The 72,089-nt window shown below is 39.6% G+C and overlaps 2 protein-coding genes across 8 annotated transcripts in view; both read left to right on the top strand.

The window, feature by feature from the left end:
* Positions 1 to 16,096: 16,096 nt before the first annotated feature.
* On the top strand, positions 16,097 to 47,181 carry LOC131225646 (protein TPR1). Of its 4 annotated transcripts, none has more exons than XM_058221216.1 (25): positions 16,098 to 16,483; positions 16,583 to 16,762; positions 16,890 to 17,003; positions 23,469 to 23,627; positions 23,851 to 24,025; positions 24,149 to 24,275; positions 24,509 to 24,624; positions 24,780 to 24,915; positions 25,030 to 25,139; positions 25,927 to 25,996; positions 26,096 to 26,169; positions 26,249 to 26,344; positions 26,437 to 26,529; positions 35,847 to 35,974; positions 36,107 to 36,341; positions 36,726 to 36,893; positions 36,966 to 37,061; positions 38,685 to 38,819; positions 38,919 to 39,029; positions 39,133 to 39,312; positions 39,409 to 39,537; positions 39,620 to 39,715; positions 45,121 to 45,303; positions 45,378 to 45,553; positions 46,772 to 47,181. In XM_058221216.1, the coding sequence occupies exons 1-25, from the start codon at positions 16,404 to 16,406 to the stop codon at positions 46,983 to 46,985; spliced, it is 3,381 nt and encodes a 1,126-aa protein (XP_058077199.1). In that variant the 5' UTR covers positions 16,098 to 16,403; the 3' UTR covers positions 46,986 to 47,181. The 4 variants fall into 4 exon arrangements, with proteins under 4 accessions (XP_058077195.1, XP_058077199.1, XP_058077198.1 ...); XM_058221215.1 differs by having other exon boundaries at positions 46,769 to 47,181; XM_058221212.1 differs by having other exon boundaries at positions 16,097 to 16,483; positions 25,927 to 26,169; positions 46,769 to 47,181.
* Positions 47,182 to 66,215: 19,034 nt separating this feature from the next.
* LOC131225187 (probable polygalacturonase) overlaps positions 66,216 to 72,089 on the top strand; it is a 6,466-nt gene continuing 592 nt past the window's right edge. Inside the window, exons 1-6 of one of the 4 annotated variants that reach the window (XM_058220655.1) lie at positions 66,216 to 66,321; positions 68,301 to 68,624; positions 68,926 to 69,046; positions 69,184 to 69,358; positions 69,724 to 69,794; positions 71,576 to 72,089. The exon at positions 71,576 to 72,089 is cut by the window's right edge and continues 592 nt beyond it. In XM_058220655.1, the coding sequence (XP_058076638.1) occupies positions 66,304 to 66,321; positions 68,301 to 68,624; positions 68,926 to 69,046; positions 69,184 to 69,358; positions 69,724 to 69,794; positions 71,576 to 72,089 (1,223 nt within the window). In that variant the 5' untranslated portion in view covers positions 66,216 to 66,303. Of the gene's footprint in view, positions 66,322 to 66,419; positions 66,610 to 68,288; positions 68,625 to 68,925; positions 69,047 to 69,183; positions 69,359 to 69,723; positions 69,795 to 71,575 lie in introns of those variants that run through there. The other 3 variants (XM_058220654.1, XM_058220652.1, XM_058220653.1) reach the window with 3 other exon arrangements.

The raw sequence follows: 72,089 nt of genomic DNA, 5'->3' as shown, positions 1-72,089 counted from the left end.
GGAAAGGTAAAGTGAAGATGGATTGTGAAAATTCTAAATCTAAGAAAGAAGATTCTGAGACTTTGTACAGGGAGGCCAATGCTGTCACGTCAGATGGATCAAGTGAATGTGATGGTAATATTTTGTTTGTATTTACGATCAAGCGGCCATACGATGATCGTAAGGACGAGTGGATGCTAGACACATGGGCATCTTTTCACATGACTTCTTATCGGAGTTGGTTCACCAGCTACAGAGAGTGCGATAGTGGACATGTATTTATGGGCAATGGTATTGCTTGTAATATTGTGGATGTTGATTCGGTGCGCATCAGGATGTTTGATAGGGTGGAGCGTACCTTGACTGATGTCAGGCACGTTCCTGATTTGAAATATAATCTGATTTCTCTTGGTGTACTTGAGGCAAAAGGATGCAAGTAAATAGGTATTGATGGTGCTCTTAAAGTATTTAAGGGGGCACAGGTAATCATGAAAGCGCAACGACTCGGTAACTTGTACAGGTTGATCGGGAGCACTTTAAAAGGTGGAGCTGCAGTGGATGAAGCAAATTTCACCTTTGCACATGTGTGACATGTTGAGCATGGCCACATGAGCGGGCAGGGCAGGAAGGCTGAGACGTGTGGACAGGGATACAGAGCAGGTGGAGCAGCCACCTGTGAGAAGAATCACACAACATGATCGCAGGATATCGGCGAGGTACATGGATGACTCCAATATCGTAGGGGATTTATCTTCTATCCAGATGGCTCTAGGTGAGTCTGGTGCTGAGAAGTGAAAGTTGACTATGGGCGATGTGATGGATTCGTGGTACCAGACCGACATATGGAAGCGGGCGGAGCTTCCAGTGGGCCGAAGAGCGGTTGGATGTAGGTGGATCTTCAGGAAGATATAACATATATACAGAGCGAGGTTGGTAGCAAATGGTTATACTCGGAGAGAAAGGATCGGCTTCTCAGAGATATTCGCGCTAACGGTATAGTAGGTGTCTATAAGATCCGTGATTAGCGTTGGTTGGCCAATGTGATCTTGAGTTGGAAGGATGGATGTGGAATCTGCACTTCTGTAAGGGAAAGTGAAGAGCAAATCTACACGAAGCAACCAGCGGTCCGAAGTTAAAGGGGCTGAGAAAAGACTTTGCAGGAGGTCGTGGTTTAACTTGTCGCCTAGGCAGTGGTTTGATTCCTTCATGGTGAGTTAGGAATTGATGTGTAACGTCTTCGATTTTCACTGTTTTGGATTTTCAAAAATTCATAATTTTTTTTTGTAATTAACTTATAATATCACTTACTGACCATTAACATTTAATGTTAGTTTATACACGGGTGGAACTAGTAAAGAACCGCACAAGTCCGATTAATCAACCGTAGGAAGCCAACGAATCCACTCGATCACTTAAACATCAAGTTTAGCCTCATGATTTACTCACATAGGGCCCAAATCTAACCGACCCATTGCTAACTAATCAAGACAAGCATAACTAAATTAAAGATTTAACCGAAGCCGAGTCAAATAAGGTTCGGATCTTGACTAATAGACCAAATTAATCCCGTTACTCTTTTAGCTTAAAACCGACGGTTTAAAGTAATTATGACCAAATCTCCACTTTCACTAGCTATAAATAGGCTACACTATGAACATAGTTAATCTAAACCCTAATCATTGCCCACAAGAAATCTCAATACCCAATTCATTCCAAAAATGTCCGAGTTTCTGAACAAGCTTTAGACCGCTCATTGGTGGGCCACTAGTTCCAAAACTATAGAATAATGTCCGTCTTACTAGGCTTGACGTCCATCGCAGGAGTCACACCTGGGTACTGTCCAAAACCGCTCAACTTGAGCCAAATGACGAGTGCATGAGAAGTGAAAATACCCTAAAGGAAGAAGCTGAAACTTAAGTGAATTGGGTTGTCCACTCTTATGCAAAGTTGAGGATTTCGGACTGTCGGTTTACGACCAAACTTCACACGTGGAGTAAAGATATTTCCCTGCTCATATCCGTATAGCCGCGGCCCCGATCAACTATCGGTGACCGTTGAACAGACTTCTAATCATATCTGTCGATCGGTGCATATAAATGGCGGACCGATCATATCCATACGTAGATCATCGTTAGGGTTAACTATCCTACGATGTATATCAATATGTACGCCCTATAGTGGGCCCTAGAGGTTAGAAAGACCTTCCTATAGGGCCAGTATAATAAAAATCTAGCCCTTGGGCCCATTTACACCCCTCTCCCCATACGAATTTACCCTAGAAGAAAGAAAGGGAGAAATGAAGAAGAGAAAGAGGAGAAAAGAGGAGAAAGAGAGAGGGAGAGCTTCGAAGCATGAGGGTTTGTACACCTTCACCCTCTCATCTCCTCTATAGCAACATTGTCCTTTACTGGTATCGATCCGGCAACGATTGAAGGTAAGTATTGAGTTATGTTTGTAGGTTTAGGTCTTGTGTTTAATTCCTTCCAATTCTTACAAGCTTGTATGCTTATTTAGGCATTTCAACGATGATTTCCTAACACCATAACCCTATGGGCGTCGTGAATTGAGCGGTTCGTCACAAGGTGCGGACTATTATCCTTAGGTGGCCTAGCACCAATTTTACTATGAGTTTAATGATTATGAATGCTAGGATGATGTGCTTGAGTAATCTAGAGAGAACCTAGCCAAGACCCTACATTACAGGTCCCCCTAAATCCCATGAAATGGTTAAGTGTTGGTTATTTCTTCTTAACATGATTGGACTTAATTTGGAGTGGCATGTTAATCTCATATGTGATTCTAGTATAACCTTTCTTGTGGCATGTATGATTGTATAAAATCCTTGTTATATGTTTGTGCTTGTATAAATCCTTGTTGTATGTTTGTGCTAGCATTAATCCTTGTTGTATATTTGTACTATGAATGATGTATAGCTCTTGATCTCTTCGGTAACCCCACTCAACACGCACACACATTAATTTTATATTTTTCGTTAGTAGTTGCATTCTAGAAAATCTGAATTTTTATGTTTGATGTATGAGTGCATGACTTTACTAGTGTTAGAAGGCGAATTCAGAATTGTTGGAATATTATTGAATGTCATAAACCCCTGGGTTGGTCAAGGAACTGAAGTGGGAGAAGGTGGTCCCATTGGTAGGTCCATCCTGCGGATAAACCAGTGGGTTTGGGCGGATGCGAATGGGCGACAGTAGTTGGACTACATGGGTCGCTTGTACTCGATGTCGCCCGTCACGTACTCGCCTGAACTCGCACGGTTTAGTTCACTTACTGACCAACCATGTTTGTTAGCCATGTCTGCCCATGCCTGTATGGAACCTAGAACACACTTCAACCACTGAAGCCTATTGATAACCATTTAAAATCGATCCATTGATTCGAGAGCCAAGCATGGTGGAATGAGATACTGTGTCCGAGCTGTCGGCCTACGCTGAGGTGACGAGCCTCCTCGTAGTGACCGGGAGTGATCCCTCTTCTCAGCACTCCCCATGTATTTGAAATCGGGGATGAGGTACCCGATGGGATCAAGAATCACGTGGTTTTGGCCTCGCACGTTGAGGGGCCTTGGCCTCGTAACCAGTTGAGGGCAATGATACGTGGGGTCTATCAGTTTCCTCAATCTGCTGGATGAACAGAATTAATTAAAAACTCGGCTAACACGATCACGATCGCATCGCACTAGTTAGGTTGGCGACTCAGCAGTTGAGGTCGCAATGAGGGAGTGTTAGTTATGTGTGATCGTTAGACGAAGTCGCTCGAGAGAGTGTTGTTGCGAGGTCATGCATCATATCATAATACATGCATATGCATTAACAAGACTATTTAGGAATTTGTGAATATATGCCTTTCATTAAATTCATTATATAATTGATGCTTGTTGTAACCTAAGGCTAATAGTAACCACTGAGTTAGCTACTCACTCCCACTCTTGGACGATGTTTTAAAACAGCAACCAGACCCTTTACTAGATGCAGGTGAGGTGGAGCTCGACGAGCCGAGCGAGGTGAGCATTGATAGGAAATGGGAGCTTTCCTACGTCCAGTTTATGGGTGGATCACCGTGGACTGTGCGGGTTGTTTATGGGTTGTTGAGTAGGGATCTAGTGCACCATTTCCTTTGGGCATTTCTTATATAAATTTTGTCGGGCGACACCTTGTGCGACCCATTTGATATTTCTATAAACTTGTAATTCTTAGTCGCATTTATTTTAGTAAATTAGTTGTAGTTGTGGTTTATGTTCTAACTGAATCCTTTATTGCTCATTTAAATTGATTTATGTACAAATCACCATAATTAGGATATAAGAGATACCCTGAAATTTGGAGGCCGAGTTCCTACACGGCCCCTGAAAATTCGGAGTGTTACATAGTAACATGTAGATCGTTAATTATGACATGTTTGAAATCAATGTACTGAAGACTCGGTTAAGTGAGACATTCAAGATGAAGGATCGAGGGGTTGCAAAGATGGTTCTCAGCGTTGAGACTGAAAGAGGAGTATGCTTTGGTAATCACAAGAGGAATACCTTGTGTGTAGGTATTGATCAAGGATGTGATGGGCCAAGTAAAGCCGGAGAGCGTTCCCTGTGTGTCTCTCCTCAAGTTTTCCTCAGGACATGTTCCAAAACAGATGAGGAAAAACAGGATATCGCATGAGCCTTATTCGAATGCGGTTGAGAGTGTATGTCATGGTATGGATTAGATCGGTTATTTTACAGGCTATCAGTATTGTGAACAAGTACCTCGGCAAGCAATATTGGGTAGCGGTGAGATGGTAAGAAGACTACGTCTTTACTTTTAAGAAGACAAGAACAAAGTTGGTTGGGTATGCGGATTCAAATTCAGCAGACATGCTCACCAAGATCGTTCCTTAAAAGAAGTTTAAGTTCTGTACAACTTCTCTGGGCTTGGTGATGACATAAAAGGAAGACAGAGTATGCTTGAGAAACTATAATGTGATGCAGAGATAAGAGAAGAGGTCAAGGAGTTACACGGTTGAAGATTGAAGACTTGGTGGAGATTGTTGTCAGAAGCCTTCAATTTAAAAGGGTTTTGGGTCTCTCGACCGGTCGAGGGCCTGACTCGACCGGTCGAGTGGGCATCTCAACTAGTCGAGGATTGCTCGACTCATAGTCCAGCGTCTTATGATTTTTAGTATCCGAGCCACTCGACCAGTCGAGGGGATGGCTTGACCGATCGAGGGGGTCCCTCGACCAGTCGAGGACTCGGCTCGACCAGTCGAGGTTACTCAGATTCGAGTCCGGATCTTATGCGGACTGCGGAAATCTGTGGCGGTTTCATAAGGGTGCAAAAGTGAAGTTTCCTAAATTATAAATAGGGGTCTCTATGGCTATTCTAAAGCATTTTAAGGCTTCTTAAAGGTATTCTAAAGGGTTCTTGGGTTATCAAAGGGTGTAATAAGGGTGAGATTCGAGGTTGTTTGAATAGGGTAAGTCCTCTCTCTTTGTAATTGATGCTTTCATAGTGGAATTCTGTCACTTTGTGCCGTGGTTTTTTTCCGAAAGGATTTTTCATGTTAAATCTATGTGTTCTCTTGTGTTTGCTTGGTGTCATTGTATTGCTATCCTAGATCTAGATCTTTGTGATTCCGCAGCAAAAACCCTAACACAGGATACTCGTACACATGAAAATAATAATCTAGCTTTGGTTGGCCTTTTATAACGGTTAGATATTACTCACTTTATAAGATTGCGCATCTCAATTTTGCCTATTCATGTCGTAGTGAGATCAAGACTTTCTCTCTCTAGAAATAAGGATGATGTCTCTTTAGGTTTCTTCTACATATGAGTCATTTTCTTTACTCTATTTGAAATCTTGTTCTTCTTTTTTCTGGATGTGCAAAGAAGGTATAGTGATGGTATTGGTGTTGTGTAGTAGGTAACTTGTGCATGTACTTATGCCATTTGCATTATAGAGATAGTGCGATAGAAGGTTGTTGCATTGGTAGATTCTAACGAGGGGGCAAACTATCTCAAAGAGGGTGATTGAGCCCGTCCCTCATTCACCAAGAAAGAAATTAGGTTTGTCAATGCCATGGCATTGTGTTTGTCATCATTGAACATGTGTGATGTTTCATATTTTTTGGATTTATTGTTCTTCAAATGCCCCCAATTCCATTGTTTAAAATAACATATTTTGATTATATATGTCATATGTGCAACCAATCATGTTCAATCATTCTACATATGCATGTGCTATCATCAATTTTCAAGCATTAAAAAATGTGAAACTTGTATTAAATGTGCATATATGCATACATAAATGTGCCACTAACTAATCTTTAAGTTTCTCATATATATTGTAATTTGAACTATGCATATTTTAGGGTGTTTTACTAATAAGGGACAAAACAACTAGGAACCAATAATAAGTCCATGATAGACTAGCCTTGAGAGCATCTAGTCATGACACAACTTTGCCCAAATGAAAGCATGGCTTGAAAGTCACCGTTTTAGGGTTCACTACTCCTAAGGCTATTTGGATATAAGGGGAAGTTATGTTAAAAGCATTGATTGTATGGCACATATTAGTTGCTCATGATTTATTTAACCCATTTATACAAAGAAACTGATAAAAATAAAGATTTTGCTGGCAAAATAAAATGAGGATAACATGTATTAAAAAGATTAAATATACATGAGTGAAGCTCATTCATACCTATGTGCATGAGAACACAATTTTAAGTGATTTCATCACGTGTCAAATATGCTACATTTGTAATTATCAGTATTTAAGTGCCTCATACATGTTTTGCATGCTATCATCGATCTTTTTGTGCTCTACATGTGTCAACATGTGTCAATGCACACGTGTCAAAAAGATATTATATGTGCCATCGTACATCTTAAGAGGGGAGCATCAACCAATGTGGTGCAGCCCTGACTATAGGGACCACTTTGATGAATGTGTAATATATCTCCACCGTCCATCCAATTTGGCAGCTTACTTTAGGGCATGACCTCAAAAATGAATCTGAGAAAAATTTCAGGTGGACCACACTACAAGAAACACTGGTAATTGAACGCACATCATTAAAAACTTCCTAAGGCCTACTGTAATGTTTATTTTCCATCCAACTTTTCAATAAGATCACACATACATGGATGAAAACAAGAAGCAAATATCAACGTGATCCAAAACTTCTGCAGCCTACAATAAGTTTTTAATGGTCAATCACCACTATTCCAAGTAGTGTAGTCTACCCGAGATTTGGATATGCTTCATTTTTCCTATAATTCCTTAAAACGATCACCAAAAATGAATGGACGGCGTGGATATACTACAAATACATCAAGGTGGGCCCCACTCATTTTCCTCCGTTTTTCAGCAACAGTCGGGTCCAATCCATGACCTTATACACTTCGTTGAGAACACGACTCCTCTTTCCTCAACGCACTTTTCTCAACCACACCTATAAAGAAAATAGGGACCATTCTCCACGTGACACGTGGCAATCTATCAACCCCAGGAAGGCAACTACGGTCGTTGCATCCAATCCAACGACTCGGTGAGGAATCTCGCTTGCTTATGTGATATATGACTGTTGGGCGCAGGTTGGCCTGAGAACTTTTTCAAAGAATAACAGTGTGGGAGCTGTTTGGGTGTGGCCCTTACGGTGGGGCCCACCTTTATTTATGTATTCTACATCTACGCTGTCCATCCGTTTTTCAAGATCAGTTTAGGGTACGGCATGATTCCAGAACTGAAGAAGATCTGAATCTCAGGTGGACCATGCTATAGGAAACAGTGGTGAATGATTGGGCCACCATTAAAAAATTCCTAGGGCCGAGTGTAATGTTTTCCTAATGTTTATTTCCATCCAATCTGTTGATAATGTCACAAAAACCTGGATGAAGGGTCAAAAACAAATATCAGCTTGATCCAAAACTTTCTTGTTCCACAAGAAATTTCTAACGGTCATTAACCACTATTTCCTATGATATGGTCCACCTGAGATTTTGATCTGTTTCTCTTTTATGTTCGTCCAGTAAAATTATCTGAAAAAACGGATGGACGGAGTGGATATAGAATATATACATCAAGGTGGGCCCACCGTAAGGACCGCACCGTCTTGGATGAGGCCGGGGCCGCACACGCTTCTCGTGCTCCGGGCTGTACGAACAGTTAAAAGGTGATCAAAGTTATATGGGCCCCACAATGATATGTTTATTACATCCACACCGTTCATTCATTTGGATAGATCATTTTAGAGCATGAGCACAAAAAAATATTCATATCCAAATCTCAAGTGGACCACACCATAAATATCAGTGAGGACAATGATCTTTGGATCTGTCTTTGGATCAAGCCTTACAACCAGATCTCGAAATGGACGGACGATTTGGATATAAAACATACCTCATGGTGGGACCCACAGAACTTGGTGACGTCAACACACCAGGTCGGTGGTGTGTGGTACTCCAGCCAATCCGCTTCCATTTCCTAGGGGTATTATTGTAAAATAGCTATTTATTTTGTTAGTTAATGTCTGTCCCTTTCGGCTAAAAAATAGCTTGACGATAATACCCCTCATCTAATTGCTCTCGTGCGTTGTAGTAGTCTTAACTGGAAAACTACGGAGGGGTTTCTGGTTATTTGGAGCTGTTTCATTCCTTTCTTCTAGAGACCTGCATGATTTGACAACGATTTCATTCACGAGAACCTTCTCACCACTTTCACAAAGAAAGACGGGGCGATTCGCGCGAAGGTAATTGAAAGTGCTGATTCGCAGCACAAGTGCCAGAACTGCATATACTGGTAATATCCAGTCCTTTTAATCAGGTGGGCCCCAGGTTTCTCACCGTTGATCCCCACTTGTACGTTGAATAGTTAAAAAATCGCTTTACATATTCATATTTTCTCATCCACATATGGCCAATGCAACGAGTGGTCCCAAAATCAATGCTTCTGGATAAGGCATTTTAACGGTGGGCCCCAATTGATGAACGGTCCAGGTGCTGATTCCTGCGCTGGGATGGGCTCCAACGTGATGTTTGTTATAAATCCATCCCGTACATCCGTTTTCCGAGATCATTTTAGGAGATTCGACCGAAAATGAGGTGGATTCAAAACTCAAGTCGGCCATGCGAGAGGGAAAACTGGGGAAATAGTTCTCGACCGTTGAAACCTTTCTGGGCTCCGCCTTGATTTTTATATGCCATCCAAACGGTTTATAAGGTCATTCCCACTGGGATGAAGTGAAAACACGGAAACATTAGCATGATAAGAAAATTTCGTGGCCTTAAAAATGTTTCAACGGTGGTGACTGAATCGCAACTGTTTCCTCTCGTGCGGCCTAGTTGAGTTTTTAATCCACATAATTTTCGGTCGAATGTAATAAAATGATCTCTGAAAACGAATGGACGGGATGGATTTATCACAAACATCACGGTGGGCCCCACTTAGCATCCCAGCGCAGGAACTTCCTGCGAAAGAAATCCCCGTCCCTGAACAACCGTGCCAGTTTAGTACATCCACTGAAGATCGCCAGGAATCTCCTTCCCGAGTTTCTCAATTTCCAGCCACACGCCGCTCATTTCTCGAGAAAACGCTCATTTTCTCGCGTTTTACTCTATCACGTGGAGAAGTTATTGTTGTACCGTAAGCTATTTATCGAGTGCTGTACCACACGATCAAACTGTTCATATGATGGGCTCATTTGTAATTGCCTTGAAAAATCTTCAAATCTACTGAAAGATTTTAAACTAGATCATCGGATCTAACAATAATGATTAAGAAGACATTACGGACTCAAAATCAAAGAGTTAAATTATCAGAGGGAAGAATTATTTAAATCTCTGAAAGTTTGTCTTTTTTCTACCATCCATGTGTGAGGTCCATCATATAAACGGTTTGGATCATTGAAAAAGGACACTATATCCAATCGTGACACTCCAGATGTATCTTATGACCATATGCCTTAAAGTATGGTAGAAGACGTACATGTCTCCTTATCTTACACGGTATACTCGTGTCATCAGAGTATTGTACGCTCTCTAAATTATGCTTATTAAAGAGTAAACCGTGGGGTTACCGTGGGGGCCACGTTAATTTATAAATTATGCATCCACACTGTCCATCCGTTTTTATAGATCATTTTAGTTCATTATACAATAAATGAAGCGTATCCAATTATAAGGTGGACCATACCATAGAATCAGTGGTGATTTACCATTAATAGGCCATGAAAGTTTTGGATCAAGCTGATATTTGATTTTCCCTTCATCCAGGCTTACCTAATCTTATCAACAGATTGGATGGTAAATAAACACTACAGAAAAATTAAGGTGCGCCCTGAGAAGTTTTTTATGTAGGATGATCAATCAAGGCTGTTTCTTATGGTATGGTCCACCTGATAATTGGATCTGCTTCATTTTGGGTTAATGCCTTGAAATGATCTGAAAAAAATTGGATGGACAGCATGGATACATAATACCTACATCAAGGTGGGCCCCACTGTAACCCCACTGCAAGGGCCACACCATCTTGGGTGAGACCGGGTGTCACTGAATCCGCTGTCTTAACCAGTGAGAGATGACCATGGTACCATGGTAATGTACCCAAGGGATAACTTGCAGTGACATGTGCATTAAATCCACACCGTCCATCATGTACAATACTTTTTATTAGGCCTTGATTTAAAAAGAGAATGATTCAACACTCAAGTGTGCCACCCAAAAGATTCCTACCTTATATTATTCACATGGTATGCTCAGCTGACTTTTAAAGTACTGTAATTTTGGGTAATGCTTTCATCCTGATGAGTCACATGCCAAATCAATATATTGAATGGCTTATAATAATACTCCTTCACCTTCTCCCACAAAAAGATTGTTGGTGATCCATCTAACCATTTCTTATGTGTGTCCTACATCGGATTTGGATGATTATAAGACTCACTGAGATCTATGTGCCTTACATCATGCCATCCATCTACTTTTGACTACTCATTATAAAGCCTTATCCAAAAAATGAAGCACATTCAATTATCACGTGGGTCACACTAAAAAAGAAATAACAGTGATGACTGATCATTAAAAACCTTTTAAGGGCTACAAAAGTTTTAGATTAAGCTTATATTTGTGTGGTTCCTTCATCCAGGTTCGGATGACTTTTATTAACAAGTTAGATGACAAGTAAACATCCTAAGAAGTTTTTAATAGTAGGTATTAAATAACCACATTTACCCCCAACATTGGTTCACTTGAATTTTGGTTCATCTTCATTTTTTGAATCATGCCATAAAATGATACATCAAAATGGATGAACAATATGGATGTAACGCATATACACCATGATGGGCTGGTAGTCAGTGATCCACCTACATTAGAGGATCCAAGATTACGATGAATCTGCACCCATGATATTCCATCACATAAGCACAACTTGCCTACTACCTCAGGACCAGCTACGTGGGAGAGACTCTGACTATAACCCTATTTCAATGTATCCCTTGAGTATCCATGACTTACCTTAATGTATATATTTGTATATCCATCTCTTTTATCTATTTTTCAAGTTTATTTTAAGATATGCTTCAAAAATTAAAGTTAAAAAATTTTATTTTTACTTCGCTCATTACTTCAAAAAAAAAAAAAAAAACTAAAAACTTCCTAGCAGCCAACATAATGTTTATGCCATTCAAACTTAAACCATTGATAATGTTACGGGGACTTCAATGAAAGAAAGAGCATAGATAAATAAATAAATATCAAACTTCTATAGTTAACGAAAGGATTTTAATGGTAAATGACCACTGTTTCGTGTGGTATGGTCCACCTGAAATCGAAAATAAGCTAGAAAAACAGATGAACGGTAGGGATATATATAATGCATATAAAGAAGTGGGCCCTACGGTCATGGTGTTCCGGGTCGCAGCCAAGTTGCGCTCCATCCACGTGGCCATAGGTTTACAGTAGGCATCGTGTCTAGCGCGGCCCATTCTCCTTCCATGCCTAAATGATAATTTCAGTTCTCACGATACGATATGCAGAAAAGAGATAATGGTGATACAATTGCTTCCTTGTCACTATTACAACAACGTGTACATCAGAGAAGCTGCGTTCCAAAAGAACGTAATCCGCAAGTGGTCCCTCCCGCTTTCTTTTCCACCCACTAACCATAGTTTCGCTCCAGTTGACGAGATTCTCGCGATATATTTGCGCCGTTTAAAACGCAAACAATCTCGTCTCTTCCGATATCTCGCACAACGGCTCAATAGCATGAGAAAAAGAGGTGTTTGCTAGAATACATCACAACGTATTGAACCAGGATACATACAGTACAAGTTGCCATTAGGTACGGGGTATCTTTCCTTGATCCAAACCGTTTATATGATGGACCTACCTTTGATGGAATATTGGAAAAAAATAATGGCCGTTAGTCTAGAATATTTAAACCCCTTGATCATCATTGAGTGATTTTTCTTTTAACATAACTGGTCTCCTTTGAATAATCAAAAGGTTGAAATTTTTTAATTTGATATTTTTTTATAATTTCAAATTAATTAGTGGCCCATAATACAGATGGTTTGGATCAATGAAAATGACACTAGTCCATCTGTCAAGGTGCTGATGTGTTTGTTATATTGTAATCAGTCGGGAGGTTTTGTCGAATGCAGTTTGATTTGTGTTTACACAAACCCTTTATTTGAAGTGGTTACGGTTGGAAGTGGATGCCTTAGAAAAACTTGCAGATGTGAAATTTCAACCCTTTGATTACCCAAAGGTTGTCTTCACCGTTGATATTCAAATCACAAGTGACAAATTATCAGAGAGTTGAAATAACCTATTCTGGAGATTTTATTTGATGACTCTCCACCAAACAGGATGAGACTCGTCATTTGAACGGTTTGGATAAGTGGAATATGATCCATATTCAAACAAGTATTCTATTGTGATACATCTGGACGTATTCGAAGAAACCTTTTATAGCAAGCCTTCTAGAAGGGGGAAGCGGATTGGCTGGTGTACCTCACACCAGCAACGTAACCGGTGCGGTGACGTCGGCAAGTTTTGTGGGTCTAATCATGAGGTATGTGTTATTTTCAAACCGCCTATTCATTTGGTGAGCTCGTCTTAAATGCTTCAAAAGAAAAATAAGATATATCTTACTATCAACTGGACCACACTGTAAAAATCAATTGGAGATTGAACGTCTACCATTGAAACCCTTTTTAAGGTCACAGAAGTTTTGGATAAATATAAAATTTATTTTTCCTTTTCATTTAAGTATTTATGGCCTTATAAACGGATTAGATGTAAAATAAACGTTATATTAGGCTTTACAAATTGTTTAACGGTGAAAATCATGATCTCTGTTACTATTTATGGTGTAGTCCAAATGATCTTTAGATATAATTTTATTTTTTATATGCTCTAAAATGAACTCTAAAAAGAGATTAATGGTGTAGATATAATAAATACATCACTGAGGGGCCCAAGTAACTTTGATCTCCTTTGAACCGTCCGTACAACTCGGATCTGGAGGAGCCACAGTGCTCGTCTTCGCTCGACACGTAACTACAGCAGCTAAGGTACACCAGCCAATCCGCTTCCGCTGCAGCATGCCATCTGTAAATAAAATCCGTACCATGGAAACGGCGTGTCCCATCATGAAGATCGTACTGTACAAAAATCAGCTAGCTCAGGTCATCAGGAGGGCCACACCTATGTGTTGTGTCAGATTGTCGTTTCTCCGTTGGTTCCAACGGTCTGGCCCACCTGAATGCTGTTTCTACATTATTGCGCGTGGATGTCCTATACAGCTGTCGTGTTTTAGGGGGAAGACTGGGTTGGACTCAAGCTTGGGTCCTTCGGGTGCCGATTTGCTTTTACCGGGTGTTACCCTTGCCGTAGGGCCCACCTTGATGATATGTTGTTTATCCACTCCGTCCACCCGTTTTGACAGTCCATTTTAGAGTACAGTCCCAAACATTAAGCAGATAAAAATCTCAAGTGGACCACACCACAAGAAACAGTGATGATTGGACATTCACCATTCAAAACTTCCCAAGGTCCAGTGTAAGAAGATCCATGCTATTTATTTTCCATCCAAACCTTAGATAAGGTAAAAAAGAACTGGATGAATCGGGAAATATAAATATTAGCATGATCCAAAATTTTATAGCCTATAAAATGTTTTTAATCGTCATTCTCCACATTTTCCAGTGGTGTGGTCCACAGAGATGTTTTTATACTTTGTTTCCTTTTTACCATCCATATAGAAGTTTCGAAACCGGATGGACGGTGTGGATTTGAAATATATTCATCAAGGAAGTCCCCACACGGTAAGCGTAACACCCTCTAAGCTGTTACCCGTGATACACCTGATCCGATCCCGGATACTTCGCGCCGATGTAGTTGGTATCCTATACCATCGAGTCCGTACAGGTGGGCCCATAGTTCATTGGTCAGTGCTGTTGAACTGATGGGCCACACCATAGATGAACTCTGTCCCAAATATCCACCGACGGACCGTCTTAAAACCTTCTACCAGATGGTAACGAGAAATAAATAGGCCAGAGTCATTTTCGATGGAGAAAAGATCAACGAGTTTGTGGTTAATATCTTCAAATACAAAGAGGCTTTTACAAATTTATACATCAAAGGTGGGCCTATTAGATCAACGGTCCTGATTGCAGAACGTTGAATCTCGCTTAGGTGAATTAATTTTACTTGGATAAATCTGTGCTTACATGGATTCATGCGTGTGCTGACCATGACCATCGAAATTGGGACCGAATTGGATGGGTTCCAGATCCAAAATCGGATGAAATGATCTTGAGTATCTGACTGATGTATTCATTTGTTTCCAACCGTCCGTCATTATGAACTTTTTGATATCTGAACTAGCATAATTTTTGGCCCACAGCATGCTCGAAATGTGATTTACCTTTTGAATGGTCTAGATATCTCACAGTCAAGTACGTTATTACTCATGTTGCGAAGCGTGCATGCCATCTCAAGCGAGCGAGTAAACATACCGTAATCCAAATCCGATTCGAGGAATTATATTACGCGGCGCGTCTTTGCATAAAAGTCGAGTGGAGTTCCCTCTCAAGACGCCCATTGCAAACATGTGGGTGATCTTGATCGTTGATCTGATGGGATACCGTTTGGATTGTCTACATACCAAAATCTGTAGTTAACGGTGAATTAAGAAGTCGAATTTTTGTAGTCCGGTGATCTAACCGTTCCTTTTGCATTTCAGATGTCCAATTTGGTCGATACGATATTCCATTCCTAAATTTTATGATATGGCCTGCATACATGTTGGCCCATCAAAACAACAGCTCAGATCACCACATTCTTGCACATGCACTTAAGATAGATACTCTGTAAGTTTTGTACACCCGCACGCTTCCCATTTGCATTTGCGTTTTGTCGTGTCCATCTAATCTTAAGACGTTTGGTAGAATGCATTCCGACGTACTGCAAGTATCGAATACGATCCGTCGCGATCTCAGCAGTTGGATGGCTGTCGTTCTCAATGACCCAAGCCGTTTATACGATGGACCTCAGTTTTAATGATGGAAAATCGAAAAAAAAAAATCTCAGATTGAAATATATCAAACTTCTGACTATTTAAAGGTCTTTTTGACCGTCCATATTCGAAGAAAAGTCACAAGAAGAGTATTTAAAAATTGAAAATTTAAAATTCATTAGTTTATTTTACCATCGAAGGTAATGTCTGTCACACAAACGGTTTGGATCGTTTATAGATGCAGTCAATTTGAATGACTAAAGTCCAAACGTATCTAGACCAATACGTCGCGGATGTATTATAGAAAACTTCTCTGATCTATTCACAACCACCTCAAAATCCCGCGAGAATAATGACCCGAGAGAACTCCCGAAAAGCTATATTCCCACGTCTCGACACGTCATCTCTCGACATCGTGACCGATGTGGTGGACGTCAGGACGAATATCCATCCGATTTGAATTCGAGCCTTCGAATCCGTGAAAACCGACGCCTTTTTTCCACTCATAAGCCATGCTACTTCTCAGATACGCAGTCTTACTTATCACTGATAAGTCGGTCGGAAGATGGAGATAAAGGGAGACCCCCTGCAAAACGCATCGAAGAAAGCGAGACGAAGTCTCTCTCTCTCTCCCCTTTATCTTCTTCCGCAGCCTCCCTTTCTTCAGCTCTTGTTCAAGATGGGAGAAAAAACCCTAGAATCTTCTCGACCCAGGACGAATTTGCCCCCATAAACCGCTGAAATTACAACCCCACCCAACCCTCCTCCAACCCCTGTCCATCTCTCTTTCTCTCCTTCTCTGTCCGTCTCTCATTTCAGCTACGACTCCAATCTCTTCAAAACCCTAACCCTACCCCCGCCGATCCGCTTAACTTGCGCAGCTTAGCGCCCCGAGGCCCGAAGATGTCTTCTTTAAGCAGGGAATTGGTGTTTCTCATCCTGCAATTCCTGGACGAGGAGAAGTTCAAGGAGTCCGTACACAAGTGAGTACACCGGACGACTCTGTGTATTGGCTTTTGTTCTCGCTTCTCTTCTTATGCTTGGCCTAACACTGGGTTTCGGTGTGTTTTGGCCATGCGCAGGCTTGAACAGGAATCGGGATTCTTCTTCAACATGAAATACTTCGAGGAGAAAGCGCAGGCGGGAGAATGGGACGAGGTCGAGAAATATCTCTCCGGGTTTACGAAGGTGGATGACAACCGGTATTCGATGAAGATATTCTTTGAGATCCGGAAGCAGAAGTACCTTGAGGCCCTCGATCGGTGCGGATTCAATTTTTGCTCTTTATGGATAAATTTTGTGGGTTTTCTTGTTTTCTTTTAAAAGTTTTTTGGTGGGTTTTCTTGTTTATATGCGGATTTTTCATTATTCAATTTTTGGGTTTTTTAGGCACGATCGAGCGAAGGCCGTTGAGATATTAGTTAAGGATTTGAAGGTGTTCTCGACGTTTAATGAGGAATTGTATAAGGAAATTACACAGCTTTTGACGCTCGAAAATTTCAGGTATTATTTGCTGTTTAAGTGGTTGAAATTGGAATTGTTTAGTGTAAGTTATGAAATTTATGCCAAGCATTCATTAAGACCCTGTATGGAAAGATTGTTACAATAAAATGGGATTGTTGTCTTCAATTAAACTTGAAGGAATTAAAATAAAAGTTACTAGAATTCGTGGCGTCTAGCGAAAGAAAGGGGTGTAAATTTGCTTAACATGTGGTGGACTTTGATGGTCTTTTGTTTGAAGTGTAATGAACTCTTGATCAAGTCAACCAAAAACTCCTTGTGTTGAAAATGGTGGCAATGGGCATCCGGCTTGGTAGTTGAGATGGGAGTGTGCGTTCTAGGTTCTCCAGATGGAATAGCATAGCTGGTTATGGATGCCTTCTCTTGGAATGGCCTGAGCGAATATGCCCCAGTTTGGGGAGGTTTTAGTTTAACTAGAAAATAACCCAGGGAGGTTTAAGACAATTTTGTTTGAATGTAGCGAGCTTTACCATACTCATATTTGAGGTGAAAGCAGAAAGGTTTTGTTGCTGAAGGAATTGAAATCTCAAAGAACAAAGAGATATTGGGTAAGAAACGAATGCATTGCCTCTTGATCAATGGGAAGCTGACCCATGAGTGATATCCATGAAACCTACTGGTGGAGTCAGTCAAGCTTTACAATCTCAATATATCTCCCTCAGCCTCAATTATCCATTGCGGAACGTCACATTCCTCTTAGGCAATTTAACGTGGTTAAATTATTACCTCCAATCCATGGGGTATTGGAGTCTCCACAACCTTGCAGTCCTATTGGTGAATTAGGAGTCCTAAAGTTGACCCCAAATAGCTCGGATAAGGTTATGGTGATACTAAAGGAGAACTTCATTCAACATAGTAAGAAACACACAATGTTTGTCAAGCTATTGTATATAGGATATCCAACAAATATGAGGCCTTGGTACTCCTTCCTTGGCAAGAGTATGATTGAATCATTTGCGTAACAATGAATGTAGGACTCTAATTTCGTTGAGGGTAAAGGTGGACCTCAATTTTGCAAGTATCTCTTGGTTGCCTAAGGAATTGCATTTGATGATGATGTGGTCAGAAGAGGTCTTCGTTAATATTTTCAAACTCATCAAGATGGTCATGTTGTTTGCTTCATTTGAATTACCAACTTCAGATGGTCCAGAAAAAAAGAAGCTAGTTTGATGTCATTCTCACTGTTCCTTATAGCACCATTGATCTTGGCTCAACTACACTCCTATTTGAGCTTCTATATCAATGTTTAACTTCGATGGCCTCGTTGGAGGGGGCTGACCAATGATGATTTTTGGGTTTGAGTGAAGCATTGATTGTTGCTCTCCAGTCTCTCTTTAGATTTGGAATGGATACATTGCTAAAATTCTTTGACAGGAAATCCCGACCAACTACATGATACTGACATGGATAAAATAGGAAACTGGAGGATATACTTGATAGCATCAAGGAGTTTGTCAATTGAGGTAGCATTACAACAAATATTTGTTTATTTCCTCCTTCCAAATACCTCACTAGATGGTAGATACGACTGTGCTTTATAAGGGCCTATTTTGATTTTGGTAAGGTTGTGTTGGGACTAGCAATCCATGGTATGCTGTCAGAGCTAGCTGGTCATAGACATGCTGAGACCTGCTGTTGTTGACTGGTTGTTTAATCCTCTAGATTTTCAAATACCTTAGAACACGGGTATGATAGATTATGGCACATGTGGGGAACTTAAAGATTGGTTGGTGGCTTTATACATCTCTGCATGTTCACATTGACACATGGGCCACATTTTTTAGTGCCTAAAAATTGATGATGGTACATATGCATATGTGGAATGCTTGAACTTGGATGGTCGCACATGTAGCAAATTGGAACATGTCATGCATGTACTTGGATCAATATGATCCTCATGTGGACCAAAACCATATAGTGTCATTGACAAGCAGTGCTGAATTTTTAGGTGAAATGCAATGGAATTAAAGCTTCAAAATCTGGATTTTAGTGCCCCTAATGGATCTTTGTCCATGATCATGTCATGTTTCTGAAAAAACCACAAATATTACTTTTCTAAAGTATGCCTATATGCGGAAAAATCCACCCATTTTACCGTTGTCAATCTTTTAACTTATATAGCCTTTTCCCGATCAATCACATGTTTTGGAGGTTGGAGAAGCGCGTCAAATCCTCTTGTAGGGGCCGAGGGTCTCTTGTAGGCTCAGATGTCCATAGCCCTTTATTTTGGAATAGATCCTCTTGCTTGAGATAGTATCTACACATAAGGAGTTATGATTTCAGGTGATGTACCCGGTTTTGTGCTCGCCGGATCCCATGTTGAATCGTGTGGGCTTTGACGACCTTGATGAAACCCCCTACTCACCTAGCCACACCCTTTAGTGGCCATGTAGTAACCTTGTAAAGCAACTCAAAGTAGTATCAATAAGGAGCTTTTGCATCCATACATCTTCAGGTCAAGCAATTTGGCAGAGCTAGTGCAACTGCAAGCTTCTTCTAGTCTGGGCATGATGGGCCTGGGTGATCAAAGGCAAAAAAACACTAAGTTGGCCTCGATGATGGAGATTGTCCATCCTGACACCGAGTCAGGCCCCTCACAAGTTTTTTTTTTTTTTTTTTGTTTTGAAGATTACAAATTATATTAAAAGGGAGCCGTGGCAAACCCAAAAGAAACAAGAAACAACAAAACAAAAAGAAAGAAAAGACACAACTATACAACTCGAATCCAATGGAACCTAAAAGAAAGCCAACAGAGCTATACAATGAGAAACATGACCAAACTGCTAACTACAACAAGAGCTACAAACACGGAGGAACAACTAGGAACCCAACACCAAAACTATCCTAAGAGAGAGGACACTATAGAGACAATTTGAATGACACAAGCATGTCCAAGGACCTATATGGTCATGGCCAAGAAGCTAAGATCCTTGTATTATAACACTCACCTGAGGGACATTTTGTCCAATCTCAAGGTGCTTAAGGACAACAAAGGCAAACCTCACAAACCCATATGAATGAACGTGTTCCACACACATTAACTAGGACAATGAATGAATGAGAAATGCATGCATGAAAACTAGGCCAAAAGAGCAACCAAATATTGATTTTTTAGAGCACAATCCCAACAAGTAGTTCACCTCTCCACTAAAGGCACCCAATCCATTCTAATGGTCATATATCCATTACTAATTACCAAAAAATGCATTGGGTCCTGTGCACAAGGGGATTGAAAAACCATGAACATGTATGATTTAATTCAGGGGCATTTTCACACCGAGCTCGAGTGGGGTTGCTTGTTGGATGCAAGGGCACACTTGGGGTGGGTGCCGCCCATGGAGGAGGTCTCGTGTTCGAGACTCCTCACCGGGGGTGATTAATGCGCATTTCACACCAGGCTTGATTGAGGTAGCTCGTGGGATGCGGGGACACACTTGGGGTGGGCGGCCCATGTGAATTGGGGCCCACGAAGGGGGTTCGGCCGAGGTCCTAACCCATGCGATGTGGGGCCTGGGCTATGAGATAAAGGGATTAATTCGCCATACTTTAACAGTTCGAGCTTTTAGAGCAAGTGGTTAATTGTCCTGCATCAAATTGGTATCAGAGCAGGAGGTCTCGTGTTCGAGACTCCTTACTGGGGGTGATTAATGCAGGGGCATTTTCACACCGGGCTCGAGTGGGGTTGCTTGTTGGATGCAGGGGCACACTCGGGGTGGGTGCGGCCCATGGAGGAGGTCTCGTGTTCGAGACTCCTCACCGGGGGTGATTAATGCTCATTTCACACCAGGCTCAAGTGGGGTAGCCCGTGGGATGCGGGGACACACTTGGGGTGGGCGGCCCATGTGATTTGGGGCCTACGAAGGGGGTTCAGCCGAGGTCCTAACCCATGCGATGTGGGGCCTGGGCTATGAGATAAAGGGATTAATTCGCCATACTCTAACAGTTCGAGCTTTTAGAGCAAGTGGTTAATTGTCCTGCATCAAATTGGTATCAGAGCAGGTGGTCTCGTGTTCGAGACTCCTTACTGGGGGTGATTAATGCAAGGGCATTTTCACACCGGGCTCGAGTGAGGTTGCTTGTTGGATGCAGGGGCACACTCGGGATGGGTGCGGCCCATGGAGGAGATCTCGTGTTCGAGACTCCTCACCGGGGGTGATTAATGCGCATTTCACACCAGGCTCGAGTGGGGTAGCCCGTGGGATGCGGGGACACACTTGGGGTGGGCGGCCCATGTGATTTGGGGCCCACGAAGGGGGTTCGGCCGAGGTTCTAACTCATGCAATGTGGGGCCTGGGCTATGAGATAAAGGGATTAATTCGCCATACTCTAATAGTTCGAGCTTTTAGAGCAAGTGGTTAATTGTTCTACATCATGATTACTCCGACTACTTGTCACGACACTACTTTGCCCATAATCCAAACAACTCTTATAATGCTTTCTAAACTTGAGAAAAGAGCATCTTTCAATCAAGTCGGCAATTGAGATGGCATAACAAATATCAACTTGTAAAAGAAATTCCAAGTAGCCATAGTTGAGATGCAATTGAGGAATAATGTTAAATTCCCAAAGATGATTCAATGTTGAGATCTTGTGGCCCATGATGGATGTCCACTGAAAGGCCGCTACTTGAGGTTGGATTGGGCACATCCAAACCTTTGCACGAGGAGAATCCAACCATTTGCCAATGGCCCGACCTTAATGAAAGCTTCGGTGAAAGGAAATGTGTGAATGGAAGGAGCCCAAACTCTTTCATGCATCTATTCAAGGGAATCCTTGTATTCTCTAATACTTCCAAGCAAATCCTCAAAGGATTCAACCTCGTAGTGGTAAGGTTTATAAAAATATTGCTTTGTATTATTTGTTGTCAAGGATCTCATGGTGGTCTTTGATTAGAAATATGTTGCTGCTTGCAGCTTGTTTGGATTGGTAGAAACCAAAACATGGATATGAAAGCTTCATGTCACTTAGGAGGATACAGAAATGTGTGGAAAAGAATCCAATTTAACCGGTTTGTTTTAGCACAAGTAATTTCAATGGAAATGTCAAAAGGTCAATGGTAAAAAAGTGAGAGCTCTCTGTTGTATCCATGGATATATATATATATATATATTGGAAGGAAATGGAATCACCATTTTTCAAGGAAAACCGTGGAAATGGAAATCTATCTCCACAAATGAATTTGCTTTTGCAAATACGGGAAAATGTCACATGTGGAAATGAATTTTCCACCATTTTTGAGAGGATTCAACCAATCTAAACAGCCTCTAAATTGCATTTGTTAGGACCTCTTGGCTAGGAGATGTCCTCTAACCACAATTCCTACTTAGACCTTGCCCTTTCTCGGTTCCCTATTTTGAGCGAATCCCCTTGGAGAAAGTTGTTCGTACCCCCCCTCGGACCCATCATTTTCTAACAGCCTGTTTTGGATTACCAATACCACAATAATGTGCTGTAATGTGTGGTAAATGAGGTGATGATTATCACTATTACAGTAGTCGGAAGTAAAACAGGGTAACGACCGTATGCAATACTTCTCTTGTAGCTCTATGTCCGACTTGTAAAGTACTTTCCCTGGTTATATACACATGATGTATGTCCTATATCCACACCGTCTATCCATTTTATCATTTCAGGTTATGTCCTGAAAAATGAGGACGATCCAAAGCTCAAGTGAACCACACCCCAAAAAGCATTGGGGACAATGACGCCCATCATTTCAGGGCATGTCCCCAAAAATGAGGAAGATCCAAAGCTCAAGTGAACCACACCACAAAAAGCATTGGGGACAATGATGCCCACTGTTGAAACCTTCCTAGTGCCCACAAGGATGTTTATTTGCCATCCAACTTGTTCATAAGGTCAAACAAACCTAGATGAAGGGAAAACACAAATAGCAGCTGTTTGGGAGGTATATGGAGGGCTTAGGATGATTTTGTAATGCATTTATACAATGTAAAGCCTCAACGTGTATTACATTAACCAGGTTTAGAGTTGCTGTATTACATTAACCATGTTCCAGCAATTTTTATCCTCTCTTGTAGGGAAACCTTGGTTCTGTTTCTTATTGATTTTTATTTATGATTTTTTCATAAGCTGACCCCATCTAGTTAGGATAAGGCTTAGATGATGATGCTGATGATATTTTCATAAACATTTTCTTCTTCCTTCAATAAACAACTCAATTTCCACATGAAGAGATACTAATTGAATATGTATCCGTTGAACTTGGAACTGATAGATTCTATCTGATATTGCTTGCAAGACTAGTCCTATTTCTTCAATTCAATCCTTCTTTTTTTTTTTTTTTTCCAGGCTGATTAGCAACTTTATTTGTGCTCTTTGTTTTTGATGTCACAACTTTCTTTCTTTTCCTTGAATGCTGGGAAAATTAATAATGTAAGCATGAAAAGTTATTATTATTATTAATTTTCTTTTCTCTGATTGTAGGGAAAATGAACAGTTATCAAAGTATGGTGACACTAAATCAGCTCGAAGCATTATGCTGATTGAGCTTAAAAAATTGATAGAAGCAAATCCTCTTTTTCGAGAAAAGCTGGCGTTCCCCACTTTAAAAGCATCAAGATTGCGAACTCTAATTAATCAAAGGTAAAGAGTCTTCATTTTTTGTAAGCTTTCAGACAATCTTGAGTGGTGGTGCTTCATGGTTTATTTAGGTTTGTCAGACCCACCCAGTTTACTTTTACTAAAAGATGTGCACTATTTTCATTCTGATCGGCATTGCTAGCTGCTATATCTGCATGGTATTTGGTCAATCAAGGTCGTCCATTGTTTGGTTGGCTGCTGAAGTTCTATTTGATCGTCTGTGCAGTTTGAACTGGCAGCATCAGCTCTGTAAGAATCCAAGGCCTAACCCCGATATCAAGACCTTATTCACAGACCATACATGTGCACCTACAAATGGAGCTCGTGCTCCAACACCGGTCCCTGTACCACTTACAGCAGTTGCCAAGACTGCTACCTACACACCCCTTGGAGCACATGGAGTACGATGTTACTTTTTCTTTTTTGAAAAGCAGTCTGATGTGGCTTATCTCAGATGTTTTGATTTTCTCAGAAGGAGAGCTTTAGATGCTTACATTGATATATCACTGGTTTATTGGATGCAGCCTTTCCCACCTGCTGCAGCAGCTGCAAGTAATGCTTTAGCTGGCTGGATGGCAAATGCTGCTGCTTCCTCATCCGTTCAATCTGCTGTTGTTGCTGCTTCGTCAATACCTGTTCCTCCAAATCAAGGTCAGAATTTTAAAGTTGTCATAATTTGCTTTATAGTCTGTTTGGTTTTTTCCATTTAGAGAAAGAAAATGTGATTGAATAGTTGATATGCTTTAAATGCCAAAGGGTTATTGAAGAAAATGCATGGATTAATTGAATCCTTACATGGAGCCTTTTTTTCTGGCCACTGCAATTTATCATCATAGATTAAGTGCTTAGAGAGTATGGGCAATCGTTATGTCTCTTTTCCACAGTTTCCATTTTGAAACGTCCAAGAACTCCTCCAAATGGACTAGGTATGGTTGATTATCAAAGTACTGATTCTGAACAACTAATGAAGCGACTGAGGTCTGCTGCACCCGTTGATGAGGTAAGTCTGAATGGTTCAGAATTCTGTTGAGCATTCTGAAATGTGTGCATGCTTTTTATGGTTATGGTACTGAGATTTGAGTTATTTTATTGTTGCTGGTGTTCAGAGCTTGATAGTGCATAGCAATTGTGTGAGTTTTTGTCCTGTTTTTTCAGGTTACATATCCAACTCCTCTTCCACAAACTTCTTGGTCATCGGATGATCTGCCAAGAGCAGTAGCCTGTACCATAAATCAAGGATCGAGTGTCACAAGCATGGATTTCCATCCTTCTCATCAGACTTTACTTCTTGGTATGGATGTCAAATCTTGTGCCTCAGCAAATGCAAAGAGCAGATCATCCTGAGATTATAGATATATTAGCATGCAAACATGGTTCTTTTTAACCTGGTTCTTTCTTTGAACAGTTGGTTCTAGCAATGGTGAAATTTCACTTTGGCAAATTGGGTTACGAGAGAGGTTGGCATCTAAACCATTCAAGATTTGGGACACGTCATCTTGTTCATTGCCATTTCAGGTTCTTATCACTTCTTATCTTTGGGAACTTCATAAAGAAGATTTATTTAATTATTTGGCAGTACAATTTCAAGATAAGAACAAACTTTATTTTCATTTATCTTATTCCTAGAATGCATTTGTTTCCTTTTACATTCATCATCATCTAAGCCTTATCCCACGTAATTGGGGTTGGCTGCATGAATCCTATTCTGCCATTCTGCTCTATCAAGGGCCATATTTTCATTTAAACCATATGTCATCAAGTCTTTCTTACTACCTACATCGTTGTTATTTTGGGCCTTCCCCTCTCCTTTGTAGAGCCTTCAAACTTGTACCAACTCACTCCTAAATAGTGTGGTTCTTGGTATCCATTGCACATGACCAAACCATCTAACGCTATTGTCCCTTATGTTATTACGTATTGGTGCCACTCCTAAGTTCCGTTGAATGCATTCATTTCTAATTTTATACTTATTCGTCTTGCTGCTCATCCATCTCAACTTATTCATTTCAGCTACACATCCTATTAACATGTTGTTCCTTAACTGCCCAACATTCTGTCCCACTTATCCATCTCTTACATTATGTGTGCAAATACTATTTCTAGATGGAAGGCATGAAGCTGAACTTTGACATTCCAATTAGTGTTTTGTTTTAGCCTTGGCAATAAAGTCTACTATAGAGGGAATCTTTTATTAAGCTGTAGTCCAGTCTTTGCTCTTTATATAAGGACATCATTTATAGCTATATCATTTGGTCTATTAATAATTTTTTATGCATTGATGTTCTCTTCCTGAAATTTACAGGCTGCAATTGGCAAAGATCCATCAATATCTATTAGTCGAGTAACTTGGAGTCCAGATGGAAGTTTGATGGGTATGTGTCCCCTATATAGTGGACTAGGTCGTGTCCTGTTAATATTTATGTACATTTTGCTGATGAAAACAAATGAACATTCTTATTTTCTTGTTTCAGGCATTGCATTTACAAAGCACTTGATTCATTTATATGCTTATCAAGGAACTAATGATCTACGCCAGCATCTAGAGGTGGGTTGCAAGTTTTTGCTGCCTGACGAACAAGGGAACAAACTATAACTACAATATGACTTCTTTTTTTTTTTGGCAGATTGATGCTCATGTTGGCAAAGTCAATGACCTAGCATTCTCTCATCCAAATAAACAGCTGTGTGTCGTAACTTGTGGAGATGATAAGCTGATAAAGGTGTAACCATGAAATCTCTCTTAGTTTTTGCCTTCGCCTAACCATCTCATGTTTTTTCATTTTCACTAAGTGAAGAGGTACATGTTTTCTAGGTGTGGGATTTGAATGGACGGAGGCTTTATAACTTTGAAGGGCATGATGCACCTGTTTATTCTGTTTGCCCTCATCACAAGGAGAGCATTCAGGTACAAGAGTTTTCTGATTTTGTGTTCATGACATGTATCACAGATATAGGTTGTCTTTTCCATGTTCAAATTATTTCTGAATTCTGAAACCACTGTAAAGTTGCATAACAGAAGTCTTTTTCCCTGCCCGTGTCTGGAAGGTTGAAACCAAGAACTAAAATTAAAAGTCTAACTTACATCTAGGACTTCTCAATAAGAAACCATTAGGATCTCATACATTTGTGTGCTTCCAGATCAGCCCCCGCTCCACCCCCTGCCCCCCTTTTGGAAGTAAAGATGGGAAGCCACTCTGCTTCCATTTGTACTCTCACAGGAGTCAAGGCAATCATGGGTGGAGAACAGATTCATGTACTATATTGTACAATAAGCATTCATTGTCTTTGTTAAAATATGAAGTTTGACTGTAGTTGAACATTCTTTTGTTCCATCTAATGATTATTTCTGTTTAAATATAGCAATTCCCTTACCAAGAAGAGATTTTCTTGTTGAGAATGGTAAAACTTTTCACGTATAAAAGAAAAGGGAAAGCCAACTACCTGCTAGAAGTTGAGATATTATGTTTGCATTAACTAGAAGTGAGGGGTTTCTCCCCAATGCATGCAATTGCCAAAGGATTAAGTGAGAAAACTCCATAGGATTTTCCTGAATAAAGGATGAAATTACAAGAATGCCAGTATAGGAAAAACATAGAATATAGAGGTCTAACACCCTTCGAGTTGTCCCTCAAAGATCATGAAGGAAAGCTGGTGAACAGGGAACATATGGTGCTAATGAGAAAAGTTAGTGAAAATGCTAGTATGCTGCGTGGAAGAGGAAATGTATGTGGGGGTATGGATGATTCACAGTTGTGTGTGGAACACACTACAGTTTTCTCTCTAAATGAATTGGAAACCGATCTAAAATCTTTTCCAGGCACGTAGAACACAGTTAACTGCAACCAGAAGATATGGCTTGGTTACATGCCTTCAACACTGGATATAGTCATAGTGGATAGCTTCTTCGATGAAACAAGAGAGAGCAGTGCCCAACAATGATGCCCATTATGTGTTTTCCCTGATCCCAGCTATTAACAACTATGAGTAAAATGCTGCAAAGAATGCGTGGTAACATGAGTCCTAATAGATCAGTGAGTCCTATTTGGATTGGTGGAAACGAAAACATGGATATGGAAAACCAAACACTATTTCAAAGGAAAGGGAAATGTGTAGAAAAGAATCCACATCACATCACATCTGTGATTTCTATGGATTTCCACATCTCATTTCCACAGTTTTCCATTGTTTTCTACCGATCTAAACACCCCTTGTTGGTTATAATGCCCATGTGTGCAATGCATGCTCGCAACAAAACGTACTCTTGAGAAAGAGTGCAAGTCCTTGAAATGTGAGTAATGAGCTCGTCCGAAGGCTGTGTGATGAGGACATCATGCACATATGCACGCCCCCCATCCTATGCATGTACTTAAGGAGGAGGAGGGCCTCACTATCGATCTGGATCGACGACGACATCTATGGAAGACCTCCTATTTAGGGGGCTGTGCTATGGAGCATTGGAGTGGACCCGATCATCATGTGAATTCCACCATTAGATCTCATGATCGTGGCCCACTACCCTAAATGATCTAGGATTTTGAGTTTTGGTTATTATCATTATTAGAAACTTCATGAATGGTTTTGATTGCGTTGATTAGTTGCTATTTTTGTTACTTCGTCTCTAAGTATTAGTGTGCACACACGGCGCGGCTTTTGGGGTTTAGGGTTTTCTTATAAATAAGCAACCTTATGTAGGTTTATTTTTCATTGAAGTTTATGAATAAAATTCTGCGTTTTTTTTTCTTCTCTAGTTCTCCGAGTTGAAGAATCTAATTGGGTGCGAAACCCTCCCTTCTTTGAAGCGCTAACTACTGTGGTGCGAAACCACAGCCATCCCAAATCGTCCCTACCTCCTACACTCCACATCCATCATCTCCCACAGCCATCCCATCTTCAAATCCACCCCCCTTTGTACCCAAGTTCTCCTCTACAGTAGATTTTCAGATCCTTGCCCTCCAGGGGGGCTGAAACTTCGGCGGGGCAACATGCACAAACCGGACAGCGGATTGACGTGGGATTTGGTGTGTGAGTGGGCCACCCCTGGCTGACCACACCCTAGGTGGCCGTTTCCAGTTTCGTGAGCCCCACACACGTGCAGACAGGAACCACGCACGTGCGTCTAGGCCGAACTGCTGTCCACACGTGTGGAACTGTCTCAGGTTCTTCTCTCTCCTCTCTTGCCTTACATCTCTAACCCTAACCCTAGATAATCCTAAATTTCAAGTTTTTTCCCACTTTTGCAAACCCTAGACTTTCTTCAAATTGAAACAGGGTGAATCTCTTGAATCGGGGAATAATCCTTTGCAAGAGTGGATGAATCTACACTCCTTTGGGTATAATTGTTTGGTTTACAATTTTATTTGATCCAGCCCTAACGTGTGTAGGCTTGGACCCTCATAGATTCCACTTGTTGGATGTTTGATCGTATGTGGGACGTGGAATTTTGTGATTGTTTAAAATTAGTATGATCTGAAGCTTGAAATCTTGCATGTCATATTTAATTTCATGTCTTGCATCAAATTTGGTATCAAAGCTTAGGGTTTTCATTAGGTAATGCATTGCATTTTTAGGGTTTAGTCTATTCACGTCTATTTTGCATCAAGTCTCATCATATAGGGCTGTTTAGGACCCATCATTCACAACATGGACTGCTGAATTTTTTGTTGTCAGAAAATCTCCAATTTTCATATTTGAATTTTCTGTTAACGAACTATTTGGGCAGTTATGTTGCTGAAATTTTAGTAGTGTTGTGTTGTTTCCCTCATATAGAGTCCTATAGGATCATTTAGTCCCATTTAGACGCATATAGTGTATTAGAGGGTCTTTGAGTTGAGTAGTTGTATGCCCACACGTACTGTTCGTGGTTTTGGCTTGCACCCTACACTAAACATGGAGCAATTGCAAGAGTTAATGAACAATATTATTCGACAGATTGAGTCTTTGGGTAGGCGCTTAGAACAACGTATTGACCAACGCTTTGAACAGCTTAATGTGCGTGTTACCCAACTAGAGACCTCCGCCCGAGCAAATCCCACCATGGAGGAAGATGCCCGATCTCAGGCAAGAAGTTAGGAGGATAGACAAAGGAATAGAGGTGGTTAAAGAATTGGTCATGGGCGCGCACCCGTGCACCCACCTCGCGAGGGGCATCATGATCATTATGATCCAGATGCGCGACTCCTCTAGGGAGTTAGAGTGGAGGCCCCTACGTTTGATGACCACTTGGACCCTAAAGCTTTTCTAGATTGGTTGGTGGATATGGATCACTATTTTTAGTGGTACGACATGTCGGATGCTCTTCGAGTCCGATTTGCTAAGATGAAGCTTGTGGGCCAATCAAAGAGGTTTTGGGCTACTATGGAGCGAAAAAAAGAAAGGTCGAGGGAGCCCCTAATAGTCCATTGGGGAGAAATGAAAGAAGCTCTTAAGAAAAAGTACCTTCCTTTCTTTTATCACTTGAGGTTGGTTGAAGAATGATAATCTCTTTGACAATGTTCCATGAGTGTGGCTGAATACATTGAGAAGTTCGAAGAGTATTTGACCCGGTGTGAAGTTGATGAGGATCCCTTACTCATTCTTACTCGATTTAAGACGGGCCTCTGTTCTCACATTAAGAGAGTTGCTCGCTAAGGACAGACACTCTTGAATAAATGTATCAAGTAGTATTGGAGGTCGAGCAATACCTCAAAACACCTATGGAAAAGCGGTTTGAGCCTCGCCATTCTGGCACTAAGGCTAACCCTTCTGGGGCTAAGCTTAGCACTGGATATCAATACAAGCCTTACAGTAGTGTTCAATCTGGGCCCAAGGATGATAAGGGTAAAGGAGTTATCGGGTCTAGCTCGCGTAAAAGTGATACGACTAGGTGTTTTAGATGTCAGGAGTTTGGTCACTTTACCTACCAGTGTGGCACGAGAGAGGGCACCAAGGTGTTTCTTATTGATGGGCAAGTAAAAGTAGTGCACCCAAAAAGTAATGGTGAGGAGGAAGAATATGAGCTAGCAGAAACCCCTAGTGATGAGGAAGAGGGAGCGCAAGAGTTTGCGACCCTTGCAGTTGTGCGTGCGCCTTTGCACAAGTAAAGAATACCGACGATTGGCACAACACGGCCCTCTATACTCACGCAAAATGTGGTGATAAGAGCTGCAAGATGATCGTGGATAGTGGTAGTTGTACCAACGTGGCATCAACTGACACTGTGAGGGCTTGAAGCTTGAAGCCCATCCTCAACCCTATAGTGTCTTGGGTTGATGAAACTTCCAGTCCAGTCTCGCACCGTTGTCTTGTTCCTATTCAATTTGGATCATATAAAGCCACACTTTTGTGTGATGTTGTTCCTAGGAAGCCTATTGATCTTGTCCCTATGTTGTTGTCCCATAGGTTATTAGAGTCTGCAGAGTCCTTTGTACATCACATTCATTCATTGCATTAAGAAATCAGGCGAAAGATCAATACTAGTAATGAACATTACAAAATTTCTACATACCAACATAAACGATTCAAGAAATTCAATGTAGGGAACTCTGTGATGGTCCGCATCAGGCCAGAGCAGTACTCTCATGGAGTCGTTCGTAAATTACACACACGTAACGCTGGACCATTCAAAATTATAAAACGAAACGGTCTCAATGCGTATGTGGTAGATCTTTTACCTTCCATAGGAATTAGTTCCACATTCAATGTAGAGGATGTAGTTGCATTTCAGGGGACCACTAATACATTGTCCAGCCTTGCACCGAACCATCCTGATTCCTCAGACTTTTTCCTTGATTCATGGCCTCTTTCCGATCCATCTTCCTAGCCTCTACCTCTTATACCTACCATTCCCACACCCAGAGAGGAGATAGATGATATTCTAGACCATCAGATAGTATCGACGTCGGACGACGGATTTCAAAAGTTCCTGGTCAAGTGGAAGTCACGCCCAACTTCAAACAGTGCGTGACTCATTGAGGAGGAGCTTCAGAGACTTGATCCTTACATCTTGGAGTGGTTTACGAGTTTTATTTCGCCAGTGGCGAAATCTTTGTAGCCGGGGAGAGTTGATGGGGACATCATGTGCACGCTCACACCCCTCACGTTACGCACATACTCAAGGAGGAGGAATGCCTCACTATCGATCTAGATCGACGACAACATTTATGGAAGACCTCTTAGTTAGGGGGTTGTGTTATGGAGCATTGGAGTGGACCCGATCATCATAGGGATTCCACCATTGGATCTCATGATCGTGGCACACTACCCTAAATGATTTAAGATTTTGAGTTTTGGTTACTATCGTTATTAGAAACATCATGAACAGTTTTAATTACGTTGATTAGTTGTTATTTTTGTTACTTCGTTTCTAAGTAAGTGTGCACACATGGCGCGACTTTTGGGGTTTAGGGTTTTCTTATAAATAGGCAACCCCATGTAGGTTTTTTTTCATTCAAATTTATGAATAAAATTCTGTGTTTTTTTCTTCCCTATTCCTCGAAGTTGAAGAAGCTAATTGGGTGTGAAACCCTCCCTTCTTCGAAGGGCTAACTACTGTGGTACGAACCCACAATCATCCCAAATCATTCCCACTTCCTACACCCCACATTCATCATCTCCCATAGCCTTTCCATATTCAGATTTATCTTTCTTTGTACCCAAATTCTCCTTTACAACATATTTTCAGATTCTGGCCCACCAGGGGCCGAAACTTCGGCGGAGCACCACGCACATACTGGACTGCGGATCGACGTGAAACTTGGCGTGAGGGTGGACCTCCCCTGGCCGACCAACCCCTAGCTGGCAGTTTCCAGTTTCGTGGGCCCCACACACGTGCAGATAGGAACCCACGCACGTGCGTCTGGGCTGAGCTATTGTCCACACGTGTGGACTGTCTTAGGTTATTCTATCCCCCATTTCACTCCTCTCTCGCTTAAATCTCTAACCCTAATCTTAAATAATCCCAAATTCTAAGTTTTTCCATCTTTTGCAAACCCTAGACTTTCCCCGAATTGGAACGTGGTGAATCTCTTAAATTGGGGAACAATCCTTGGCAAGAGTGGATGAATCTTACACTCCTTTGGGTATTGTTTGGTTTATAATTTTATTTGATCCAGCCCTAAATGTGTGTAGGCTTGGACCCCCCGTAGATTTCCCCTGTTGAATTTTTGATCGTTTGCGGGACGTGGAATTTTGCGACTATTTAAAATTGGTATGATCTAAAGCTTGAAATCTTGCATGTCATATTTAATTTCATGTCCTGCATGCATCATTGTGAGTCAACTTTGCCCGTCCCTCTTCCTAAACTTCTGTACCTAGAAATCCACTTGATATTATCAGTGATTCTTGAAAAACATCTGATTTTTTGGAGTTGTTACTGAAATTTGTCTCCTTGCCTGTTATTGGGGTATGTGAAAAGTGAAAACATGCCCTGGAAGGGCATAGTATGCCTTATACTCTTTGTATGCCATTTCTTCCTATATTTCAATTTCTTCTTGCACCCTTAATCCATGCATTTAGTTTGGTGATTCATAGCTAACATTAAACATTCTTCTCCCACATCATTTTATTGTTTTATGTTGATGATATAGTTATTGCAAGGGATGTTTCATTTGTAGTCACAGGTAGTGCCGCCTTGATTAGTTTCATTCCTCTTGAAGTTCTTGATAAATGTTTCTTCATGTGGTTGCTTGTTTGTCTAGTTGAGTCTTCTTTCCTTGCTAGGATATAGTTGTGTGATGGTGTTAAATATCTCGTTTCCTTGCATGCAAAGTTGATTTTTGGCATTAGAAGCATGTGGTTGCTTGTTTCTATAGTTCAATCTTTCTTTCCTTGCTAAGACATAGTTGTGTCATAGATGGGAGAATAATATTTTATCCTTTTTGTTGGCAACCTTATATATTGAATTTGATTAGTGGAACGGATTATATATCTCGTTTCCCTTGCATGCAAGTTGATTTTTGGCATTGGAGTTGATCAATATACTGTTTCCACAAATCTCTCTTTGATCCAATGATTCAAGTATTGGTAACAATGCATATATCACACACTTGGGATACGGAGACATCGGTATCTCGTGTATCACATAATGTATCGCCTATTTTGGAAACATTGAGAAGTTGGTTGAATTGTTAAGGGGATGTTAAAAAGACATTATTACACACTTAGAACTCAAAAGATCACAAAAAATAAGTAAACATAATAAGTTTCCTATATATAGAGGGTCCTAAACTATGCACTTTCTCACAAAAGTGATGCAATTATATTCAAGATCACTTCATACAATTTATAAATCCTAGAAGGCATGTATGAACAACCACATTAGCTAAAAATAATATTAGGAACAAGAAACAAAGAAACAATATTATCTCAAATATTTTCGTATTTTTTAAATTATTTTTAAATTTAAATTTAAAATAATGAATAAAAATCACTAAAGTTTCTATAATTTATTAGAAAATTCATTGTACTAAATACTTGCACTAAATATGTCCAACAATATACAATGCATTTATTTTAAAAAATATTTTTTAGTTTTTTGAATATATATTTTTTAAAAATTAAAATTTATTTTTGAAAGTGACTAAATGGGTGTGGCTGATGTTGACATTAGCATGTGCTCATAAATACATAAATATTAGGCACAAATAACATTAGGTCAATCTAAATTAAAAAAAATATTATTATTACCTTATTTTTCGATAATTTTAATTAAAAACATTTTTTTTTCCAGTTTACTCCCCACAGACACGAGTTCAATTCCCCACCCCGTGGATTACCCAATGCACGGGTGATTGCCTGCATCCACAGGGAATATTCTCGCCTCAAAAGGGGGCAGGGACACCCCGTTGTCATTAAAAAAACATTTTTTTTTTAAAAATTTCTTTGAATCTATAGATCAACCATGAAGTATTCTAATACGATTTTTCCACACTAAACGGGAATTTTTCGGATTTTCTCCAAATTCCCCAACTTCAAATATCGGAGGTCAAATTCATGATTGAGCATGAAAAAAATATGCAAAATCATGGATAGTAACTTCATTCTATTGTTTCCAAGCAATTTAAATTAGAGAAAACAGATCAAATTAGCAAAAACTCATCAATTGGGTTTTCTGGTACTGCGCGCTATCCAATCTTGATTTTCGCACCTAAATCCCCTTCTCTCTAAATGAAAGGGGTTGGTTAAAATCCACTTAGGAACATAATCAAAGCAAAAAACTTTCAGAGAAAATCGTTTTTTTTTTTTTTCAGGGTTTTTGGTTATTTTTCAAAAATAAAAATAAAACACACACACACAAGGGGACTGACACAACTGTGATATCATGAGATATCGTTGATATGTATTGCATGTATCAAGGATACTGGGTAACTTATAACTCGCAATGTACAATATATCGTCAATACATTGTAATCTTTTGTGAAATATCGATTAATACTGGGAACTTTGACACCTTCAGCCCAGTTTCGTATCGCCGCTGTGCGATACTGGTAGTATTGGCCTATATATCGGCTGATACTATTGATATTTAAATCACTGCTTTGATCTTCCGAAAAGGTACATTGAAAAGCACCGGCATAACTCTAAAAACATCACTGATGTGCAGGCTCCTATACATTGTGTCAAAAAGTTGCAAAAGCTGCAAAAGCATTTTTTTTTTTTTCTCATTCTCGGATACGAAGGTTGATGATGAAAGGAACACCTTACGAATTCATCTGAAAGTGTTCTTTCCTCTGAAGTAATGAGAATAATCTTGCACTTGACCCTGCAAACTCAACTTTATCTCTGTTGTTCTTACTGATTCCGTGTTAAGCTGCTATGGCTCAAATCACAATGGATTACCTGAGCCAGAGCAATATTCACCGGCTCCGATAATCTATTGTGATTTGAGCTAGCAGCTTAACAGGGAATCAGTAAGAACAACAAGGGTAAAGTTGAGCTTGCAGGGTTAAGTGCAAGATTATTCTTATTACTTCAGAGGAAAGACCAGTTCCAGATAAATAGCAGTAGAAAAAAGAAGAGTTAATAGCAGGTCTGTGTCAGAACTATCATCAAATGAAATTCTTGTGAACATAGCCCTGAAAGCATGATCATAAGTGATAATTTTTTTTACATTCACAGCCTTTGTTATGTGTGAAGCCTCATGCTCATGACCCCATAGGTGAAAAAAAGAAGAAAAAAAGTAAAAAGTGAAGCCTCATGCTCCACTGTTGGCATGACTAAATAACATTTGTCATTATATATTTGCAGTTTATTTTTTCGACTGCACTTGACGGAAAAATTAAGGCATGGTTGTATGACAACATGGGCTCTAGAGTTGATTATGATGCTCCAGGACGATGGTGTACTACAATGCTTTACAGTGCTGATGGAAGCAGGTAAGATGAGTAACTGCAAGAGAAAAAAGGGCAGTATAATTGGGGAAGTTCAAATTAATTCTTTGTGAAATACCTTTGTTTTGCTGAATTTATGGTACTTAATGCTATGATTGTTCCCTTTTGATATCTCAGATTGTTTTCTTGTGGGACAAGTAAAGATGGTGATTCTTACCTTGTTGAATGGAATGAAAGTGAAGGGGCAATAAAGAGGACATATACTGGGTTCAGAAAGAAATCAGCAGGTGTTGTGCAATTTGACACAACGCAAAATCACTTTTTGGCTGTCGGCGAAGATAGTCAGATAAAATTTTGGGATATGGACAACGTCAGCCTTCTCACTGCCACAGATGCTGAGGGAGGACTCCCGGTTAGGATTTTTTTTAATTTTTTATTTATCTTATTGATCACATTTTTCAGATTTTAGTTTCCAAATTGATATCATGATTATTTAGATTGCTTTTGGATGCACAAATGAATTGAATTGCAAACTTCTACTTCAATTAAGCGGAAATGATGAAATTTTAGTGACTTCTCCCAAGTACTCGTCGTGAGGAAAGTAGCCTTCAAATTGGAGTAACATTCCTTACAAGTCCACTTGTAGGTGACATGACTGTGATTTGGACCCTAGTCATGTACACTCAGTAGTATGGAACTTACAACTTATTCATTTCCACTATCTTAAACTGAATTCAGTAGTGACCTGTATGCAGCCTTTATCAGATCTTTGACATCAGCATGTTGTTCTCTTCAGAGTCTTCCCCGTTTGAGGTTCAACAAAGAAGGAAATCTCCTTGCTGTTACTACAGCAGACAATGGTTTCAAGATCCTTGCTAATGCAGATGGCCTCAGAGCTCTGCGATTGATTGAAAGCCGATCTTTTGACACATTGAGAGCGCCCATTGAACCTGCTCCGGTTAAGGTTGTGGTTTGTTAATTACTATACATATTTGTAAAGATTCTTTATCTGATCCCTGGTATGTTCATTGCTCAGGTTTCTGGTGCTGCCGTGGTTGCAAACAGCAGTCCAAATGTTACGAGGGTTGATCGCTTGGATAGAAGCTCCCCAGCGAGGCCTTCTTCTGTTCTTGTATGTGAGATACAAGGAATTAAAGAGCATTTCTTTGTGGAGAATTATATATTGATTGCAGTAAGAACTATGTCAGCACTGCTTGGGCAAGCAGTAGCTGACAAGTCAGAAGCTGGCATTCTTCCTGCATCTTTGATTGCCAGATGTTGGTTCAATGCACTTCCAGCATTTACATGTCAAAAAATAAATTTGCATGTTTTAGTCAAATCTCATCATATATTCGTTGGCTTAGTAAGATGTATTAGGGCCGACTTCCTAAAAATTGGATTGGAGTGTATGACTGCCCCTGCAGGATGAGAATGGGATTAGAATGTGTCCTACCATTGCCATCCAATTTTCATTGGGTGTGAATATTGCAAATAGGAGCATTTAGCAGATCCAGCATCCGCATTTTGCAGGATGCACCAGATGGATCCAGTTCCATAAAATTTGACACATCAATTCACATTTGGTTCCATTGGGTGCACCCAAATCTGTCAGACGCAGACATTTGCATATGCACATTGTATCATGTCGCCATATGCCCAGTATCATATCGGGTATGACGCACTATTGGTACAAGTATGGAATATCCTTTCTGGTGTACTTGTAAAAAAATGACCTAGATGGATCCTACATGTATTATGGTTAGTTATCTCTGATATTCTGACAAATTTCTACCATTATTGAAATGATATATGCCTGTGTTTGTAGGGTAAAAACAGTAAATTTAACAGTTCCTATTTAAACTTGGCATGTTAGAAAAGCTAGAAAAAAAATCCCTCCTTATTTTTTATTTATTTTTATTTTTTTAATTTTAAATTTTAATAAAGCAAAAAAACAATACACATGTTTTTAATACATGGGGGTCTCTACTCATGCTCAGTGGTAGAAACTGTTTGTTTCAACTCTGAGGTCATGGGTTTGAGAACCCATGTGTGCCTGGGGGTGTAAGAGAGTGTGTGTTCTCACTTTTCGAAAAAAACAAAAAACAAAACAAAACAATACACATGTTAGAAAGACTAGAAAATTATCTTTTTTAATAAAACTAAAAACAATATCCCTTTTTAGTAGAACTAGAAGTTAGTGGAATGGATCAAATAGTTCATCACAAAAATGTAAATATCATGTTCCAAGTGGGATACCCAGATCCACATCCATACCCTGGACTGCTTAGGAATAGATAGTTGTATCCCTTTTTTGTATCTGTTTCCATATCATTTTTCATATTCAGGTATCATACATCCGAACAGGTCCTTAAAGTCTGCATGATCAAGGCACGGGCACCATTATTGCTCATGCACTGTACGTGGAAATCCTGTTACTGTTTTTTTTCCATCACAAGTAGCTCTGAACCCTAATCCTTCCACATACACACGCGCGCGCGCGCACACACACACAAAAAAAAAAGAATAAGAAAAAAAAGGTAGCTTGGAACCCTTGGGATGGTCTAACCCTGTGTCTATTACTCGTTGCATTGAGTAGCTGTTTTCTAACAAGTAGGATTAAAATGCTCTCTTCCAGCCAATTGAGCAACAACTCCACTCCTTACTAGCCAAAACCGAGATAATTGTTTTATTGCTGTAGACAAGTATTTTGTTGCGGTGACAGTGACATTTAGTTTTTGCTGATTTGCTTCTGTAGAATGGGGTTGATCAAAAGCCTAGAGTTTTGGAAGACATGACTGAGAAAACTAAACCCTGGGAATTGGCTGAAGTTATGGATCCTGCTCAGTGCCGGGTTGTAACTATGCCAGACAGTGCAGATCCTCCCAGCAAGGTGTTCCTCTGTTTGATTTTATTTTCTTTTGTGTATTTGATGCTGTTGCATCTTTGTTTACCCACCTCATAGTGCTATAATAACATCCATTCATCCCAGGTTGCAAGACTTCTTTACACAAACTCTGGGGTTAGCTTATTGGCTCTTGGATCAAATGCAATTCAGAAGCTATGGAAGTGGAGCCGAAGTGAACAAAATCCAAGTGGCAAGGTAATGGTTAAATGATCTTATTTGCCATCTGCAATTCATGTTGAGTATTTGCACTAAACTTTTTATTGAAGAAGAGATTTCTGAATCCATTGAGGGTTAAAAGGCCACTGCCGGTGTTGCTCCACAGCATTGGCAACCAAACAGTGGTCTTCTTATGACTAATGATGTCTCAGATACCAACCCTGAAGAAGCAGTCCCATGCATAGCTCTCTCGAAGAATGATTCATATGTAATGTCTGCATGTGGTGGGAAGGTGTCACTATTCAACATGATGACTTTTAAGGTAATGGCAGTACTTGCATATTGGATCATACTTGCATATTGGATCAATCTTGTTACTCTTTTGTGTGATTGGACATGCAATTGCATTGTTCTGCAGGTAATGACAACATTCATGCCACCTCCACCAGCTTCGACATTCTTGGCATTTCATCCACAAGATAATAACATAATAGCAATTGGAATGGAGGATTCAACCATCCACATTTACAATGTCAGAGTGGATGAGGTAATTTCTTGCATCTGAACCAAAGTTTCATATCGGAGGAAGAACAAGTAATTATGTTTTTATTTTTTCTGTCTTTTGTTAGGTAAAAACAAAATTGAGAGGTCACCAGAAGCGCATAACTGGTTTAGCCTTTTCCAACAGCCTTAACATCCTTGTTTCTTCAGGTGCTGATGCTCAGGTAAGTCATGGTGATTATGGTTATCTTTCTATTTTAGTCATACTGTGTTTTATATGGTACGATCATTCCTCCACGGTTAGCACCTAGCATGTCTCGAACTGTTGTTCCATTGCCTGAGTTCCCTCTTTATCTTTCATATTCATCTGAGAAAGAATTCAGGCAATGGAGAAACAGTTCATGATTACTTGATGTTGGAGTCTGAACCCTTGAACTGTCAAACATACTTGAATGTACGACATGGAAGTTGCTTATATCTCTTTGCAATTCCAGCTGGTTTAGAGCGTGCAGCTGAGCTGTTGGGTTCTTGATTGCATGTTGTCTTTTCAAGCTGGTATCTTTTAGCTTTTAGTTCGAGCCCTAGGCCTGGCTTTCAGTACCCTGTCTAAAAAAATTTGAAATAGAAACTCGAAGTGTAATTGCCAAATGTGAACTGAACCATTAACCGTGCATTCTAGACCAAGGGTACTTGAATGCTTGCCCAAAATGCCATGCCAATGCATGAAAATAAGTTCTGATTAGAATTTTAACAACTGGCCAAGTCAACTCAGTTTTGAGGGTCACCAGAAGCTGCTCGTGTAACTTCTGACCCATATCCAGCCTGGATGACTTGGTTAAGTCTCATAAGTATTTACTGAGTTGACTGATATGTGATTACAATGGTCGAATTGCATGTGTGACTTGACTGCTATAGTGAGGCAGAAACCAGATTTGTAGTATCAAACCCAAAGAACTATGAACCCAAGATTTGTAGTATCAACTTGAAAATACTGGAACTATGAACCCAAGATTTGTAGTATCAAACCCAAAGAAGAAGAAAGAACTTTATGTAAGATGGAAGGAGAAGATAACAAAGTAAAGAAGTTCAACAATCATGAAAGGAAAATGCAGAAACCTCAAGCTCAACATTCTCATGAAACACTATTACCGTGTCATGTGTGCCTCCACTCCCACCTTTCTCAAACACAACATATTTATTTAGGGAAAACACACCAAAATTGCACTTCCAGTAAAAGACGATGCTTCCCACTTTTCTCATGTGAAGAATACACAAACTGCCTCCTTGGACGTGCTATGAAAAATGGATTTTGGGGTTTGCAGAATCTGTCCCAAATGAAACTATCTTCCGTTCCAGGTGAAACAGCTTAATTTTCTAATTAATCGTTAGGGGCTGTTTGATTTTTGATTTAATGGTAAATACAAGGAAATAAGTAATAATCAGTGTTCGAAATATCGGTATCGCACAATGTATCGCACCCTTGGGATACAGATACGTATCGGTTATCGCACGGGATATATCATTTGTATCGCATAGTTTATCGCACTTTTTGGGAAACATGGGGAAACATTGGGAAAATGGTTGAATTTTTTAATGAAACTTTGGGGATTATTAAAAAGGCCCTTAATACACACTTTTAAATCATAAAGTTTCAAAAAAGAAGTGTATATAATAGATTTCCTTTGTATAGGGTCCTAAGCTATGCGTTGTCCGATTGAACTAACACAACCATATTCAGTATCAACCCCGTCCATCCGTTTTTCCATATCATTTCAGGACATTATCCAAAAAATAAAACAGATCCAATAATTAGGTAGACCATACCATAGGAAACAATGGTGATTGACTATTAATGGGCCACAAAAGTTTTGGATCAAGCTAATAATAGTTTTTTCTCTTCATTCAAACCATAAATTTATCTGGTAAAATGGATGGACGGAGTGGATAAAATACATGAATTAAAGTGCGCCCACAAAGTTTACAAAGTACACTGCTCACTAGAGGATCCACTTCCCACCATACTGGGGGTGGGGCGCTGATCGTACGCAGATTTCCTGCCAAGTTCCTTCGCTCAAAACTTAGGTGGGGCCCACTGTGATGTTTATAAGAAATCCATCTCGTCCATTTATTTTTTGAGATCATTTTAGCACTTGAGAGCAAAAATGAGCAGGATCCAAGACTACAGTGGGCCACACTAAAGGAAAAGGTGGGTAGGAAAATTCCTTACCGTTGAAACCTCCCTGGGTCGACAGTGATGTTAACATGCCATCCATACCGTTCATAACATTATTCCTACATGAATGAATTGAAAATACAAATATTAGTCTGATTCAAAACTCATGTGGCCCCACGAATATTTCAAGTGTGGATGTTCAATCCTCACATTTTTGGCACACTTGAGTATTAGATCCTACTCATATTTTATTTCATGTCCTAAAATGATTTCACAAAACGGATGGATGGAGTGGATTCCTCACAAACATCAATGTTAGGCCCCACTAAGGTTTCAAGCGTAGGAAGGCTTTGGCAGGAAATCTTAGTATTGTGCCGACACTCCTCGGCGCAAGTTGTACAAATATTTCAAAGTTACATGGCCCCACAATAATGTATTTATTATATCTACACCGTTCATGCATTTGGAGAGATCATTTTAGATCATGAACCCAAAAATGAGTCATATCCAAGGCTCAAGTGGACCACACCGCAAATAGTAGTGGGGGACTGATTCTCACCATTAATATATTCGAAGGGCCCACCATAATGTTTATTTTCCATCCAATCTGTTAATTAGGTCACACGAACCTGGATGAAGAGGAAAAATAAATATCATATTATCCAAAACTTCCATGACCCCCAAAAGGGTTTCAATCGTAGACGTTCAATCTACCACTGCTATTTGCATTGTGGTCCAATTGATCTTTGGATCTATCTTATTTTTCGGCTCAAGCCTTAAGAAGAGCTCGCCAAATGGACGAACGGTCTGGATATAACACAGCTTATGATGGGACCCACAGAACTTGGTGACGTCAACACACAGCTAGGTGGTGTACGTGGTACTGGATTTCGATAAAAAAAGGGCTGCGGATTGGCTACTGACAGGTTGAGTAGCTACTGAATTGATGTCACCAAGTTCTGTGGGCCCCACCATGATGTATGTTTTGTATCCACACCGTCCATCTATTTGGAGAGAACATTTTATGCCATGAACCTAAGAATGACTAAGATTCAAAGCTCCAATGGACCCCACCACTGAAAGCGGTAGAGAGAGTGACGCCCACCATTAAAAACTTCTGAGGGCCATAAAAGTTTTCGATTAAGCTGATATATATATATTTCCCTTTTATAATATCTTTTTTAACTTATTAACGGGTTGGATCTCAAATAAACATCACGGTGGACCTTAGGAAGGTTTCAACGGTGGATGTCACTTTCTCCACTGTTTTCTGTAGTGGGGTCCATTACAGATTTTTTTCTGCCTCGTTATTTGACTCATGTCCTAAAATGATATCTCCAAATGAATGGACCGTGTGGATATAACACATTCATCATGGTGGGACCCACGTAACTTGGTGACGTCACTTCAGTAGCGATCTCGCGACTCAACCTTTCAGTAGCTAATCCGCGTAAAAAAAAAGGCTCGAACGACCTTTACTTTTTAAGCAGAGAGGGTTTTGGAAGCCGGAGCCCTAAAATTTCTCCCAAATCGGCAAAGATGCCTCGGGATTTCTCTCCAAAATCGGAGATTTTATTTGTGGAAACCTAGGAATGATGCTTCAATTCGAATGGCCCGCCAAATGGAAGTTTCCGGTCATGGCGATTTCTTCTATAGGTACCGAAATCCACCCTCTAATTTTTTTTCCCAATTTTTTTGGATGATGACGTCCGATATCGTCAAAATATCGTGCAATATTGACGATATATCGGCCGATATCTGGATTTTGGATTTTTTGGTATCTTCCAGGGGTTATTGCGAGTGTATCGTCTTGCAGGGGTGCGATAACGATAATATCGGCCGATATATCAGCCGATAGTATCGATATTTCAAACACTGGTAATAATTACTTTTTTCAATCTGATTGTTTTAGATGGAAATTGGTGCAATATTGACGATATATCGGCCGATATCTGGATTTTGGATTTTTTGGTATCTTCCGGGGGTTATTGCGAGTGTATCGTCTTGCAGGGGTGCGATAACGATAATATCGGCCGATATATCAGCCGATAGTATCGATATTTCAAACACTGGTAATAATTACTTTTTTCAATCTGATTGTTTTAGATGGAAATTGGTGAGGATTTTTTCCTCGAAAATTGGTCCAGAAAGAAACTTGTTGGCACTTATTTAAATTTGTAGGCCCCAATGGTGATCTATGTGACTTATCCACACTGCCCATCTATTTTACCAGCACATTTAGGGCACGAGCCCAACAATGAGGCAGGTCTAAAGCTCAAGTAGACCACACTTCAGGAAATAGTGGTCTTAAACACGTCTACCGTTGAAAACTATTTTCTCCGTAGGGCCCACAGTGATGTTTAGTTGTCATCCAACCTGTTCATAAGGTCAAACAGTCATGGATAAAGGGAACCCAAAAATATCAGCTTGATCCAAAACTTTTGGGGCCCCCTAGAAGTTTTCAACGGTAGGCGTTCAATTCTCAATGTTTCCTGTGGTGTGGTCCACTTGAGCTTCAGATCTGCCTCATTTTTCGGCTCATGCCCTGAAATGATCTGACTGAAGGGATGGACGTCGAATAGGCCAATCCAATGCAGTAACCAAAACCACCATTCACTCTAATCCACTGTTTGATTTTTCTGCTGAAGGGCTGAAGGGGAGCTGTGGATAAGACAAACATCGCAGTGGACCCCACAAATTTAAATCTTTCCTTGGGTTACGTGAGGAAAATTTTTCAAAGAGGGTGACGGTCGACGCCACCTTGGGAAGCAAGCTGAAATTACAATGGGAAATAATTATTACCTTTTTACTCTGATTTACAAATGAAATTAGAAATTCAAACAGCCCCTTGATAGATTTTTGTAAATAAGAAGTCGACCAAAATCTTCACAACTACCATTAGTGCATGATGCCCCACTATAACTACCTTTAGTGCATGATGCACCAAAAACTACATAAAGCATATACTTGATAAAAATTTGCGGGCTTCATTTTTCTTTAGACTTCTATAGTCATTTTATTTTCATTATTGACATGAAACCTGTGAAACCTTTTCTTTTGGCTTCTATAGTTTCTAGGCCCCTTTACCCCGGCCATGTTTTCCACTTTTTACTAGGTTATTATTGGTTAGGTTGATTAAATAAAACAAAATAGGTTTGTGTTCTTTTGACTGAGTACAAGTGCATGTGGAGGCCAACTTTGAGCACTAAAAACCATGACTACACACTTAAAACTCCGGCCCCTTGACAACTATTTCTCTGTAGGCGGCTCAATCTGTGTCTGCATAAATTCTTTTTCCTTCAATTGTTATGCGTTTCAAATTCCTCTTCTTTTGCAATTCTATCTGTCAGGTCATTTCATTTTCTTTTTCCAAAAAAAATTAAGAAAAGTTCATTGAGTGGCATATAAGGTAAATTTTCACTTCAGCATAAAAGATTCTCACATCACCTTCTGCAGCTTTGTGTGTGGAACACTGATACATGGGAAAAGAGGAGATCGATTGCTATTCAACTGCCTGCTGGCAAGGCGCCAGCTGGTGATACTCGTGTCCAGTTCCACTCTGACCAAATTCGCTTGTTGGTATTCCATGAAACACAGCTAGCAATATATGATGCCTCCAAGATAGAACGCATCCGACAGGTAGGAAGTTCCCCTTTGGACATTTGTCCTTGTGATTGCTTGTAACAGATCTCTCACACATTCTTGTATTGCAGTGGGTGCCCCAAGATCTCCTGTCTGCACCGATATCCTATGCAGTATACTCCTGCAATAGCCAACTAGTTTATGCTGCCTTTTGTGATGGTAACATAGGTGTGTTTGATGCTGATAGCTTGAGGTTAAGATGCCGCATCGCCCCGTCAGCATACTTGTCTGCAGCAGTGACAAACAGGTGATTTGAAATTCAACATCAAGGATTGCTAAAGCTAAATTTAAATATCAAGATTGCTTAGCTTGAATTATTTCAGGGATTGCTGATGATTTTCAAGGACACCATGATTTCAAATTAGTGTGCAATGGTTTAAAATTAATTGGAAACTGCTTATTTGTCAGGATTAAGAACTGCGCCTTTCATTGATTTTACAGAACTTGTACTGTCTATGTTGTTGATTATTATCATATTCCACTTTGGTAATTATTTATGCACGTACTTCATGGCCCTTTTGTTGGGGGCATGCTGCATGGCCATGCATGGCATGTGGGGACAGGCGATTGGAGCTGTAGCATTGGTTGGGTATCTAAGGGGTTCTATAGGTCCTGTATGAATTTGTTGTACCTTTCAGCACTCAAGGTGGGTGGAGCTGTGTGGATGGCCTTGGGAAATATACCCAATGGGAGCTTGGGTGGATCGAGCAGAATGCCTGTGTCTGGGACAGGTGTGCTTATGGCAAGGCCTAGGACTACTCCGAGGAGGCTCTCTAGATCATCTTGTTGCTAGGTTGCAGCTAGAGATGGTGTTGGGTGTGGGTAGCAAGTTGGCACTGTATTTTTTTTGCTTAGCCAGGAGGTTTAACTGTCTGTGGCCCAGGGTCATCAAGGAGTTTTGGGCCTAGAGGGCTGGGTAAAGCCGTCTACATGCGAAATCCTACATGCTATAGAATTCTAAGTTGGGTTTATGGCTTGTCAAGTGTTTTGGCAGTTTTGTTAGACATTGTGGTATGTTGAAGACTGGAAGGAGAGTTATTTGAATGAGCTAATTGGGGCCTTGAGCCTTATTTCAATGAGTTCATTCCACTTTCCCTAAATTCTCATCAAGTTCAAAATGGAGTCACCCCAGAAACAGATTGCACGAAATATCTACTTGGAGATGCTTCAAAATGCTACCGCAATGTCACATGACATTGCCATTTTATTGTACAAGCAATGATTGCCAAGAGAAACAAGAGACCTTATTTGATTTTCAATCTAATGGTTTGGGAAAAGAAAAGAAAAGAAAAGAAATCATTCATATCTGCTACACTATTTTTGTGCTTTGTCATGATCAACAATGCTATTTATTGGAATGCATCCTTTCTAGCATTTAGTGATGTTTTATTCCCTTGCCAATAGATGTAACCAGTATTTCTTTCACTGATTTTGATCTTGGGTGAAATTTCTGTCTTCATAGCAGCCAACCTGTTTACCCACTTGTAATTGCGGCGCACCCACATGAGCCAAATCAGTTGGCTATTGGGATGACAGATGGTGCGGTTAGAGTGATGGAGCCCTCAGAGTCTGAGGGAAAGTGGGGAGTAGCAGTGCCCATCGACAATGGGCTACCGAATGGGAGGACAACAGCTTCTTCAGCCAATAGCAATACAGCTGCAGATCAGCTCCAAAGATGATGGAATCCATGTATGTAACTGTCATTTTTTTTCCTCCTCTTTCTCAATCTGTATTTTTATGCTGTGTACAATAGTAGGTTCCTCACATTTCATATGCGCCTTTGAAAAGCTAGGCATAGGAGGAAATAATTGTAGCAAGATTTATGCGAGTAACTTGTAAACAAGGGATTGGTATTTAGATTTTAACATTTAGACATCTTCTGATCTTATTCTCTGAAAGGCACATTTTCAAGCCTTCCAGCTCTTGAGCTTGTTGCTTCTCTCAGATAGGTCCTGATTTGGCAGTAGATGCAAGAAGCATTCATCTCCAGTGTTCTTTTAACTTGTATATAATCTTAATGTTTTCATGAAGTTGCTCTTTGCCTTGCCAACAGAAACCAATAAAACATGTTTCTGGAATCACGGCTCAAATTCCTGGGGTTTTCATATTTTGAATGTCTTTTTTTCTTCTGTGTGGTCACCCAGTTCTTGCTATGGCTGAAATTGCTCTCCACTGTATATAATTTTGTATCAGTGCAAATGGCCTTATTGTTTGGGCTAATTTCAGGACGGCTAGAAATCTTCAAACATTTTCCAACATAGGACTGGTGCTTTATGGCATATTGCTACCTCCATCCATCTTATTGTGGGAGGCACCAAACGGTCATGCATGGGGCAGCCCTATTCCGTTGCGCTCATATTCAAACTGGCTCCTCACAGGCACCATTGAAGAGTCGGCATGATGGACTTCATATTCACGTTCCCTAATTCTGTATGATTAGAATTAGAATCATATATATGCATTTGCTTTTCTTTTTTCTTTTTTTTTAAAAAAAAATAAAATTAGAAAGTTCATCATTCTAGTTCTTGCAAGAAACAATTCAGGATGATTGAGCAGATTATACAATTAGGGATTTCCTTCACTAGTGGTAGAAAGAGAATCCAAAACGTAGATATGGAAGACCCCCTTCAAAATTTGAAAATTGTGGGAAATAGTGGAAATGTTTAAACAACGCAAATGTATGCTTTAAAAATAAAAAAATAAAAAAAATTGTACATTTGATTTTCATTGAAATGTTGGAAAGTCAAACTATTTCAAGTCATTGAAATGTTGGAGAGTGAGTGGTCAAGAGAGAGAGAGAGAGAGGTGTCTCATTTATCTCATCATCGTAGGGAACCATGACCATATCTTATTAGCTTTTTTGAGAGAAATTAAACCCACATAATATTGCATAATTAATTTCTACAGCTACTTTTTACCAGGGAAACTAATTTCGTTTTCAACCATTCATGGCTTCCTTGTTGGCATCTGGAAATTATGTGGAAAACACGGTGTCCGTGACAAATGACAACCATGTTCTTACAAACAGCTTTCTTGCCAGAAATCTGAAATTCCTGTACCCTCGAGAGATCTCTCTGGTAAATTGGACGACCCTGAGCAGAGCTTTCCCGACGGGCCTATCCATTAGGCGACAATCTTCTTATGCCTTGGGCCGTCAGTCCCATTTGGTCATGTACATGGCCAACCGAATAGTGTACATGCTTGTACTGGATATTAAACGGTAAGATCAAGGTGGTCAAGGTCGTCAGTCAAATGGACGGTCTCAATCAACCGATCATGCAATCAGGTGGTGGACAGGGTTGGGTGGAATCCAGAGAAACTAAAGAACAGCGTTCTCCATACGGCATTAGATATGTGGATGCGGGAGGAAGTTATAAATCTTCATCTTTCCTATCTAGCGTCAGTTGCCTTTAGAATAACGAAAGTCCGCTTGGAATAGTACCCAGGGATTTGAGAATTCTCGGCCACTGTGAGGCCCCGTTTGTTAAATCTGAAGTCTAAAGCCTAAACTGAAATCTGAAGCTGAATCTGAATCTGAAATCTAAAGCCTGAATCTAAATCTGAAGTTAAAAAACTTGTTTGGTAATTATGGTTGAAGTCTGAAAATCAAGTACTGAATTTGAAACAACCGGTTTGTTAACAAACGTATGAATTGTCTGAAATATATTGATTTGACACATTTGCCCCTTTCTCTTATTTGGAAATATTTTACATTATAAAGAAATTATTTTCTAATAAATGAAAATAAAATTATTCTATTTAATTCAAATAAACTATAAAATACTTAATAGAAAATTAAAATGATATGTAAAAAATGAATGAACTGAATGGATGAAACACATACATCATAGGGCCTCACAGCACTGACCATCACCCACCAGGCTGGTGGCGGGGGGGAGTAGCCAATCCGTTGATACGTGGATATGTGTCGTGCGAAGACGCTCCTCGCTTGTATGAAGGTTTCAAAGGGGATTAAAGTTACATGGGCCCTACCATAATGTATTTATTATATCCGCACGGTTCATAAAATTTTCAAGATTATTTTAGAGCATTGTCCAAAAAATTAATCATATCCAAAACTCAAATGGACCACAACAAAAATAGCAGTGGGATAATGATTTTCATCGTTAAAAAACTTGCAGGGCCCACTATAACATCTATTTCCATCTAATGTATTCATAAGGTCAAAAATATCTGGATGAAGGGGAAAAACAAATTTCATATTGATCCGAAACTTCTATGACCCCAAAAGGGTATCAACGGTACACGTTCAATCTCCTACTGGCTTTTGCAGTGTGGTCCAGTTTATCTTTATATATGTCTTATTTTTCAGCTCAAGTCCTACGACTAGTTCGTAAAATGGATGGACGGTTTAGATATAACAAATACATCATGATGGGACCCACATAACTTGTTTACGTCAATACACCAGCCAATCCATTTCCCAATCCCGTCCCTGGCTCGGACCGAGATTCCTCGCGGAAGGCTTTCGCATGATATTCCTGCGCTTGGAACTTACGTGAGGCCTAACGTGATGTTTGTGAGAAATCCACTCTATTTATCCGTTTGTGAGTTCATTTTAGAACATAAAGACAAAAATGAACCGTATTTGATACTCAGGTAAGACAAAAATGTGAGTATTAAACGTCAACAGTTGAAATATTTGTGTGGCCACAAAAGCTTTGAATCAGGATAATATTTTTGTTTTCATTTCATTCCAGTATGAATGACATTATAAACGGTATAGATGGCATATAAACATCACTGTCTACCCCAGGAACGTTTCAACGGCAAGAATTTCCCTGTACACGTTTTCCTTTATCGCGGCCCACTTGAGTCTTGGATCCTTCTCAATTTTTCTCTCAAGTCCTAAAATGATCTCAAAAAACGGATGGACGGGGTGGATTTCTCACATACATCACTGTAGGCCCCACCTAAGTTTCCAGCGCAGGAACTTCCCGCGAAAGCCTTTAGCAGGAAATCCGCGTTACCCTGACTCGAGACGGATTGGCTACTCCCTGGGCGGTGCTCTGTTAGCCCCTCCATGATGTATGTGTTTCATCCATTCCTTTCATCCATTTTTACTGATCATTCTAGTGCTTCTTCCCAAAAATTATAGGAAAATAAATCTCAAGTGGACCACACCATAGGAAAATAATAATGATTGGATATGCATCATTAAAATCCTCCTAAGGCCCAATGTACTGTTTATTTGACATCCAATATTTTAATTAGGTCATACAGGCCCAGATGAAGGGGAAAAACAAAGATCGGCTTGATCCAAAACTTTTATGGTCCCCAAAAGGTTTTTAATGGTCGATGCTATTCAACACTGTTTCCTGTAATGTGGGCCACTTGAGATTTTGATATATCTTGTTTTTTGTCCCATACCATGAAATGATATAAAAAAAATAGATGGATGGCATGGATGAAACACATACATCATGGTAGGGCCCACAGAGCACCGACCATCAGCCACTGGCCGGTGGCAGTGGGAGTAGCCAGTCCGTTCCCGTAACGGAATAGGATTTCCGGAGAAAGTCTTTGGCAGGAAGTTCCCGCGCTGGGAATGCATGTGGGGGCCACCGTGATGTTTATGAGAAATCTAACCCGTCCATCCGTTTTTCTAGCTCATTTTAGTATGTGTGACTGAAAATTAGGAGGATATAAGACTCAAGTGGGCCATACGAGATGAAACAGTGGGAAAGGAATGTCCACCGCTGAAACTTTCATAGGCTCCACCTTGATGTTTATATTCCATCCAAGCCGTTTATAAGGTCATTTTCACTGGGATGAAGTGAAAATATCAAAAATTAGACTGAGACAAACCTTCGTGGCCATATAAATGTTTCAACGGTGGTCACTAAATCTCCATTGTTTCCTCTCGTGTGGTCGATTTGAGTTTTGAATATACCTTATTTTTGGCTGCATATCCTAAAATGATCTTTAAAATTGGATGGACGGTGTGGCTTTCTCAAAAACATCTCAGTGGGCCCCATCCAGATTCCCTAAGCAGGAGCTTCCTGCAAAGGCTTTCGCAGGAAATCCGCGTCCGTGTTTAATGAGGACGCGGATTGCGTACTAGTGTACTACCCCCGCCCGTACCTGGCTCCGAACGGGCAGTTCTGTGGGCGGGCCCACCGTGATGTATATGTACATCCAAACTGTCAATCCCTTTTCTCACATTATTTTAAGGCATGAACATAAAAATGAGGTAGATCCAACCCTCAAGTGGACCACACCAAATAATAATCTTGGTTGCATTAAAATGCACCAGTTGCATTAAATGCAAGAGTCATCTGTGATGTGGTCCATTTGATCGTTGGATTTGACTCATTTTTGTTTTGGTGCTTTTAAATAATATGAGAAAAGGGATAGACGGTTTGGATGTACAGATACATCACGGTGGGCCCACCCACAGAACTTCCTGTTCGAAGCTAGGGACGGGCCAGGGGTAGTACGCAAACTGCGTCCCAACGGCTCAAAGAGATCAAAGTTACATGGGCCACTGTGATGTTTTTTTACCATCCAACCTATTCATTAGGTCATGTAGACATGGATGAAGTGAAAACACAAATATTAGCTTGATCTGAAACTTCTCCAACTCTCAAGAAGTTTTTAACGGTGGACGTTCAATTCCCACCTTATGGTCCAATTAATCATTGAACCTGCTTCTTTTATTGGATCACATGTTAAATTATCTGAAAAAGTTGATGGACAGTGTAGATCAAACACATAAATCATGGTGGGGCATAAAGAAGTTTCAGTTGATTTTGTATTGCGCAAACAATTGAAAAGAAAAACTTTACGTAGTAACTTGAAAAGGGGTACTTTTGGAAGGAAAAAAATTTTGCTTAATGAAAAATCACGGAGCGCATTCCGCGTTCACCATTAAGCCAGACTCTTATCACTGAAAGAATTCAGTGAAAAACCACTTAGCGCTTTCCGTCTTTCGCGTTAACAACGCATTAACAAACACCACTAAACACGGAAAATTTCCCCATTCCGCATTAAGTGCAAAAATTCAGCGTTAACAAACACGGCCTGAGTCTTCGTTTTGATTTAATATGCACTTCTACACGCGACTACCCATCCCGTTCTGGCTAGTGTGTGAGATATGAGTCGGCCGGTCGCTGATGCATGATTCTTGGATACGGTGGTGCCCCACCTGATGAATGGTACGGGGATTGATTGCGCACTGACACTTAGGGTCCGTTTGGATCTGAAGTTGCTTAAGATAAGCTATTTATTCCACAGGTAGCTTATCTTAGTTTTTACTTGTTAAGATGATAAGTACGTTTGGTAAACAACCAACTTATCAGCTTCTCCTTTCTTTCGTCTCACCTGTCCCTTTCTGTTGGGAACCGTAGACACACCTAGAGATGAAGCAAAGTGCTTCCAATCGCACAACCAAGTCCAAAAACAAACAATCCGAATTTTACATTTAAAAAAAAAAAAACATGATACAAATGCACTATGAAAACAAAAATTACAATAGATAATGTCACTGATTCGAATAAGCCTCAAATCCACTTCACAAGCCCCGGCTATGCCCTTGAAACCTTTAAGAACGAATTAGAAAGCTCTAGAACTCTTCTACTTCTCTCAAATCCCGATTACACTCGATATATGAAATATGTCAATTAGAATAAAAAACAAATCTCGCATTTGCGCAACTCTATGCACGCACTCGATAGAACTTCGATGGCGTCCTCGATTTGTTAATGACATTGAACACCTTCGATGACATTGAGCAGTAACATCAAAACGTTCCAGCAACCAACATGGATTTTTCCTGATTTTTTCGATGACATCGAGTGGTTTATCGATGGCATCAACAAACCTTGTTGCTTATAGATTTAAGACATCAACAACAATCTTCACTATGTCTTCAATCTTCATTTTTCATATCATCTTATCCTCATCTTTAATGTCGATTGTATTATATCTCCACCATCGCTTTTCTGCACACACTGTCTTCCATTTACAACTTCGCCAAGCCCAGAGAAGTTACATAGAACTTGAACTTCTCTGTAGGAACTACCTTCGTAAGCATGTCAACCAGATTCACGCTTGTGTGAATATTCACTAGAATCACGTCTCATTCCTCAAGCACATGTTGAATAAAATGATGATGCACATCAATATGTTTAATACGTGAGTGATAAATAGGATTTTTAGCCAAATTGACCGCCCTCTCGCTATTACAATTGATTGGCATGGCCCTATGCTGAATTTCAATTAATTTATCATCCCCCTTAACTAAACATTTTTCTCGAATGCTTCTGTCACCGTTATATACTCAACTTTGGTTGTGGAAAGAGCCACCACAGACTGAAGCTTCAACTTCCAACTGATCGCTTCACTCACTAACACAAATGAGTAACCGGAAGCCGACTTTCTATTGTCCATACTGACCACGTAATCAGAGTCCACATATCTTACTGGCTTATCCCCTAATTTCTCAAATGATAAGACGTAATCTTATGTACCTCAAATATATCGAAGTAGTTATTTCACTGCCTCCGAGTGTTTCTTATTGGGATTAGACATGTATCTACTAACAACACCCATTGCATGTGAAATATCGATCATAGTACAGACCATGGCACACGTCACACTGTCAATTGTGCTCGAATAAGGCACACGAGACATCTTGCTTTTCTTCATCGGTTTTATGACACTGTTCAGAAGAAGGCTTAAAATGAGCCGCGTGGGGAACATTGATCGGCTTTGCCTTGTCCATCCTATACTTCATCAATACCTTTTAAATGTATTCTACCTGAGATAACCATAGCTCGCTCTTCCTATCTTCGTGTATGTTTATAACGCCCCGAAAATCGGCACCCGAGTATAAATACTCTGGTCCCGAGTTCCTAGAAGTTAACTTAATAAAATGCACATGCATCCTCATTTAGATTAAAATTTATTTCACACACAGATAATCAGAGTTGCGCAATTTAACTTAACAGAACTAAAGTGAGGCAGAGATAACAAAAATCAATAAATATAGGGTTCAGAGTCAAAATATAATTCCCGTAGTGATGATTGCCCAAAATGGAATTATACAAGCCATAATATACATATCTAAGATGATTAAAGTGTAAAACTTTCAGTTTATGCCAAATTCTTCAAAACATAACGGCGTTGGCACAACCCGATATAAGTATACCTGTCTGAAGTCTCATTAGTATATGCATCAATGATATGCTTGGTTGGTTTTTAAAACATCGTCCCAGGTGGGAGTGAGTAGCTAACTCAGTGGTTCCATTAGTTCTAAGTTACACATGTTATCGACACAATCAGCACAATTAATGATAAATAAGAAATCAAACAATTCTTAAATACTCTTGTTAAATGTGCATATGAAGATGTGACATGTTGTATGCCCTTTCCAAATAACACTCCCTCACACGCGACTTCAACGCCTATTTCGCAAATGTCAACACTCCCTTATCACGCGACACCAACGCCAGGTCGCCACATCTTATCTAATGCAATGTGATTGATGTGTATGTTAGCGGATTAATTATCAAGTTCCATCTATCTAGCATATTGGCGAAGATATGATACCAACGTTATATTACGAGTCCTTATCCAGATCATATGGCTTGTTGTCGCACGTAACGACTCCTTACCAGTGTCCCTTAATCCAATTTTAGTTATCACATGTTTATCTCACCAATCAACAATTTCAAAGGTACAACATAATACCCAAAGGTATGAGGATCAACCCGGTATGGGTCGTCACCCAAACTGAGTATGATCACTTAGTACCGTTGGCCAGCACGCTGCCTCGACCGACTGAAATGCTATTTTGGAAGGGTGTCCGGATCAAACGGCTTACCCCAACCCATGCTCGGACCACAGCCTAGATGAACAGTGGCTGAGACGTTATAAAGGTGCCGGCTTATCACATAAAACCAGAACACATAAAGGAAAGGGCTTGTCACCCAATTCCATTCACGCCTGAGTCGTTCAAACGGTACTCTGACACGGAACCATCGACCGGGTAATTTGACGGAGGCCGTTCGAACAATGATCTATTAGCTCAATTAGTGCTCACTGGTCACTACGGGGAGGCTCGTCACTCCAGCGTAGGCCGACAACTCAGACATGGTGTCCCATACCACCATGCTCAGCTCATGAGTCTTAATGGGATCATTTCGCATTAACGGTTATGAATGGACTCATCCATTGAGAATGAGGTATCCTAAATTTGATTTGGTCGTGTCATACATTGTGAACATACATGATCAGTCAGCTAGTGGACCAATTCAATTAACCTGGGAGAACCCCGGCGCAACCGGCATTGGGTGCAAGCATCCCGTGTAGTCCAACTACTGTCGGTTGTTCGTATTCAACCCGGGTCGATCAAACAAGACTAGGGTGGCCGTCTTAACTTGGGCCACTCCTTTAGTTCGGGCGGTTACCCAACTGACCCAAAATTATAGAAATTATAAGTATTGCTATGGACTAAACATTACATCACACAATTATAGCATGGGTTCTACTACACAACCACTCAAGCATTTTATCGAACATGTGAGCATCAATAGAAGCAACAAACCTACTTAGACATTTTATTGAACATGTAAGCATGAATGAAACAACACATCTACTTAGGCATTTTATCAAACATGTGGGCATCAATAAAATAACACATTCAGTTGGGTATTCAATCAAGTATATGAGCATTCATAAAATAACACATTCAATCACCTAGACCTTTTATCAAACATGTAAGCATCCATATCCAACCAATAATATATATTATAGAAAAAAAATTAAAATGTCAACATATTAGCATGTACCAATTCATCTACAAGCATTTAATCATTAACTAAGACCCTCAAGGGTTGATAAACGATAACCTAGAGATAATGGTTCGCACCTTGTGACGATCCACTCAACTCACGACGCTCTTAAGGTTAGGGATTTGGGAAAAATCATAAATTCCTATATAAGCACTAAGAAATACATGAGATTCATGCAATTCATCCTAGAAAAACCTAGGTTGGGAAGTGAGTTTGTTTCTTACCTCCCAATCATGAATGGGGTGGATTTGGCGGATGAAAATGATCGAGGCTAGGGCTTTGATTGAAGGAAATCGATGAAGGGAAGTACTAAAGCCTCCCCACTTCTACTCTCACTCTTATTCTCTTCTTCTTTCTCTTTCTCTTTCTCTCTTTCTCTCCTTTGACAAAGGCAAATTCGCATGGGGAGAGGGGGTGTGAAATAAAATGGGTTTTATAGGGTCAGATGTTGCACAAATAGCCCCAATGACCCTTTATTTATTATATTAGTCCTTGAGGGGGTTATTTCTAACATTTGGGGCCCACCATGAGGTATAGGGGTTGATATACACCGTATGATAATTAGCCATAATGATGATCTACGTATGGATATGGTCGGCCTACCATTTGGATGCGTCAATCGACGGAAATGATTAGAAGTCTATTCAATGGTCATTGATGGTCAATCGGGGCCACGGTTATACAGATATGTTTGGAGAAATATCTTTAGTCGGTACCCCGAATTTGGCTATGAATCGACGATTCGAAAGTCACAACTTCTTGAAAGAACAAAGTGACTAGTTTCACTTAAGTTGTAAATTTCAACCTAGGGTATTCGCGCGTTTGAAGCACTTAGATTCCGGCCCAAGTTGAGCAATTCTGGGCACTTTCTTGGTTTACCACTCGTGATGGGCGTCAAGCGCAGTGAGACGGACATTATTATTTTATAGTTTCGGGTTTAATGGCCCACTAACGAGCGGTATAGAGCTCGTTTAGATAATTATGGCATTTCTGTAATAAATTGGGTAGTGAGATTTCTTGTGTACCATGATTAGGGTTTGGATTAACTAAGTTCATAGTGTGGCCTATTCGCAACTAGTGTAAATGATAATTCAATCATAATCACCCTAAGAGGTTGGTTCTTAAGATATAAGGATAACTGGGTCAGTTTGGTTTGTTAATCAAGATCTGACCCCTAATTGTCTTGGCTTTTGTTAAGTCTTTGTTTAATTGTGGTCGTCTCAATTAGTCAGTGATATGTCGGTTAGATTTGGCCTCATGTAAACAAATCATGAGGCTAAACTTAATGTTTAAGTGATCGGGCAGATTCGTTGGTTTTCTATGGTTGATTAATCGAATTTGTGTGGTTCCTTATTGGTACCACCCACGTATAGGCTCACTTCGAGCATTAAGTAGGCTAAGTCTATCGAAAAATTTCAAGTGTTTTTAAAATTTTAAAATAACAAAAATCTAAGACGTTACAATGTCAATGCCGAGAACCCTCCTTACACCCCCCCTATCTTTTATCTCGATTGTCTCTAATAACTGAGTCTTCAGTATGTCAATCTCAGACATGCCATGACTGATGATAAGCATGTCATTAACATACAATACCAAGATAATGAATTTTTCATCACTCAGTGTCTCATAATAAATACAATGATCATACTCACTTCTGGTAAACTTCTGACTCACCACGAAATAATAAAATTTCTTATACCATACCTAGATGACTGTTTTAGGTCATACAATGACCTCTTTAACTTGCAAACATTATTTTCTATCATTTATATTTTCAAACCTTTTAGTTACTTCATATAAATATGCTCTTCCAATTCCTTATGTAAGAAGGCAGTCTTCATATCCATCCATTCCAATTTGAGATTGTATTGGACAACCAACTCCAATACAAATTTGATAGATATTTGCTTTACTACTGGCACGAATATCTCAATGATGTCTACACATTCTCTCTAATCATATCCCTTTGTTGCCAACCTTGCCTTGTACATGATTCTTCTTGAAGATCCACTTGCACTCGATTGCTTTATGGCCAACGAGAAGCTGCACTAGTTCCCACATCTCATTTTTGTATAAGGAATCGGCATCTGGCTCATCAAGAATCTCCTGAAAAGTAGACGGATCCTCCTCATTTATAATGAGGGCAAATGCGATATTTGAGTCATACATGTATCTCACCGGTAACTTATGATTCCTTGACGGATTTCTTCTCATAGATGGCTGCTCCACCTGCTCTTGTACCACTGTCTAAGTCTCAATATCAACCTGTGTGTTATCTCTGTCTAACTGAACATCCACAACCAACTTTTCCATTTCATTGTGTTCATCCTTAACGGAATAAGGATCCTTCGTTGAATTTGACGTCATGATTAATGATAATTTTTCAAGTGACCCGTTCATATAGCTCGTGCCCCTTCACACCACCACCATAGTCGACAAAGATATTCTTTTTGGCCCTTTGCTTTAGTTTATCTCTCTCAACTGATGGTACATGAGAGTAAACATCGCTACCAAATACACATAGTCCCAAGTAGTTTACCTGTTAATCGCTCCACACTTCCTTTGAAATCTTACATTCAATGGTCGTAGATGGGGACTGATTCACTAAGTAACAAGCTTTGTTAACAGCCTCAATCAACAATTCCTTGTCCAACCCAGCATTATTGATAATGCATCACGCTATTTCTAAGAGAGTCCTATTCATCTAGTTAGTCACACTATTTTGCTCTCGTGTGTGGCGCAGTGTGTTGTGCCTCACGATCCCTTCATCTTTGAATTCCCTAGAAGTGAATTTTCCATCGTTATCTGTCTTTAACAGTTTTACCTTTCGCGCTAACTGTTTTTCCACCATCGCTGATGTGGAGTGGGTTGCAGATAGTTTCATGGCCAAGATGGACCAGAAAAGGCCCGATTGCAAGCGGAAGTGATTTGGATTGTCAAGACCTTAAATCGGGCGTATCTCGCAATTTAAAATGAGTTATTCGACGTACCATATATGAGTTTGGGGTGAACAAACTACTTTAGCCACCCAACCCCACTACGTTGGGTTGTCCACACCGAATTTGCGAAATACCGCTAGATCGACGATTGGAATCCCATTTTAATTTCATTTTTACCATATAGCAAGTTTTAGTTTGAGTATAACTCTTCATCCGTTGGGCTTTAAGAGTTACGCCCAACATGAAAAGTGCTTAGAATAATTAGGAGAACATTATGGTTTGGCCAAATAGGACACTTATTATTTTTGGCCAAAAACCTTGCTCACTAGTGGAAATCATGATGATATGTAAATAGTAAGTTTACTATTTATACTAAGTCGCGATTTATAGGAGTTTTAGCTGTATTTTGATTCCGAAACTTCTCCCATGACTTAGTATCCCTATTTAAAGGGTTGTGAATTCGTTTATTTCATTCATTAATCAAATTATGAATTTTATAGAATTTATTTTCTAATTTTCTTACTTTTCCTCGTGGATTTGAGAAGTCTCTGTGAGGAGTTCAGAGATGCTCCATGGATTTGGAGTAGTTATCCTTGAGGAAGACGGTGATCGACCTCATCACGTTCATCCCTGTATCAATCGCCTTCCACTGCTTGAAGTTGGTGAAAACATCGGATTTATTTTTAATAAAATAAACCCACACTTTTCTGGAATAGTCGTCAATGAATGTGACAAACTATGATGACCCTCCACCAGAAACCACGGGCGTTGGCTTCCATACATCAGAATGCACATAATCAAGAATACCCTTACAAACATGTTTTTCAAACTTGAAAGTTAACCTTTACTGTTTACCGTATATACAATGCTCGAATATACTAAAATCAATACTTTTAAAAAATTGAATTAAACAACGGTCAAAAAGTTCCTTCATGCCTCGCTCGCTCATGTGGCCCAAGTGTGTATGTCATATATGTGCAGATGTAGAATCTGCTATAAATGTTGCAGCTCCACCTGATGAAGTACTCACAATCAACCTGTTAAGGTTTCCATTCATCTGCGCCTTTATGATTATGAGTGTCCCATTTGAAACTTTAAGGATACGATCGAACCCGACGAATTTGCACCTTAGTGCCTCGAATGCTCCTAGAGATATCAAACTCTTTCTCATATCATGAGTGTCTCTCACTTTGGTTAAGATACGCTCCATTCCATCAAATATCTTAATGCACACCGTTCCAACACCTACCACTTTACAGGCATTATCATTGCCCATAAACATCTGGCCACCATCACATTCACTGTAATTGGTGAACTAACTTCGATGAGCGGTCATGTGGTACGAAGCCCCTGTATTCAAAATCCATTTTTTGTCGAAGTGCTCGAATTTTGATGCAGTTAACATGTCACTACTATTTGCTCCCTCATTGAATTTTGCAGTGTTGGCTTTCCTGGAAGAATTATCTTTTCTCGAATTAGGATTTTGACAATCATTTTTCATGTGCCCTAACATCCCACAATTTCAACACTTCAACTTGCCCTTGCCCTTGAATTTGGACATCGATCATGAAGATCTATTGCCCCACTCAGAATTTCTTCCCCTCGTAACCAGTGCATCTATAAAGTACCCACATGGTGATTTTTCTTTATCATCGCCTTTGATTGAATGGTTGAGATAACGATCTCGACACTAATGGTTGTTTTACTGGTACACAAAGAGTCCTTGAATAACTCATACAAAGCTGAGAGAGAAATCAATAGAATGTATAACCGATCCTCATCTTTCATTGTTTCCTCCATATCCAATAATTTGCAAATCAACCTATTGAAGTTACTAATATGGGCTTCAACGTCAGCCCCCTCCGCCATCTTCATATTGAATAACTAAAGCTTTAAGCATAAACGATTCTCAAGAGATTTCTTTGCATAGATATTCCGTAATTTCGCTCATGTACTTGCGATAGTTTTCTCACTCATGACATTATAAAGTACATCATTCGTTAAGCACGATCGGATAGAAGTTCTCGCTTTCTTATTCATCTTGTTCCATTCTTCCTTTGTCATAGATTCCGGTCGCTTTTCAAGAATAGCATTATCTAATATTTGTTGAACCAGGATATTGTTCATCTTAACTTTTCATAGTTTAAAATTATTGTCGTCGTAATATTTTTTTACATCAAACTTCGAGTTAGATGTCATTGATATGTTGCTTTTAAATTCGATCTACTTTCCAACATTATCTCTGATGCCACTTATTGGAGAACTGCAGAAACACATGAAGATGAATCAACAAAGTACCTCTAATCGCACAACCAAGTCCAAACAAAAACAATTTAAATTTTATGTAGAAAAAACCTTGTGGGAAAAATCATGGCACAAAGCGATAGGTATGCGCAATGAAAGCAAAAATTACAAGAGAGAGTATTACTGTTTTGAACAATCCCTATAACTCTTCTACTACTCCCAAATCCTGATTACACCTGATATATAAAGTATCTCAATCGAAATAGAAAACAAATCCTGCACTTATGCAACTCTGCGCACGTGCTCGGCAGGACTTCAATGGCATTGACGATCTGTCGATGCCATTGAACACCTTCGATGATATTGAGTAGCAACACCAAAACGTTCCAGTAACCAACATGGATTTTTCTGATGGCATCGAGTGGTCTGTCGATGGCATTGATAGACCTCGTTGCTTACAAATTTAAGACATCTCTTCTCAATTTTTAAAAAGTAGAAATGATTTTTTAAAAAATTAACTGAAGTGATTAAGTACTTTTAAGTAAAAAAAAATTAATAATTAATAATAAACCAAACTTACGTATTCGAAATAAGTCACTTATCTACTGCTGCAAATGGAAGTAACTTATTTGGTAGTATCCAAATGGGGCCCTAACGACTGTGGACTCTACCATAATGTATGTGTCTTACCTATAAGTGGCCATCCATTTGTCCAGCTCATTTTAAGGCACGAGTCCAAATCTCAAGTGGACCACACTGCAAGTAAAACAGAGGTGATTGAATCGACCACCATTAAAAACTTCATAGGGCCTATGGTGATGTTTATTTGTGGTTTAACTAGTTGCTTAGATCACACATACCTGGATGAAGGACAAACATAAATATCAGCTTATACAAAACTCATGGGGCTTGTTAAGAAGATTTTAACCGTAGCTTTCAATACCATTGTTTCCTGTGATATGGTCTCACTAAGATTTGTATCTACCTTACTTTAGGCTCATGCCCTAAAATGATTTGGCAAAATAGATGGGCAGCAATGATAAAGAACATACATCATGGTAGGGTCCGCAGAGCACTGGTTGGGATGTTGTAATTTTTGGCAAGAGGTGGCTATTTGGCAAAGAAGTCCTGGGTAAAGGAATGCAGATAAGGTGGTGTTGCGATGTGTTGGGCACTTAGGGGCCCATATCGATGTATGTGTTTTATATCCACGCCATCCATCTGTTTTTCCAGCTCATTTTAGGGCATGAAATCAAAGATGAAGTAGATCCGAAGCTCAAGTGGACCACAACACGCACCACTTACAACTTCTTAGGGGTCAAAAGTTTTGAATCAAGCTGGTATTTGTATTTCTCCTTGTTTAGGTCTCCGTGACATTATCAACATGTTATTGGTTATTGGATGACAAATAAACATTAGAGAGGCCTCAGGAAGGCTTCAACTACGGTGTCATTATCACTACATTTTCCCCTGATGTGGTCCACTTGAGTTTAGGACCTGCTTCATTTTTGTAGATCATTCCCTAAAATAAGCTAGTAACATGGAGGGACAGCGTGGGTATAAAAACACATACATCAAGGTGGGCACGCCCAACATATCACCACACTTGGGCACCTGATCCGCGTCCGAGGAGAGGAATCCTTGAAATGGGACGCTGATTAGCTGCGACCCTGGATCCAGTCAAGTGGGTGCGACCATGACGGTGGGCCCACATTGATGCATGGGATGTATATCCATGCCCTACATCCTTTTTTCCAGCTTCTTTTAGGGCTTTGTCTAAAAAATAAAACCGGTACTAATACGTGGACCACATAAAGGAAATCATGGTCATTGAATGCCTACCATTAAAAACTTCTTAGGATTCACCGTACTGATTATTTTCCATCCAACTTCTTAATAAAGTTATATAGACACGAATGAAGGAAAAAAATATAAATGTTTAATGAGAGGAAATCAATCCCAGTCGTGCGGTCCACGTGAGGTTTGTATCTGCTTCATTTTTAAAACCATAACCGCCATAAAATAAGTCTGACAAGATGGACAGACAGCGTGAATATGCAACAGATACATCTCGGTGGGCCCCACGGTCAAGGACACCCACCTGGCTAGATCCGGGTCGCAGCTGATCCACGTTATTTCAAACGAACAGGATTCTGTGAAGCTTGACAGGAGAAGAATCTTTCATGGGTGGGTGGGGTGGGTGGGATGCCCTGTCCATCCGTTTTGAAAACTCATCTTAGGATATGATACAAAAAATGAAGCAGATTCTAAGTATCAGGTGGTCCATGATACAGGAAACAATGGTAATTGCACATTAAAAACTTCCAGTGAGCCACAAAAGTTTCCAATCAAGCAGTAATTTTTGTAGTCTCTTCGCTATGGTCTTTGTGATTAGGGGTGTACATAAAGTTTTTAATGGTGGGGATTTAATTATTACTGCTTCTGAATTTCATAATGCATGGACGGTGGGGATGTAAGGCATATACATTATAGTGGGATCCACCCAAACTGTTGCGTTTGTTACAACTTAAGTAAATCCAAGCCGTCCAGATCTGGGGTCCCATCAACTAAATGATCTGAACGCTAGACATTTTTTCTTTTCCTCTTTGGTTGGGTTTAGATCAAGCTACGGACTCGAATATAACTTTTCTTTTAAACCATCCATTCGATGGCCAGCAGATGTCCCCAGGATTGTCTGATCAATCTGAATTTTTAGTGGATGCTCCACGCACTTTGTGGCCTTGACTTTAACGGTCCTGATTTAGCTATTTGTACGTCACAAATAGCGGATGCTTTCGTCAAATACTCGCCATTTAGTAAATCGCCACGCGTCACGATGCCAAGCTGGCGTTTGGCCTCGACAATGAAATTTCCGAAGCAAAAGCTAAAATGCCGAAAATACCCTTTTTAGAGTTCTTTGGTAAGAATTTCGTTAGAACACCACGATTACGGATGCACAGTGAACACCGACGGTCGGTGCGCGCAAACATTTCAAACTGAGATTTCTCTACAAACGACGGTTTATTTTATTTTTAAATTCGTTCCCTCCCACCATTATATGTTGTGTGGGACATTTGTCTCACGGACTCTCAGTGCGCACCATCAGCCTTTCCAAAAATAAAGAACGTTGGCATTTTGTACGCATAGACAGTAAAAAGCAAGCTCATCCATTTCCCTCATTAATTTGTACCATCTAATCGATATGTCTCTTTCATGGCCCATTTTCTGTGGACCGTTCGCTATTATTTTTATTGAGCACTAAAAAAGTTTGGTACGTTCGGAATAATTGTATAAATAGGAACATTTCATCTATTGAGCCTCAACATGAATGGGGTGCACCACACAAAAACTCACCATATGATGATCATGGCCACTGGCAGAATGATCTATGATGATTGAAGATGGAGATATCCAAAAACATTTAATGGGTGTCTTCAATGGTCCAAAAATAGTCCAATCGACCGTTAGATCTTCTACCACGTAATATACTAGGTGGGCCATGCTGGATCAACCAAACGGACGGTAGTATCCATATGTTTTGTAACATGCGCCACGTGATGTAAACCAGCTTGATCTTTGAGCCAGGGCTTCTTCACGGTATCTTTTACTTGATGGACTGCTCAGATGTTTCACATATAAGCCATATTGGCACGTGTGATGGCGTCGCATGGACAGGCAGCGCATGCGAGTGGGGGATGGTAAACCTTAGCGCTGGTGTCAGTGGAATCTAACACGTGTCCTGGAAGGGTATTTCGGTCAAAGAAGTTACCGTGCGTGTGAATATGGAACTGCCAAAGAGGGGGCATGAATGACGGCAATACGAGTCTGTTCTGTCAAGTGAGTGAGTCCAGGCTAGCACTTGAGCTATGATTGAAGTGGGGCCCACCTTGTTCTGGCAACCCACATGCGTCTCGAGACCCCATGCACGCCACTTGTTTTTCTTAAACCCTTCCATCCCATCTTCAAAATGCTGACCACACATCCACCATCCACGTGGCATTAGGTTACACCAATCCTGCCGTCCAAGTCGTGGACCCGTCTCTGGATGGACCATATTCGAAAAAAAAATCACAGCAGTCGAATGTGTCTAACAATTCATTAGGCGTCTGTCAACGGACGGCTAGAAATAGAACGATCTCAACCCAGAAATTTAAGTGTAGAATCCGTTCCTTCAGATGGCTTTGATCGGTTTTGATTCTCTGGCCATGTTTTATTGGGATTGAATCCCACTATTTCAACGGTGGAAAATTCAATACACGAGTGCCACGTGTACGGTAGATGATTCGCTCCGATTTGAACTTGTATTAAATTGCCACCTTTTAGTCTCGCCCCTATTACTTATTCTCCTTTTATTATAAAATCGACATCTATACCCAATCAACTAAATGTACACCCCTTTTTACTACTTTTGACAATAAAACAATAAACATTTGTACTATAAAGTTACCAGTAGTAGAAAAATATGGATTGTTTTTCAGAAACAGGGTGTAAACATCACCTGCCGTTTACAATTCACCTATAGTAGAAAAATTGTCCGACTCTGTGTTAGTTTTCCACTATTTAAAAAGTGATTGTAACTGTATAACAGAACAAATTGAATAGATAAAGGAAATCCAGACCGTCCAAATATCTTATCAAACTATAGATTACTTACAAAAAATTTAACTGGATAGATATTAAAATTGTTATTTTCAAAATTAATGAAACTCATTTTTTCAGTTTAGTAATATATTTGATAATAAATTATCATTTCACATAATGCTCCATTGAAGCTGGGCCCACAATTTGGATGGACCAGATGAGTTTATACCATTGTCAAATGTGAGTAGTACCGAGTCACCACCATTTTGAAAATGGTGATAAACTAGCATTGGAGGATAAGAGAAAAATACGGAAACTCACCACCTTCTCTCTGTTTCTCCTTTCACCTTCCATGTAGAAATCAGAACATGGAGCCGTTTTGTTAGGAAATTCGGTGTCGGCAAGAGAGGTTTTAAATGCTAATTAGTAGCATGGTAATTACTAATTAATCATGATTTTATTTATCTAATTTTATTCTCTTTCACTTTCTTTTTATCTCATTGCATTGCATATATGTATGCATGAGAGCTGGCTTTTTTTAGAATTTTTTCTTTTCTTTTATTTCTTTTTTGTTTTATTTTTATAAATCAATTTCTCTCATATAAAAATAGCAGCTTCTTTGATTTGTTTTAGCTCCTCTCCTTGAGCTCTCTTCTTTGGGCTGCTGCACTTGGCTTTTTATGCTGTTGATTGTTGCAGGAGGGAAGCTCATGAAGAGGCTAGTAAGTACGTTGTTGAATGGTTGTCTGTGATTAATAGGATTTTTCAAGAGATGGGTTTTTCTTCTTCTTGCTGTTGGATGCTTGGGAAGTTTGTTTTTTGAGATGGGTTTTGTTTATTTTTATTTTTTGGGGTGTTTTTGTTTTGTATCTTTTACAATTGATGTTTTTGTTTTGGTCTTGTTTCTGGCTTCTTGATTGAATGTTTAGGTGTTTCTGGCTTTTTTATTTTTATTTTTCATTCTATTTGTATTATGGATTGTGGATTTTACTAATTCGTAGTGCCTTTTTTTTTTCTTTCTAGAAGTGGGTGTAATTGTTATAGTCATGTTCTTCTCCGGGTGATTGTAATTTAGGCTTTTGGATTGTTTTTTATTATTCTTTTATTTTTTGTTGATTGGATGTTGGGTGGATTGGAAACTCACCTGCGAAAAGCACTGACAAAGAAGCAGAGGAAGATGAGGAATTTGTTTTCTATCTGCTTCTTTGGACCTCTGAATTTTATGTTTGCATTTATTTGAATTTCCAGTCATTGGTTGTGTGGATTTTCTAAGTTTGGAGTGCTTTTCTGGGGGTGAGGCTTGTTTTCTAATCATGTTTTTCATTTAGTTCTCTTGTGATTGGGTTTTAGGTGGGTTCTATTTTGGACTGCCTCTCGAATCAGATGTTCTGTTAATCAAAATTCCTATGTTTTCTTTGCCTTTCCTGTTTTGAAATCTAAATTCCTGGATTTTTTTTTTCTTCTTCTTTTAGATCGACTTTTTGTGTTTTGAGATTCTTTTGGTTCTTTTAGCTTCTGGTTCACGGATATGAATTCTCGACTTTTTTTCAGCTTTTTTTTTTTTGTTAATGGTAACATTTGCAATTTTCTTTTTATGCGAAATTCCCAACTTGTATTTTTTATTTTGATTTTTTTAATTATACTTTAGGTGTTAATTTCATATCTGTTATTGCTTCTCAAATCCTCCTATCATGTACTCGACTCCAGTTTTGGTTTTCGCGCTCTCGTAGGTGCTGAGAGGCTGATTTCTACATTAACAGGCGTATTTAGAAATTCCTGTATTGGCCTAGATTAGAGGTTTTCGGGTGACCCATTTGATTTATTCCGCCGTCTATGTTTGAGAATATTGTATAAATTCATCTGCCTTCCCAAATTTGCACGGAGTTATCAACCACTGTCTATCCATCATTATGTGAATGAATGGTTCTTTGGTTCTTTATTTTGATCCTCTTGCTTTCCTTTTGTTATTCTTTTTATGGATTTCACTTCAAAAGTTTTCAGAATTTCTTATGAATTCAGTCAGATTCAAATTTGCACAGGAGAAAACCGGATTGATAAAACTGTTCCACTTGTCAGTCTACTGCATTTGCTTTTTTAAATTCCCAGTCTCTACTGAATTTGATGAAATTCAAACTAGCACATGATGAAAATTGGATTGAAAAAAATTGCTCTGATTGCTGGTTTTCAGAAGTTCTGTTCTCAACTCCTTATTTTCCTTCGATTTTGAAATTTTGCAATTATAATTGAATTGAGTATCATTTATCTTTTTCTAGTATTTGCATCAGTGGGCAAAGTATAATTGAATTGAATATCATTTATCTTTCTAGTATTTGCATCAATGGAATTTATTGCATATGCTTTGAAAATGGTAATTGCTTCTTGTTTTATCTCATCGTTGCAGTTGTTTCATCAGGTGGCACTGCTATTGCTTCTTGCCCTAAGTGATGGTGTTAAAGGCATTGAAGGAGAGAGCGATGTGCAATGCAAATACGGTAAAGATTTGACTTTGCTCCCGAGGCCTCACAGTGTCTCCATCTTGGAATTTGGGGCTGAAGGAGATGGGAAGACACTGAATACACTTGCATTCCAGAATGCCATCTTCTATCTTCGGTCGTTTGCCGACAAGGGCGGGGCTCAGCTCTATGTTCCAGCAGGCAGCTGGCTCACTGGAAGCTTTAATCTCATCAGTCATCTTACCCTCTTCTTGGAAAAAGATGCTGTCATCCTTGGAACTCAGGTCTTCTTCCACTCTCTATGGACTGTAGTTTTACTCATTCGGATTTTCTTTTACATTGCATTCTAATATAGCCCAATCAGTCGGTTTTTACATTGTTGACCTGTGTCTTTTATTCCTTTCCTGTTTGAAGAGCAATGTGAACTATTTCAAAAAATGTTGTTAGGGGCATTTTCCGATTTTGAAGCAAATGAGTTGGGTTAATTTCAACCTATTGCAAGAAGATTCTAATATCCAAGGTTAAAGTTCATAAGATCTCTAGCTTTTTAGATTGCTGAACTTTCTTTTTCCCATTCTCTTATAGGACTTATCTCTGTGGCCAGTCGTTGAACCCTTACCTTCATATGGTAGAGGGATTGAACTTCCAGGTGAACGGTATCGAAGCTTGATAAATGGACACCAGTTAAAGGATGTGGTTATAACAGGCATGATGCATATCTTCTCTACTTCTTTTAATCAAATTTCTAGTAAAACTGAATTGGAGATTTACATGGTTTCTTAGTTGGGGGATCTCATCTTTCCTTTAATTTTCTTCTTCTTTTTCTTTTCATTGATGGAACAGGTAATAATGGAACCATCGATGGTCAGGGTGCCGTTTGGTGGGAGTGGTCCAGTTCTCATTCATTGAACTATAGTCGCCCTCACCTTGTGGAGCTTGAGAACTCCACCGATATTGTCATTTCAAATCTGACTCTCTTGAATTCTCCTGCATGGAACATTCATCCAGTCTATTGCAGGTATGTTTTCTAAGGCTGTGTTTGAATGCCCATTCTTATTGAATACTTGTAATTTGAGTCAACAAGGAGTAAATGACCAAACTTTTTCTATCCTGTATGTTTCAATCACTACAATCTTGATTGCAATTTCAAATTCCCAGAATTGCAATTGGGTGTTCAGTTGTCATTATGGATTAAAAGATGCCACCCTGGGCTTAGTCATTCCTCTACCATGAATTGAATGAATTGCAATTTAGTTCATTTGAGCATCCAAATACACCCCGAATATGAATTCTTTCCATTTTTGTAAAATTCATGACTAGAAAATGTATGTTTCTCTGAGAAAGCTGAACATGGTCGAATTCATATTATTTCGATTAATGCAGCAATGTACAGGTTCAGAATGTAACGATCCATGCTCCTTCGGATTCTCCTTATACGAACGGCGTAGTCCCAGGTTGGTGCTAATTCGTTCACTTTTTATATTCTTATCCTCTGAACTTCTAATGCATCTACTGTTGAAACTTGCAATTGTGTTTTTTCTTTCCTTTCAATTTAAATGCATATTGTATTTCTAAGTGTTTTGTTGTTCATTTTAAGTTAACTATTCGAGATACAAGTGTGCTCGATTACAAACTTCCAATATATTTGATTGTGTCTTTGTGCAAGAAAAAACCCAAGGGTGTGAATCCATCCTCCCTACAATATTTGTAGCCCATAGGCTCTTATGGGTGCAATATTCATGCTCTTGTATAACCCAAAGTTCTTTCATGCGTTGGTTTGGTAGCCATACCATCTAACACAAATACACAATCCTAAAGATAGCTTCTTCCAATACAACTTTGTTATGTGAGGAGGAAAAACAGGTTAAATAGCTGTGGGTTTTGTTTGGATGATCAACTAAATTGAATTGCAATATTCAATTGAATCAACAGGAAATGACAAAAGTGAGGCTAGCCCACTCCATTCATGATGAGGGCCTACCCCCAAATTTTGACTAACGTCGTTTTAGGTCACTTTTAAAACACAGGGAATAGTTGTGGTATGGATCTAGAAGCCATTACAAGTTACGTTGGCCGGGATAAGGAAACAATATTGATGATACCCAGAAATGCAGGGAAACATGCAGAAAATGGTAGAATTTTTCAGTGAAACTTTAGGAGATGCTAAAATACACATATTTGTATATTTATGAATAAAAAAATTATAAAAAGAATGCATACGTGATAAGTTTCCATTTAATGGGAGCTTAAAAGCATATACTGTTGTAAGAAATCAATCCAATAGTAACCAAAATGAGTTCATATAATACAATACTGGTACCGTATAATAGCTAAAACATGTAAAAGTAAATGAACTCAAAAAACATACCTATCTGGCTATCCATATGTCCATCCAACCATCCATCCAACCATTCAACCATTCCATAACATATATACATCCATCCATCCATATACACACATACAAACATGCATTTCATTATACAACCGTGCGCCCATAAAAAAATTTGAAATTGAAATATTTAATGAACAATTTTTTGGCAATATCGATACATTGGTGATATTATCGAAATATTACCAATGCACTGGTAATACAAGTGATACTCGGAATTACATGGTAAAAAATATTGGCAATATTAATACAAAAGCTACAAGTGACACCTGGAATTTACAAGTCAAAAATTTTGGTGATATGGATACATCTGTGATTCATCGCTGATACTTGAAATTTCTGATATTACTAGTGTTATTAGTATCTCAAAAAAGTGTTATCGGTATTGCCGAGCTGGAGATACGTATAATATCAGGGATATTATCATAATTTTGGGGATATTTTGAACAATGCTTACAACACAGATGTCACAGACCCCAAATCCTTATAAATTCATAGAAGAGAATTTACTAAAGGCTGGCGTTACATGAATGTAACCAAAATTTACCTTTTTTGGTTGAATTTGGTTATTAGGTTTGAAATGATTAAGATGCATTTGGTTGCACCAAATATCATGAAAATTTGTGATATTTTGCACTAAATTTAACTGACGAATTACCATATTTCATGATTTTTGGTGCAACCAAGCGCAACGCACCCTAAACTGTTGAACTCATCTTGATTTCATGAATTCCGTTCTTCTATACTTGTTACCCATTTTGATATCTACTTTTCATGTATGATCCATGAAGAGGAGAGTTTTATTATTTAATCTGCTATTGTAACACACTCACTGTCTCTTTTTAGATTCGTCTTCTGATGTATGCATCAAGGACTCCTACATTAGTGTTGGACATGATGCCATCTCACTTAAGAGCGGATGGGATGAGTACGGCATTGCTTTCGCGAAGCCCACTTTGAACGTCCACATCGTTAATGTCTATCTACATACCACTTTCGGCTCTGCGCTTGCCTTTGGCAGTGAGATGTCCGGCGGCATTTCGGACATACATGCCGAACACCTCCATATCCGAGATTCTTTCACTGGCATCAAAGTAAAGACCACCCAAGGCAGAGGCGGTTATATTAAAGATATTGCCATAACAAACGTTGAAATGGAAGATGTTCACATGGCACTTGCACTCACAGGCCATTGCGGTGGCCACCCTGACGACCATTTTGATCCCGGCGCTTATCCGAACATCACAAGCATCACTGTGAAGAATGTGATTGGTACAAATATTTCCATTGCCGGAAACCTCACAGGAATCCATCAAGCTCCGTTCACCGCCATCTGCCTCTCAAATATTTCCTTATCCAT

The sequence above is a fragment of the Magnolia sinica genome, chromosome 14 (genome assembly GCF_029962835.1).
Source record: "Magnolia sinica isolate HGM2019 chromosome 14, MsV1, whole genome shotgun sequence".
NCBI classification, from domain to species: Eukaryota; Viridiplantae; Streptophyta; class Magnoliopsida; order Magnoliales; family Magnoliaceae; genus Magnolia; species Magnolia sinica.
The sequence above is the reverse complement of the archived record's forward strand: the minus strand, read 5'-3'. Positions and strand labels throughout refer to the sequence as shown.

Coding starts and splice junctions, on each gene's coding strand:
- LOC131225646 (XM_058221212.1), top strand. CDS start 16,404: ATGTCTTCTTTAAGCAGGGAATTGGTGTTTCTCATCCTGCAATTCCTG. Junction 26,170..26,248: donor ATCTACGCCAGCATCTAGAG/GTGGGTTGCAAG, acceptor TTTTTTTGGCAG/ATTGATGCTCATGTTGGCAA. Junction 38,820..38,918: donor GTGCAGATCCTCCCAGCAAG/GTGTTCCTCTGT, acceptor CATTCATCCCAG/GTTGCAAGACTTCTTTACAC.